The sequence below is a fragment of the Rosa rugosa genome, chromosome 2, assembly GCF_958449725.1.
Source record: "Rosa rugosa chromosome 2, drRosRugo1.1, whole genome shotgun sequence".
Classification (NCBI taxonomy): Eukaryota; Viridiplantae; Streptophyta; class Magnoliopsida; order Rosales; family Rosaceae; genus Rosa; species Rosa rugosa.
In genome coordinates this window covers 43,348,894-43,420,264 of record NC_084821.1, presented here as the reverse complement: position 1 = coordinate 43,420,264, position 71,371 = coordinate 43,348,894, and the positions used below count along the sequence as shown (strand labels likewise).

Here is a 71,371-nt window from a genome sequence, read left to right as displayed (position 1 = left end):
GTCTGAGTATAGTTGGATCCATAGCCCACCATAGCTACAGTATACTGCATGCAGCAGATCATGAATATGGAGTAAAATTGGACACCAAGTTATTCATTACTATTAGCTTTACAGGTTTGGCAAGTTCCATGAAAAACAATTATTTACCTGCTCTTGAGTATTGTTGTACTTTGGCACTAGTAAGTTCATTCCCAAAGCCTGCATGATTATAGACTACTTAATTAGAAGCTAGAGATAATTTATTGTTGTTATGAGAAAGGCTACGTTATTTAAGATGAACCAATAACTAATATCAGAGAATTATTGTACTACGTACCTTTTGGTAGAAGTCAATAGAACGATCAATGTCAACCACATTAAGACATATATGATTAATTGGTTCTGGAGTTGGCGGCCTGAGGAAGAGCTCGAAACTGTAGCCATCGGGATCGTTCACAAAGGCGTAGATGGTAGTGCCGCCGGGTGCAACTGGCCCTGGTTCACGAGTGATCACCCCACCAGCCGCTCGAATTTTTTCAACCATTGTATAAATCTGAGTATAAACCAAAAAGAAAAACGTTATCTAATGCCTAAATCTCAAGACCTTTCTACACAAAAGCTTAAACAGAACGATACACGTACATCTTGAGTTGTAATTCCGAAATGATGGAAGGCTGTTCCGAGCTCCAATTTGTCAACTGCACTGTCTGTGAAGTAAGGTGTTTAAGACGAGTCAATTACAACTCGTGAAATTAGAGACATAAAGAAGGTCAAGAAATTATTTAGAAGCAGAATTTAGGGTTTGTTTGGTTTGTAATTTAGGAGACATTAAGTGCATAACATACGGTGTTGGGTGAGTCCCAGAACAAATTGAGTCTCTTCAGATCCAAACCCAATGACTGCATTTGAGATATTTACTTTTGGAAAATCTTTTCTGCTCAACACTTCCATCCCAAAAAACTCGGTGTAAAACCTGACCATGCAATCAAATTACAAGAAACAAATTAGCTAGGATCTCATTTAACTATATATAGATTTGCATCAAAGAAAAGTTTGCCAAAATTACTTAATGGTTCGATTAAGATCACCAACTCTGATATTGGCACGCAGGAAACGGCGATCATCTTTTTGAACCCATTCCAAAACATCGTCAGGGGGATTACTGCGAGCTGCATTGCTTAAATCAATCTGATTCACACGAATTTAATTGTTTTTTGTGATTAGGGATGAAATAATCATATTCATTGCACTAGAACTAAACCTTGCATAATCAACATGCATGTATGTGTATATATGCAGAGAGCCTTACCAAACAGATGAACAAAAGAATACAGCTGTAGACCAACTGCTGGTTCTTCACCATCTTCATAAGCTTAGATTGAATTGTTTTTTGAGCAACGCGTAGAATGAATATCAATTTGTATGATAGTAATAACAATTCTGTACGTAAACAATGTGTCTCGGTCACCGATTTATAATATTCTGCTAGCTTCTCAATTCTGACTTTTGTCAGATAATGGGCACTATATTATATTTCCCTTTGACCAATATAATAGTCCTTTGGTCCAATATTATACGTTAGACTATAATTTCTTCTTTTTTATTTATTTATTTATTTATGTTTTGTAATTTGGTGAGAAGGTTAGACTTTAGCCTGCTAATTACCGAGTTTACGTGATGATTGCTATTATGAACTTTTTCTGGTATGTGAATTCATCAAATGTAGCCTAATTTCTGGAACTTATTGTATAGTAACTTGCAGGATAATTCAAGGTTTACCGAGCTCGTCTCTTTTGATCGATATTTGCTTGGACTAATCTAAATTGCACAGTTCTGTTCCCAAAAGTTGAATAATTTTGATTAGGCAAATCGCCATAATTACTGGAGTTCAAATTCACTACTTGTGGGCTGTGGCTGGTCTTTGGGGTTAGGCTGCTCCGTCCTCTTCAACAACCATGTGAATTTTATTTTTGTGCTGTATTATGGTCCAGATAGTGATCGACAGCTTAAAATAACCCATTTTAATTAATAGTGGCCGGCAGCACATGCAAGAATAATTTAGAGCGTTCAAGCTTTAACATTGAGAATCAACTTTTTTTCTTAGCAGATATACTGAAAGCTTAAGAAAGTGCTTAGGCTTGTAAATTCGAGATTAATTTGAATATTCTCCACAAAATTTTGAAATACGTATATGACGGCATGTAATACCAGTAGGATTGAAATTAATAACATTGAACATTAGCAATATTTTGTTTGGACCGTTACTTATGATCAACTGGATTCAATTACATATTGACTAAGTGGTCAATTTAACAGCCACTTGTCTTAATCAATAGTGATAATGAAGAAAATGTTCGAACAATAGAAGCTTGATTGATGCAATTTCTTGTATTACGTGACTTATGTCATTCATGAGTCGTGTGACTTTTGTGTCATTCATGAGTCGTGACATGAATATTTGATATTCATGCATGTGAAGAGTCAAAGTCTTTGTGATGATGAGAATGCCAATTGAAATTTATGAAGTTCTATATGAGGCTGCTTGGAAACTCTAGAATCATAGATGACCTTGCGGTTCTGAAACAATCAAAGGTAGCTTCCAGATTTCCTGAACCGGAGACTGTTTAGGAAATAGCTGAAACCACATGAAAGGACTTATTCATAGAGAAAAATCAAACATCTTTTAGCATGTATCATATGTAATTCAGAGTAATTAAACTTGAGTGATAGGATGAGTTTTAGTATTCTCAAGGAATTATTAGGTGGTTGTGGATTACCACGTGACACAGCTAACATAGAGGTCTAGACTAATGGAAAAATGACACGTGTATTTTGCAATAAAGAGGAATTTAATGGTTTGTGACATCGTTGACTCCGTCTCTCCTCTAACTCATGGCAATGCATTGTACTTGGACCTTGATCGAACTTCTTCTTCTTCACTCCAACTGCCTTAAATTTCAAAACACCTAATTCTCATTTAGTTTCTTTTACTACGTCTTCTCTATAATCCTCTAATCCCATAATAGCATAAATTGTTGATCTTCTAATTGAAAGAGTTCTGGGTATGTCATGCATATGCAAAATAGATTTGAGAGATCTAAATTAAATCCAAAGATCTGAAAGGGAAGAGATCGATTCAAGAGATCTAAAATCCAGATTGAAGAGGCGATAAAGGTGGCCCAATCAAGCTGATTCTAAGCAAAATCAACGATTGTTGCATCGGGAGGGGCGAATTCGGAAGAAGTGATATATGGTGGTTTAGGAATTTGTTCATTTGGGTGTACAAGGAAATTATTGATTAATTTGGACAAAATTATTGATTAATTTGGACAAAATTAAGATGATTTAATCATGAAGTTTATGTTCATTCATACATCTAAACTCTAAACAACCTGCAAGGTTGTAAGGACTATCCTGAGCAATGAATTTCAAATTTCACACCAAAGACCAAAAATTGACGAAAAAGAGAGAACATTGAAGAAGAAAAAAAATATATTCTCTTTTTCAAGTTTTTTGGTTAAAACGTAGAAGAAGACGGGTTGTTTGCTGGGCTAACTATCCCAAACGACGTTGTTCCTTCTGTTAGCTAATATAGTTAATCTTTCAACAATAATCCACACGTTTTAAAGTTATTGGTACGGACCACCATATCAACAGTGCCACATGGTAGTTCAGGACCGCTTAATAACTTCTCAGTATTCTCAGACGTAAAGATAGAAAATAATTCTGCTAGTTGAATAGACGCATTAAAGCTGGATCAAGATTTGTAAAGATCTGTAAGCGAATGGTAAGTGAGAGTGTATATTGTTTGAATGTGCTGACTTATTTTGTTGTCGTTTTCTTTTTGGAGGATTAAATTCATTGAATAAAGTTATTTATTGAATTATGTGATAGTTATCGTGTCTTCAAAAGCAGACTATTGCTTTAAGATCAAATAATTTCAACCACGTGGTGTGGTGTGTTGGTCGAACGGCCTAGTCTGGAACCCCCAGGTCTAGCGTTTGAATCCCAGCTCCATCCCGTGGCCAGCAGATTTGAGGGACCCTTTGGGTTCGTGCGTCTACGGTGCAGTGGATTAGTCTGGTTTTGCCTGGCTTTCGCCGCAATGTCGGTGCAGGTGTCCTGGCGCTGGGATACCACTGCATGGGTGTGTGAGTTACTAACAGCTAACTACCTGATCAAAAAAAAAAAAAAGATCAAATAATTTCTTAATTTAGCTGACTTATTTAGGGGGGTGTATTCAATTTAGATTTTAAAAGATTTTGTTTGAGTTTTTATAATCCATGGATTGTTTAAATTCTATATAGACTCTGATTGATTCTAATGGATTGATTTACTAGTATTTGTTTAGATTTTACAAGTTCTTATGATGTTTTTGGTAGGTTATTTTTTTTTTCTTCTTTAAAAGCAATGGATGTATGGATCCAACTATAATGCTAGATCAGTGACAAAAAAGTGTGTGTGTGTCTATATATATATATATATATGGCAATCTACCATTTTTTTTTTTTTTTTTTGAAAGGAAAAAATCAAACAATCTACCATTCTTTATGTTGTGTATAATGATATATGAATAATAAGAGAAAACTATTGTGTATAATGATATATGAATAATAAGAGAAAACTAATCAACCAAAATGTTACACAAAAAATAAAGTAGTAAACTAATGACATAATTTTTTTCATATCTAATTTACAAAAGAAACATGTGTGTATGTAACGGCCTATTCTGGTTTTAGATGAATATATGTATATATATCGGCACCCGGCTTCGGGTTTGATTCAAAAAAAAGAAACAATGTGTGTATGTATCAACTTAACAATACCATTGAAAGTGAGCTTAATTAGCTAGAAGGATTAAGGCTTCCAGAGCTATAGTGATAAAAATAAAAATAAATTATTAGATGAGAGCAGAGGCACAGGCAGAGGAGGATAGTGGGAAGATAGGTTTAAGACAAAATAGATGAGTGTCACCTATTGAGAGCTGCTTCTTGTTCTTGTTCTTGTTCTTCTTTTTCTTCTTTTTTTTTTTTTTTTGTTTGGTGAAGAGCTTCTTCATTTTTTGAGTGAGAAAGAATCCATCAAAATCTCTTGAAAAATGGGTGGATTTTTTTTGAGTTTTGATAAGTATAAAAAGCACTATAAAATCCTTCAAAATCCAGCATTTAATGAAATCCTTAAAAATCCGTATACTTTTGAATATCTGCAGATTTGAATGGATAATTTTAAATCTTAATTGAATACATCAAGATTTTAAAGGATTGTTTAAAATCTCAATTGAATACCCATAGATTTTCAAAATACAAAAAAATCTTGTAGACTCTTAAATGAATACACCCCCCTTAGTTGTCTTTTTCTTTTTAAAAGTGGTTATTTTGGCTAACTACTTTTAAAATATGTTTGCATTAGTTCTCTCTATTTTAATTATTTTTAAATTATATTATTTAATAAATGAAGAAAAATAGTTTAAACATATTTATAAATTACATTAAACAACTTAAAAGTAATGTTTTAAATTAACAAAAATAATAAAGAGCCTCATCTCGCTTTCCATATTTAGAAGAGAGATAGCTAAAAGTTAAAATAGAGAGTCACTTAAGAGTCTGCTAAAATTGATAAAAAAACTAAACGTGCTCTGCAAAATAGCCAAGGAGCTAAGATAGTGTTTGTACCTATTTTTGGTAAACCAGCCCGTAAATCAATTGGCCGATAGATGAGGAAAATATGGTGCTTTTGTTGATAGTATCTCAATAAATTTTGTATTTATGAGATTTTATTAGATATTAAATTTTAGAGAAGAAATGAGAAGGGAAGGAAATAACGGCGATAATTATTTTTTAGAATAATTAATTCCGAGATTTTATTGAGTTCGAAGGCATTGGAGACAATATTGCATAATTAAAAGCAAATCAAGCATAATGACACCGCAAGAAGGAAGTGATAATTAATAGTGCGATTAAGGAATGAAGCAATATGGAGCATCTATATTCGGTCATTAAGACCAAAATATTCATTTTTTAATTTAATTATTCTTTCCCTTCTTACTTTTCTAGATCTTATGTTTGTAGTAATATAAATAGGAGACATCTAGCTCATTGTAAGTGGTCCCCGACCAAGACAACACGTACAACTCAATTTCAAATACATCTACAACTTTTCTGCTATCTTTTCTCTCAAGCCTAGTTAATTTTTATCGCTTTCTTTACAATATCTTTCATTCTTGCTGTAGCATAGTTAAATTTTTATAAATATGTATGTCTGTAAAAAAGAGATGGGAGAGAGCGAGAGTTTTTCTCCCTTGCAAAACCCTAGCGCCGCCGCTGATAGGTGGCTTCTTTGGAGGCCTCTTGCGCCTCCTCTCCAGCGTACGAGCTCTCCACGCCATGGCTGCACGTCGCTCTTCATTCAACAGAATTTTTGTCCGACGATGGTGAGTGATCAGATAGGCTGGGTTTTCATTGCGCTATTGCTTCAGGTCTGGGGACTTCTAAGACTGTGGGATCCCGGTGGTACTCTGTTCGGTGTACTGTTGATCCTAGCCGGCGAGTTGTGGAAGAGAGATTGGGTGCAGGCACGATGTGGATTGCTTCTGCTAGGATTCACTTGGATCTGGTTCGGGCGGCGTCATTGACATCGGGCAAGGTTGAATCCTGTTTCCTGGCACGGTGGCGGTTGGACCTTAATGCAGTGGCTGATCTTGTCGTGGCCATTGCTGGGATCAGGGGAGAGGCCGGGGATGGAAGAGACTATGAGGTGCGGCGCTTGGTGGGTAGGTCTGCTGGCGCGGGATCTAATGGAGGGCTTCCTAGGCAGCGGGGGAGGGTTCCTGTTTTGGTGGCGGGGATGGTTACAGACGGGTGTTGGCGGCGGCCAGATAGGGCGAGTTGGTGCCCTGCATTGGGTGCCCAGAGTAATCTGGGTTACCAAAATGGGCTGGTGTTGGGCTCACATCCCACATATGCTGGGCCAGGCCTTCCCATGGGTCTGGATTTGGGACCCGGGTGACTCTTTGCCTGCCTTTCTGTTACTATGGACTATCCCTCTGAGTATGCCATGTTTATTTTCAGGTGGATTAAGCCTTTCTAGATTCTATAAAAAGTCTCGGTATAGTTACGCTGTGAGTACCACAATTGCGTGCATTGGCGAGCAGTGTCCCTTATGCTGGATCGAGTCTAGTTTTGTTTGGTCTGCTGATCTTCTGCATACCCGGATCGCAAGTTCTGATTGCTGGGTCTACAACTCTCAAGGTCATGACAAGGGTTCCGTTGTTGGTAATTATCTTATGGCTGATGAAGATTCACCTTCAAAATTTGCTAGTGTTTCTAGAAAAGTTTCATAACTGAGCTTTATTGTACAAGACCAACTGGTTGATGTAGTACATCTTCTAGTTTGCTCTACTTTAGTTTTAAGACCTAGGCGTTTATGGCCTTTGTATGCTCCCCATTGGGATGCCTTCTTTAGTGATTTCAATCACTAATTCAATGAACTTTTCTTTTCAAAAAAAAAAAAAGTTAAATTTTTATCGCTTTCTTCACCTTCCGCACTTTATCTTTCCTGCAATTTACTCTTCAGTCTCTTTAAATTTCATGCAATTTAATTAATACGCAATTAGATTCTTACTCTTTTACTTTCAGCACTTTACTTTCTGCAACTTATATAAAAAAATCAAAAAGAGAAGCAATTCGATGAAGACACCAAAAGTCCTTGCAACAAAGGTAAGAAAACCCAGCAGCTGAGACGGTTCCTTTCTCGGCCCACAGTCACTTGAAAGAAGTCAGATCACGCACAAATCATATCAAAACCTCGCTCAGCCAATAGGCCGCGAGTTTGTGCGGGGCCCGCACAATCCAAAAGGACAGTTGGACTTCAAGTCTCTCAGTCTTTCATTTGGGCCGAGACAATTTTGAGTCAAACAGATAAAGAGTCTGCTAAAGATGCTCTTAATTCATTGAATAAAGTTATTTATTGAATTATGTGATCATTATTGTGTCTTCAAACTCTTCAAAGACTAAGAGGTTGATTTTTTCGTCCTCGTCTGCATGTTAAACTGCTAAACATACAAAAGCTACTTGTTTCACGAACTCCTAAAATCATCACCACCTTTTCTTTTTTTTGACTTTGTCAAGAGGAACCCAAAGGCTTCCTCGGCCCAAGATAAAAATCATCACCACCTTTGCGGTGGCCGGGTTTTGGTCAAAAACTAGCTGCAGCTACTGCTCTTACCTTGTAAACAAGTTTGGGAATCAATAGACTCAAGTTTCCTATCTTCTTTTCATAGTTCTCCCTACTTCTCTTTATATTTCAAGCACAACAAGCAAACAAATTACAGCAAGCTTATCGATATTTATATTTTTTGTTCAAAGCTTCAATTAAGATTGTATAGTTTGTACTAGCACATATAAGTAGGTTTCTCATATGTTGTTACCAGTCCTTTTATTACCAATTTGCAACGATTATAAAGTTCTTGTCTATTTTTTTTTCTCGTTTGGGCCAAAGTTCTTGTCTATTAGTGTACTATGTTTCTGATTGTAACATCAGAAACTTTGAAACTTAGAACGCTTGCTTTGGGAACTGGTGAAATTCAGAAAGGGACGTACATAATTAATCACTCGCTGAAACAAAAAAGAATTGATGATATACTTGGTTGCATAGAACATGGTATCAAATTAAGAGATTTGAATAGCAACTACATAAACGGGAGGGTAAATCTAGAAGCCGAGGACAGGACTTCTTTATTCAAATTCAAAAACATAAACAATACCCAAATGAATGCAAAGCATTTCCCTTCATCACTCTTTCTTGAATTGTTTAAGATAATTAAGATAGTCTTCATTGTCCACCAACACCTGAAGAGATTACCATTTACAGTATTAAAGAATGTATTTTCACCCTCCAAAAAATAATAATTATAAGTACATAACTACATATAGGTTTGTTTGTGCACCCTAGCAAAATTTATAAGTTAGATTAGTGATAAGACCCATGATTAGGTAGTAAATTGATAGGTTCATACCATATATACCAGATTGTGGGAAAATATAACATTTCTTTTATGCTAGCAAAGCAACATGTAATTAAAACAAACCAAATAATTCAGTTGAGTGATATGTTATGTGTATGGTTTCCAACCTCTCTACCGCAATGCTCTGTATATATGTTTGTTCCTTTTACTTATAAATTATAATGAAAGAAACCCGAAACAAAAAGAAAAAAAATAAGGGATTTACTGTTTCAAAGCCATCTGAATCAAGGAATGCAGTGATTTTGGTCCCGATAATTGGAAGTGGACCTGGTGGTCGAATTATTTTCCCACCAAGTTCCTGGATAGCCTGTTCAACAGCTGCTGCGCTCTTGTATACATCATCAGTGCCCATAGCCAGTGGCGGAACTATTAAGGGGCCGGTGGTGGCCCTGGCCCCCCCAAACTTTTCACTTGCACACATGGGCACAGGTAATTGGTGTATAGATTTAATATGATTTAGACAAGAACTATGAGATTGGCCCCCCCATAACATATTTCATAATTGTTCGGCCCCCCCAAATGGAACTCTCTAGTTCCGCCACTGCCCATAGCAACCTAAATTTTCAATTAGAAAAATTAGAAAACTAGATATCAGTGAAAAAAAGAAAAAAAAGAAAAAGAAGAAGAAGCATTAACTCGAGTTAGTCAATCAACGAAATCCCAGAAAAGAAAAGAACAGCGAAGAGAAAGAATGAGTCAAGTCAACATTGACTTAGCAACTCCCTTCCTTTTTAGTTGATATTGGATGAATATATGGAAGTTGGGATCGAACTACGTATAACTGACCTGTGCATATCCATTTCCTTTGGTATACTCTGTCACATTAAAGTTATATTTCAGCTCGATGACGGTCGTCTGAGTATAGTTGGATCCATAGCCCACCATAGCTACAGTATACTGCATGCAGAAGGTCATGAAGATGGAGTAAAGTTAACACCAAGTTTTAGGGTACGTAATGCATATTCATTACTATTAGGTACACAACTTTACAGCTAGGTATAGCAAGTTCCATGCAAGACAATTATTTATTACCTGCTCTTGAGTATTGTCGTACTTTGGCACTAGTAAGTTCATTCCCAAAGCCTGCATGATTATATCGGAAGCATGATTACTGAGATGCTAGAGATTAACATCGTAATTTACTGTTGTTATGAGGAAGGCTACGTTTAAGATGAACCAATTAATGACTAACTAGAGAATATTTGTACTACGTACCTTTTCGTAGAATTCAATAGAACGATCAATATCAACCACATTAAGACACATATGGTTAAGTGGTTCTGGTGATGGCGGCCTGAGGATGAGCTCGAAACTGTAGCCATCGGGATCATTCACAAAGGCGTAGATGGTAGTCCCACCAGGTGCGACTGGCCCCGGTTCACGAGTGATCACCCCACCAGCAGCTCGAATTTTTTCAACCATTGTATAAATCTGAGTATAAACCAAAAAGAAAAACGTTATTTAACGCATAAATTAACCTCAAGACCTTTCAACACAAAAGTTTAAATAGAACGATACACGTACATCTTGGGTTGTAATTCCAAAATGACTGAAGGCTGTTCCGAGCTCCAATTTGTCAACTGCACTGTCTGTGAAGTAATGTGTTTAAGACGAGTCAATTACAGCTCATGAAATTATGGACATATATAAAGAAGGTCGAGAAATGATTTAGAAGCAGAATTTAGGGTTTCTTTGGTTTGTAGTTTAGGAGACACTGAGTGCATAACATACGGTGTTGGCTGAGGCCCAGAACAAATTGAGTCTCTTCAGATCCAAACCCAATGACTGCATTTGAGATATTTACTTCTGGGAAATCTTTTCTGCTCAACACTTTCATCCCAAAAAACTCGGTGTAAAACCTGACCATGCAATCAAATCATAAGAAACAAATTAGCTAGGATCTCATATTCTCGGCGACATCTAATTTTAGATTTGCATCAAAGAAAAGTTTTGCCAAAATTCCATACTTAATGGTTCGATTAATATCACCAACTCTGATATTGGCACGCAGGAAACGGCGATCATCTTTTTGAACCCATTCCAAAACATCGTCAGGGGGATTACTGCGAGCTGCCGTTCTTAAATCAATCTGATTAACACGAATTTAATTGGCTTTGTGATTAGGGATGAATAATCATATATATTCATTGCACTAGAACTAAATCATGCATGATAAAACATGCATGCATGCGTGCGTGTGTATAGCAGTGTAGAGAGCTTACCAAAGAGATGAACAAAAGAACACAGTAGACCAAGTGCTGGTACTTCACCATCTTCATAAGCTTAGATTGAAAATTTCGTTGAGCAACGCTTAGAATGAATATTAATTGTATGATAGTAATACCAAGTCTGTACATAAACAATGTGCCTCTGTCACATATTTATAATTTTTTGCTAGCTTCTTCAATTCTGACTTTTATCAGATAATCGGCACTATATTATATTTCCATTTGACCAATATAATAGTCCTTGGTCCAATATTATACGTTAGACTATAATTTCTTCTTTTTAATTTCTTTTATTTGGTGATAAGGTTAGACTTTAGCCTGCTAATTACCGTGTTTACGTGATGATATTGCTATAATGAACTTTCTGGGCTGTGAATTCGTCAAATGTAGCCTAATTTCTGGAACTTAATTAATATATAGTAATATTTTCAGTGTTAAAAATATTAACAATGAAACAAGTTATTGTTATGCTTGTTTGAGTGGAACTTAATATATAGTAATATTTTCATTGTTAAAAATATTAACAATGAAACAAGTTATTGTTATGCTTGTTTGAGTGGAACTTAATATATAGTAATATTTTCATTGTTAAAAATATTAACAATGAAACAAGTTATTGTTATGCTTGTTTGACTAGAACTCAATATATAGTAATATTTTCATTGTTAAAAATATTAACAATGAAACAAGTTATTGTTATGCTTGTTTGAGTGGAACTTAATATATAGTAATATTTTCATTGTTAAAAATATTAACAATGAAACAAGTTATTGTTATGCTTGTTTGACTAGAACTTAATATATAGTAATATTTTCATTGTTAAAAATATTAACAATGAAACAATTAACAATGAAACAAGTTATTGTTATGCTTGTTTGAGTGGAACTCAATATATAGTAATATTTTCATTGTTAAAAATATTATCAATGAAACAAGTTATTGTTATGCTTGTTTGACTCATATTGCTGCTTGTTTGACTTTATTGCTGGTGGAGGTTGATATTGATCTATTGTGAATTTTGGTGTTGTAGTTGATGTAGGACAAGATTTTAGCCAATTTCAACAAAAAATTTCGAAAAGAAGGAAGCGTCTTCACATTAAGAATAATAATTTGAATATTGGAAATTAGTATTCAAATAGGCTTCTTAATGATAGAATTAATCATAAATTACTCTTTTGGATATATCGGGATTCTCGAGCAAAATCTTGATTGGGATTCCAAGCGTAATATTCTTTAGTATCTAGGATTCTATTTCCGATTTTTATTTAATCAGGTTTTCTAGTTTTAGTCTACAATAAATTGTTCTTTTATGTTTTCTAGTTGTATTAGGTTTATGCTATGTGCCATATATAAGGTACCTCTTAGATTGTAATTTTCATTCAAGTTATCAATAAAAAAACCAAATATTAGAGAAGTTTCTCTATGTTTCTTACGGCTGTGCCCGTAATTGTTAGTGGATTCTAGCTCATCTCATATGGCTTTCGACGCTTGACGGAGCCTCTTGCTATCGTGTTCACGCTTCCCGCATCATTTGGTATCAGAGCGGGTTTCGCCCGCTTCTTAGCAGACGACGATCCAAGGGAGAAGTTCACTACCACCAACCTCAATGACGCTGGTCGTAGAGTATCTATCAAAGAAAGTTTCGTTGAAGAGGAACATGCCAAGGGATTTGCCCTAGGACAACCTCATCAATCCAAAAAAAAAAAAAAAAAAAACATGGAACGTTGGATATTCACAACGCCGGATTACGACGACTTCCGAACAACATGTATCATCAAAGACAAGGTATGCTCGGTAATACTTGACTGTGGTCTACGAGAGAACTTTGTAGCAAACAAAGTTGTGGATTATTTTCAATTACCGACAGTGAAGCTGAGTGATCCATACTGGATTCCATTTGGAGAGGATGAATATGCACAAGTAACAGAGATTTCTAAAGTTCCTGTCTCTATGGGAAAATTTTATAAAGAAGAGATTACTTGTCATGTGATTGACATGGACGACACTAATGTGCTTTTTGAAAGACCATGGCATGATAGCGTCAAAGGTGGTTATTGCAAAGACAACATATATTTATTTAGGTGGGAGTCGCACAAAATTAAAATCAAGCCTGGAAGGAAGAACATCAAGAATGACCATCCTGAGGTGTGTGAAAAGGAACATGAAGAAGCCACTTTGAAGATTGAAGAGAAACTCATTAAGGACAAGGAAGTTGATTCATTCATCACATCGATATCCATATATGTCATGCATGCCTAATTGTGTTCAAGATCAACCTAAGGAGAAGTCAATGCCCATTCCTTTTCAAGTGGAGAAGTTCAAGTTTCAAGATGCTTATTCTAAACTTGTCTACGGTATTGGATTCATGGTGATACCTTTTAATTTCGAGAATATTGAAGTTGATGGCTTATCATGTTTTATTCCTACTAATGATCGAGCTGCATACAAGAGGAACTCGAGGTCGAGTTCTTTTCAAGTGGAGGAGACTGATGTAGGACGAGATTTTAGCCAATTTCAACAAAAAAATCTCGAAAAGAAAGAAGCGTCTTCACATTAAGAAGAATAATTTGAATATTGGAAATTGGTATTCAAATAGGCTTCTTAATGATAGAATTAATCATAAATTACTCTTTTGGATATATCGGGATTCTCGAGCAAAATCTTGATTGAGATTCCAAGCGTAATATTCTTTAGTATCTAGGATTCTATTTCCGATTTTTATTTAATCAGGTTTAATTAGGTTTTCTAGTTTTAGTCTACAATAAATTGTTCTTTTATGTTTTCTAGTTGTATTAGGTTTATGCTATGTGCCATATATAAGGTACCTCTTAGATTGTAATTTTCATTCAAGTTATCAATAAAAAAACTAAATATTAGAGAAGTTTCTCTATGTTTCTTACGGCTGTGCCCATAATTGCTAGTGGATTCTAACTCATCTCATATGGCTTTCGACGCTTGACGGAGCCTCTTGCTATCGTGTTCACGCTTCCCGCATCAGTAGTGTTTTCATGTTACCAATGGGCCATCCCCTACTACAATTGAAGACGCCATAAAGCTCAGGGTTTTGTTTCTTCGTTTTCATCTTACTAATGTGGTAGTATTGGTCTACGACAGTTTTAAAGAGGACCTCTGATGATATCTGGTACTTGGGTTAGATAATTGTGGACCTTCTCAATTATGACTTTGCCAGCCTCTGGAGTGACTACATCGAAGTATTCCCTTGTTGCTGTGGCTACTTTATCGTTGTGGTTGCTATCTTATTAACTGTGTTGTTATCTCTGTGATGTGCATCTATTGTGTTGGTGAAGGTGTAGTGAGATAAGAAACGAGGACATTTTTTCTAGCTTCTTTTCTACAGTTATATGTACATACTACCCCTTAGGAAATGTTTTCAGGCAGCGCATTTTTAGTTAGGTTTGTGCTTTTGTTTCCTGCTTTCCAATTTTAGGGTAGAGGATTAACCACAATGGTGAATCCGGTGTACTTATTTATGTTGTACATGTCTAAATTGCTTATAAATGCAATTCCTTCTTTCTTCTCAAAAAAAAAAAAATAATAATAATTCCAGGCTAGGTTTACCGAGCTGGTCTCTTTTGATCGGTATTTGCATGGACTAATCTATATATGTTGCACTGTTCTGTTCCCAAAAGTTGAATAATTTTGATTAGGCAAATCGCCATGAGCAGGGGCGGAGCCAATGAAGGACGAGTGGCCCCCACTAAAATCATATGTTTTGTTCTATGATCATCTTTTTGCCCCCACTGATTTTGACTCAGTGCCCCCATGCCGTGTCTGTGTGTGGCCTCCATATTTGACTGATCATATATTAATAATATGGGTACTCCTCCCAGTGGCAATATTTTATTATTCCTCCAACACGATTCCTCTCATTCTCTCTTCTTCTTTCTCCTCTTCTTCTTCTCTCTTCTTTAGTTCTTCACTTCTTCTTCTTCCTCATCCAGTCAACCCCAACTTTGCTCCTCCTCCAGAACTAGAGATCGACCTTCTTACTAGCTCTCTCAGTTTTTTTTTTTTTTTTTTTTTATCAATCTTTATCAACTCTCGGTCTCCTCTTTATCTCATTCTTCTTCAGTTTTTTCTTTTTTCTCTTTCTGCTTCTTCCTCTTCCCTCAGTTCGGCACTCCCTCAATTCCTCTCCCTCGGTTCCTTAGTGCACACTGCACAGCGCCTTCTTCCCCTAACGCGTCTTGAACTCCTCCACATCAGCCACGCTTCTAACGGCCCCGACCAAGTGGAGAAAATTGATTTGTTTCATTATTTGTTGCAGATGAAGCCTTACTGCTACTGCAGATTGCAGAATGGTACTATTTACAGCCTTGGTGCTACTGCCAGGAAACGAAAGCCCTGAGCAACCGGATTGTATTGTCTCGGTTTGGGTTTAGGCCGGTGTTGGTACTCTGCATGTTCAAAACCGGCCCGAAGTTGCTCCGCCGGGTAGAGGAGAGGCATAAAGGAAAGAAATTTTTTTTGCCCCCGTTTATATACATTGCTGCCTCCGCCACTGGCCATGAGTACGTACTGGAGTTCGAATTCACTGCTTGTGGCTGCTCTTTGCCTCTTTGGGGTTAGGCTGCTGCCCCCTGTCCATCACCCATGTGGATTATATTTTTCTGCTGTATTATGGTCTAGATAGTGATCGACAGCTTAATTAATCCCATTTTAAATAGTGGGGGTATAAGTTTGGCGGTTTAAAAAGTTTAAAGCTTTTGCCATTGAGAATCAACTTTTATTCTTAACTGATATATTGAAAGATAAGAAAGTACTTGAGCTTGTAAATTCGAGATTGAATAATAATCTCTACAAAATTCCGGCATGTAATACCAGGCAGGATTGACATTAATAACATTGAATATTAGCAATATTTTGTTTGAACCGTTACTAATGATCAACTGTTTTTTAAGAAATAAGGAGTGGCCATATAGCAGGGCAAAAGGTCTTCCTCGAGAGTAAGATGGGGTTGCTTGGAAACTATAGTCATAGATGAACTTGCGGTTTGAACCAGTCAAAGCTAGTTTCCAGATTTCCTTAACAGTAGACCATTCAACATGGATTCAGAGTGATTAAACTTGAGCGATGAGTTGAGTCCAATCATTCTCAGACGCAAAGATGGAAAGTAATTAAGCATGGGGTAACCCCAAGCGAATAGTTTATAGACCGTTAAAGCTCGAACAAGATTTGTAAGACCATCTCCAATGGAGAGGTCAAAAATTTTGAGGTAAATTTGAATTTGATAGCTAACAAGGAATTGTCAATTTTGGCAATTTTTCACTCCAACCCATAGGTTAAAATAAATAAATATTTTTTGTTGTTATTATAAGGGCTAAATACTAGTTACTACCCTGTGGTTTAGGTCCAAAATCAATTCAGTCTCTGAACTTCAAATTTCGTCAAAAACACCCCTGCACTTTCAATTTTGATCTAATAGGTCCAATTCGTTAATATTCTTTTATGGGTTCAAGTTATAGTTAGATTATTTGTTAAAAAATTATTTATTTTTAATAGTAGGACTCACTCTTAAATTGACTATGCAGGTCACCTCGACACCACATTATAAAACATATGCCATATATGAGCCACGTTAACAAGTTAAATAACTCAATTGTCGGAAAACTAACAAATTAGACCTATTAGATCAAAATTGAAAGTGCAAGGGTGTTTTTGATGAAATTAGAAGTTGAGGGACTGAATTGATTTTGGACCCAAACTACAAGGTAGTAATCAGTATTTAGCCCTTATTATAATGTATTTTATTAAAACACAATTGCACTATTGCTTTCTTTCTCTCCATCTTCTTCTCTTCTGTTTCTCTTCGCCTTCTTCAAGCTTTTCTGGGCGATTAGAAAAGCAACCATATTAACAAATTTGAACAGATCCAAGCAACCACAAGTAGCCCAGATTCCAACATCGCAAACACAATCGCGACCTCAACACTGTGATCGACCATGGCGACACTCAGATCTGATCGGAGCTGCTTGAATCCAATTCTTCAGTTCTCCAAACTCTAACTCTCTTCCTCTCTTTTTCCCCAAATCTGAATCTCTCTTCCTCTCTTTTTCCCCAAATCTGAATGAAAATTTAATTTTTGGTTTGATATCAATGATTTTTGAAGGTTTGGTATGAAGATTTGGGTATTGTAGGAAGAAATAGAAAGATGAGAAAGATCATGAATGACTCTGATCTGGGTAGTGTTTGGCTCCAAAACCAGCTTGGTGTGCAAACCGTCTCTTTTGCTACTGTGATTGTGCGGGCGTGCCAGCACCGTGGGGTGCAGTCGTCGGGGGAGTCCCTTGACCTGACTTCTTGATCAAACTATGTGGACGAGGAGAGCACCAACCTCGTCACAAGGTTCTTTTCTCTGCCTTTCGGAAAAGGACTTCTTGCCTTATAGGATAAGGGCTTTGGTTGTGATCTCTTGCGTTCACCGAATCGATACTTAGTGTTGTAGACTAAGCAGAGCAATCACTGGGAAGTTGGGAGAAAGCACAGGGTTTGCTAAAGCGTGACTTCAGCTTCGCTGGGTTGCGAGGGCGTTACCCTTGCTTCGCTGGGTTGCAACTAGGTTGCAGGTAGGTTTGCTCCGGAGAGGCTTTGATAATCTGTATGATTAGTTGATTGAAGAGTTGTCCTCTGTTGTATCGCTTTAGCCTCTATATATAGGCTGCTGCAGATTCACCTTCCTAATAGGAATGAAATAATATATTTTAGGCCACAGTTATTGGCCTTTGAATCAAATCAAACCACTTAATAGTCTTGATAACTATCTTAGGCAATAAGTAATTATTATCCGCCTGTTGACGTAACTAGAATATAGGCAAAGTTAATTGCCTCTTGGAGTCAACTTCTGAACGTGCACATCTATCCTTGTGGAAACAATTAAGGATAATTATGTCCCTTATGATGTAGGACGAAAACGGGCCCAATTTAGCTAGAAAACCATAAAAACAAAGAAGCGACATAGAATCAAGAAGAGTGATTGGAAAATACGTAACTCACGCGTAATGAGGTTACTAGCCGCTAGAATATTCAAGAAGATTTGGTTTTGGACTTTTCAGGTTACTCGTGCAAAAAGTCCAAAACCAAATCTTCTTGAATATTCCAGTGGCTAGTAACCTCATTACGCGTGAGTTATGTATTTTCCAATCACTCTTCTTGATTCTATGTCGCTTCTTTGTTTTTATGGTTTTCTGGCTAAATTGGGTCCGTTTTCGTCCTACATCACCTTACCTATGCAATCATTGATTACTTACTTGCATGCATATGTACATATGTAGTCCACGTAATGAGCCATGCAGCTTGCATATATAATTAACTTGTATATACATCTTGGGCAAGTCTTCTTTGACGTTCGCGAGCAGGACTTGATTGCAATATATATATATATGAAACCTTGATTCTTGCGCCATGCTTCACGTATGTCCATTATATCCCTTCCTTAATTTTCCCATTGTAATCAATAATAGGAATACATGTGTAATCTTGACGCTAGCTTCGCTATCCTTTCGCGAATGTTTTAATTGCGAACGTATTCGCTACTCACAGTAAGGCTAACCCACGTCCACTAAGGACCTTCCATGTAGACCAACTATTTTCGATTACTAGTGGCAGCTTGCACGTCAATCTCCTCCTTTCTTGGACAATACTTGGTAATCAAGCCAACAAATCTCCTTAGTTATCAAATATTTGATAATTAATAATAAATCAATGAATATCCAGATTTGCCTCAAGATTGCTTGATCTCCAAGTAGGCTTTATTTAGCCTCTAAAATAATATATTTCTGTTTAAGGAAAACTGAATTGGGAGAGAATTGAATCGTACTTTCATTGATAATAGGGACCTTTTTATATAGAGGATTACAAACATAGAGATAGAGTTGTACATGGAAACATAATCGTACATTGATTGGATATCTCCTAAGATTCTCCGAGAATATCTCTAATATAAACCATATTTCAACTAGAGCAAGTAACCTCTAGTTTGGGCCAGACACATATTCTGGATTTACTTGAACACTCCCCCTTGTGTCGTCCAAACGTGGTGCTTCTCTCGTTGCCTCGCTAAAAACCTTGCCGAGTAACAAAAACCCAGTGGGACAAAAATAACCTCGGTCGAAAGGGGAAAAGAGCACAACACACCCTTCACGTTTCGAGACCATACATGTAGACATCTCCCCCTGATGTCTGCATCTCCCCCTGATGACTACGGTCATGGGAGTTCAGATAACTTCCGCAAACGATGCTACCAACATGTTTCCCGAAAGTGGAATTTAGGCAATGACTTAGTGAGCAAGCCTGCCGCACTGTCCTTAGATTGAACCTAGTTCACTTTGATCTTGAGGAGAGTTTGTTGTTGCTGATTATCCTTGGTGATGTCGCTTTTGATGTAGCCTTGCTTCATTTGTTCAAAACAAGCAGCATTATCCTATATGCTCGTAGGCTCATCTGTGGTAGACTTCAAACCACAATTGTTCGAACATGCGTAACTATGGATCCAATCCATATCATTCATGAATCACTTCGTGAAGAGCAAAAATCTCTGCATTGTTCGAAGATATAGCGACTAGGGTCTGTTCTGTAAACCTCCAAGATATCACGATCTTTACCCATGGTGAACACTTAACCAGTTTGAGAACGACCTTTGTGTGGGTCAGAGAGATACCCAACATCAACAAAACCTTCCAAAACACATGTTGTTTTGGGATGGGGATAGAGGACGCAGGCCAGTGTTGGCGGCGTTCCTGGTGTGTGATGTGTCCGAATCCATCATCTTTCTGTAGGGATAAAGCATGCCCATATCAGTCGTACATCTCTAGTATCGAAAGATATCTTTTACACCAATCCTAATGGCGTCGCGTTGGCGTAGAGCTATATCTTAGCTAACAAGCTTACTGCAAATGAGATGTCTGGTCTTATGCATTGGGCTAAGTACAATAATGCGCCTATTGTACTAAGTAAGACACTTCTGCCTCTAGCACATCTTCGTCATCATCCTTTGGACGAAGAGGATCCTTTTCAAGATCAAGACTACGGACGATCATAGGGGTGCTTGAAGGCTTGACCTTGTCAAAATACCTAAGCATCTATCGACACGATGCTCAAGTTCCAAACCGAGACATAATCGTGTTCTCCCATAATCCTTCATCTCAAAATCGGATTTCAAGTGTTCACCGGTTTTCCTTAACTCTTTAAGGGCTTCCAATGAAGATCATGTCCAACATGAACCGCGATAGAATCTGAAACTTGTTATGGAATCGCGCGGGCATATCCCTTCCCAATCAAGTAGTCACTTTAGTGAGCGTTTCAACCTTATTGCAAACGCGCTCCGAGGTCTAGAGCCACTTGACTTGGGTAAATGAAGTTCACCATGAACCTTCACGTGTATTCCGTATCTAGATCCCCATAGAGATACGTAGTGACCACATTCGTAAGCTGCATGATCAGTTATTTGGAAACTACCAAACTGACAGGGTAGTGGAGTGTAATGACATCCATTACGAGAGAATATGTCTCATCGTAGTCGATTCCAGGGCGTTTTGTGAGAAGCCTTGCGCCATAAGGCGAGATTGCCATCTCTTTTTCTCATCACGCTTTCTAACGAAGACCCATTAGTCAATAGGTTTTATGTTAGGAGGTGTTGGCATCACTGGCTCAAAAACCTTCCTCTTCGTTAGAGAATCCAACTTAACCTGGATCGCATCTTTCCATTTAGGCCAAATCTCTCTACGTTGGCATTCATTCATCAACGGAGCGTGGTTCGATATCATCTAACTCAACAAACTCATGCGCAGCGAAATGCGCAACTACATCATTAATTATGATGGAATTTCTATCCCACGTCTCATGTACACTAGTGTAAGTTTCATAGAGCTCTATATTCTCAGGAATAGGTTCTGATGTTGAGGCGTCCCCCAATGATAACCATAACCCGGAAGATACTCATGAGACGGATTTTGAGTGTCGATGATCAAAGGATTGAAATGTGCCAAAGTATCATTCGAACCCACGGGCCTCCCACACATCCTAGATGGAGCCATGGCCTATAACGCCAGAGTGTCACTCTCTTTGGCATTGACGCCATGCCTATCTCAGTGTAGGGTGGCGCTACGTCCTCTCGTAGGGACGTCCTTCCTTGCAGGCATGTTTGCAGCATATTTGTGTGATCTCGTCACTTTAGTAGGGATCGAGATGAGACATAGTGGGGACAGACCACGACAATTCCTGTCGTTCCTGCTGAACATCTGTGTTCTTATCTCCCCCTAACGATGGGAAGACTGTCTCATCAAAGTGACATCCGCAAATCTAGCGGTAAGGAGATCGCCTAGCAAGGGCATGAAGTGGCGGACGATTGTTGGAGTCTCAAATCCAACGTAGTTGCCCATTCGTCTGTGAGGACCCATCATAGAGCGCTGTGGCGGCACAATTGGCACATAAATGGCACACTCAAATATGCGTAAGTACGATACTTGTACCCAGTCACTAGCTATAACGCAGAGGTAGATTGAGTGGCGGCAGGGGGGTGGTAGACCAATTAGCATAGCTGCATGCGATATTGCATCACCCCAAGCGGATATAAGGAGATTGGTGTGCATTACCAATGTCCTGACTACCATCGTAGTCATTTTTGCGAGACCATTTGGGTGTGTTCATGAGAATATGATGTCCAACATCAGTCCCATTGCAATATCCATCGAAAGTCTTCGATGTAAACTTTCTAGCATCGTCAAGTCCAATTGATGGAATAGGATGATCCGGAGAGTGAGCCCGTTGTCATATGATATTTGCTAGGAGTGTAGCATAAGCAACATTACAAGTGGACAATGGCACAACACGTGACCAGCGTGTTTGCGTGTCAACCAATCATCATGAGATATTTAAACATCCGCAAGTTGGTTGAATCAGTCCACAGAATCCCCATGGATTCTATGTAAGAACAGAATAAGTATTTTCATATCCTTTGCATAGGACGGTCTCAGTCCTAATTTCCCTAAGGAACGGGCTTTGTAAAAACGAGCGAGAGGATTTAGAAGCAACCAATGAGGATTTTGGTTGGGCCTGAGCGTCTGAAACGCTATTTGAAATAAGTTGGTGATTGCAGCCTCACCTGGGGCGCCATCACCATGATGGACGCCATCCATGGTGTCATGGATAGGGACTGTGCCAGCCCTAGGCTAGTGGTGGACTGCGGCGGTGCCAGAGGCAGCGGCGGTGGTCACACTTAGTCCAAGAATCAACATTTGATTCATGCTTCATTTTGCTCGAGAGAATGGATGTCCGTGTGAAGTCTTTTGTAGACGGATCATCATATCATGACTAGGATGATCTATCCTGTCGTGACAAAGCCAGTCTAAATCTAAGAGATCTTCTCTCATAACTTTTATTGGATTAATAGCTCGAACAGTGACATAGAGTCTACTAGAGAGACACATAAACTTCTCTAAGATGCGCCTTTGTTCGCAAATATTAGAGGTATTGCAAAGGAACTCATTTCCGTTCTCTACATGCGTTTTCGCATGGAATCCGTTGGCTATTCATAGGGTACGATTTGCCCTAAGAGCGTAGAGAGTTTCTGTGACAGTAATCAAGGTGCCATTTGGCAAGTGGAACTTGAGCTATTCCATGTCCTTGAATTAATACCGATGGCCCAGCCATCGTAGTCACAAAGTAATATGCTCAGAATCAAAATGGAGTCATAATGAAAAGAACTCAAAATTTTATTCATAAGCCAACGGAGTTACATCATTGTCTCTTTGACCAAAGAAAATCTAATCCAAAATGCTAGCTAATGCAAAACAATGGTAGTCGTCTAACTTCTTTCGGTAATTCCAAAATAAATGTGACCAGGTGAGTAGAGAGATGTCTGTGGAGCAAGGCTCGCTTAAGTACCACTAATCTCAGAACCTTCATAGACATCACACTTACTTTGGGTGAGCCTACTTTGAAGAAAGACTAAACCATTGGCATTTACCACAAAAATATATGGCAATTGCCTATTACATCTCTTGGAAAAATAAAGACTTAAACAGAATTGGCGATCTATTGATGCCAACCAAATTTGTAGTCTTCCACCCTTCACTCTAGATCATCTGGTTCCACATCGTGAGCTTCTCTTGCTTCACAATATGCTTTGTAGGCGGTGACAATTTCTTCACGAGCTCTACAAATGTGTGCCCAATAACCAGATACTCCACATCGAGAACATACATCTCTTTGCTCAGACTCCATTGATTGAGGCATTTTGAAAGCGTCATTTAGATGGCTCTTAGTGTTGGTGGCGCCACCAACATGGCCAGAGGCGTTGTCTCCCTCTCTCTTTCCAAGTTGACCTCTTCGGTTCCGTGTTCGCCTATTTTGGCGGTTACCTTCCCAAGTAGAGCGATTATATGGACTAGGACGTCCAGAAGTATCCCTAAGATTAAGGTTTCGCTCTTGGCGCCCTCTCTTAGGGGCGCGACTTATAATTGGATTCTGGAATATGCTCTGTTTCCACGGATCTCGAATTATAGTTCTTCACAAGGATGTTGTCATGCTTTTCAGTGACATTAATAGCTCCAATGAGCTCATGAAACCTTGTGATCCGTCCTGCAGTAACATCGATGAGATAGTTCTTAGCAACCATCAATGCAGAGACGGGGAAGGTAGAGAAAGTCTTCTCAATCAACATCGCATCTGTGATCTCTTTACCACAGAATTCCATTAAGGATTTAATGCGAAGTGCTTCCGAGTTATAGTCAAGAACTGACTTGAAATCACAGAAGCGGAGGCTATGCCATCTCACTTCTAGGTCAGGAAGCAGGGAGTCACGGACGTTGCCAAATCTTTCTTCGAGTGAGACCCACAGCCTTCTGGGGTCTTCTTCATTCATACACTCGTACTGGAGCGAATCATCCATATGACGAGTCATTAGGATGATGGCTTTCGCCTTATTTGCCTCTAAGGCTGCTCTATTTGCTTCCAAAGCTTGAGCTTACTCAACAGTTAGCACGTCCTGGCTAGGCTCGAGAATCGTATCTAGGATTCCATTGACCTTGAGATGCTGGCGGACATCACGAACCCCCCTGTGATATCCAAAGCCAGTTGTTCCCAATGGAGCAAAGTCCAATTTGTTCAGGTTACTCATCCTGAAAGAGAACAAGAAATTAGGGTTAGTTTCAGAGCGAAAAGGCTACCACGAAAACAATAAAAATTTCTGAGCGTAGATGCTTCCAAGAAATTAGGAATTTCCGAGCATAGTGGCTTCCAAGAAATTCAATTCCAAGAGGGGTTGGATTAGATCGAAACAATGAGGTTTGTGGTCGATCGTTTTATCTCAACAAACTCTAAGTTTGGAGGACCCTACAAGCTCCAAGCTTGGAGTGAGCGCGAACCCCCACAGTTCGGCTTAATTTGGTCTCCCCTATGATGAAGAAATGGGGGTAGAAGAAGGGAGTTTGCAAGTCCCCGAGGAAAGGAAGAGAAAAGAAATAAAAACTTCAAAAACAGGAACTTTTAGTAAAAAATACCTCGAAATAGGTCGCCGGAAAATTTGACTGGAAAAAGTGGTCGGAAAAAGTCTCCGGAAATGGTCGGAAAAGTGCCCGGAAAAGCTGTCGGAAAGTCACCGGAAAATCGTTGACCGGGATTAACTACTGTTGTCCGGTGCTGACGTGGCAGGATGACGTGGCTGCTGATGTGGCACTGCTTGGGCCGCGGCTTGGACTGCGGCTTGGGCTGGCTCCTTTTTTTTTTTTTTTCTTTTCCTTCTGCCGGTTTTCTGCCGGAAGATTCAGTGGGCCGGTTCAGTGAGTTTTAGGCCGGTTTTCCAGGTTTTTCTTTCGGTTTTGGATTTCTGGGTTTGAGATGCTACTGCTGGAAAAATTTGGTAGCAATTGGAAGTCCGGAAGGTGGTGAACCGGTGGAATATTTGCTGCGGGTGGTTTGGAGCTTCCGGTGGCCGGTTCGGTAGGTTTTCGGCCGGTTCTTGGGGTGGTGGCGCCACCGGTTCTGGACTTCTGGGAAGGACGGCTTCAAGATGTGTGGCGAGGGCCGAAATGGTTTCAAGGTTTTGTATTCGGATTTAGGGTTTGGCTATTTGTTTCAGGGTTAGGACGTCGTGCTGATAACGTGTTTAAGGAAAACTGAATTGGGAGAGAATTGAATCGTACTTTCATTGATAATAGGGGTCTCTTTATATAGAGGATTACAAATATAGAGATAGAGTTGTACATGGAAACATAATCGTACATTGATTGGATATCTCCTAAGATTCTCCGAGAATATCTCTAATATAAACCCTATTTCAACTAGAGCAAGTAACCTCTAGTTTGGGCCAGACACATATTCTGGATTTACTTGAACAATTTCGAACTTGTCGAAAATATATAGCTTGGGCCACGGATCTTGGCCCGGTTTTCTTCGAGTCCCCCTTGTCGGGAAAAAATGTTAATTTTGGGTTCAAACATTGCCCCCCAGACCTTGAAGTCAAAGTTCTCCGTCTTGACTGAAGAGGTCTTGAGTCAGCACTAATCTTGCAATGACGTCGCCTAAAAGCCACTTGTATTGGCTCAACTGATAAGTAATAAACTTGAAATCACTTGACTGATCATGTATATAGACCCCTAAATAGGCCAAGAAGCTTGAATGCCATAAAGTCACCTGGACAGATCTCCCATAGGAAAGCAAATATAGGTCTGCATATAATTGGCGCGTCTAACTTTAAGCCTTATGTTAATCATGAAAGAGATTAGGTGCCTCCAAAAGCTTATAAAAGGCCACGTGTATTGGCCTTCTATGACCAAAATCATGTATCTTGGATAATTGCTTGATCATAATGAGTTCAAAACCACACTTGGTTCTGACAGTTCTTAGCTAGCCCCATTTGTCATGAAGTGACGCCTTCCTTGACAACTTTGTTGCCCCCCAGTATATACATAAACATGTATAATGCTCAGAGACTCTATAATTTTCATCTAGGCCTTCCATTGATAAGGCCTTCTCATACTGTCTTCTGAACGAGGTGCCCCGCAAGACTCACAGTGACTTGTTTCAAGTGCTTTTAACAATCAGGCCAACTAACCATAAATATGGTTTTAATAAGCCTCTTTTGTTCTTAGTGGATAAGAACATGGCAACATGTTGTAGCTATGCATGGTCTAATCCAGAAAAGATGCTGGAGGCAGGTGCACTTTTTCATGTAGAACATCCATTCATGCACATGATAGCTGCATCACATGCAAGACAATTTCTTCTCGTGCAATTAATACAATTAAGCCACCATGTTGGCTGTACGTCTAGCATGTATTGTCAGAAGTCAGAACATACCACCGCTTCACCGCCTTGGATGTTATTCACAAAATGGGATGAAGATCACAAAAACATCGGGAAATTAATTAATATCGGGAACCACTTGCTGACTCTGCTTATAAATTAATCTCCAAAAACATCTCGGCCGCAAATCGAAATATAGTGGAGCAAAACTAAGAACTTCTTGGTACTTTTCGCGAGCTCAATTCGCTGTGGGCTTTCTTCTTGTCCTGTAACCAATTCGCACTTGCTGCGAAGACCTTGTCAAAAGCTTCTTCCACCATTTTAAAGTGCCTCTTCTCTTAGTCTGATGAACCTTCAATGCCACTGTAATTGGCATTTGCATCATCTCAACTATAAAGCAACTCAAAAAAGTTTAAGGCCACAATTATTGGCCCAGTGATATTAAGACATTTTAACAAGTCTTAATTGTAAACTTTGGCATTAAAATCATGCCACAGAATTTTGAAATCCCTCCCCCCATATATATACACCAAGTGTATAATATTCGAATATATATATTTCCAGGAATTTAAAATCACAGCAACCATGATTGAAGAACATGACCTGTCTTCGTCCAAGCAGGACTTTGTGTTGCCCCCCAGTCTGCAATCTTGAGTGTTTCATTGCATACCCGGCTTGCAGGACTACCAATAAAAGAGACCAGAGCACCACATATTTCTCTCGTCAAGCCCTCTGTCCATATGGTGTATGGTGCCCCCCCAGTGAAGCTGAATTTCTCTCAGGCATTCCATCAAACACCTTGTGTGCATACCTCATATGCACAGACTTTTGATGCAATTCAACAGAAAGTTCCACAGAAGATTAATTTGTCAACAAATACAAACAATAAGTACTTCCTGTGGATTGTGCTCGATTCTTCGCCGCACCAGTGGGAGATTACTCTGGATTGGGTATGCCGTCTCCTGCAGTCCAGCTTTGCCTTGATAGGATATTTGCAATTCAATTTTTTCTTTTCTCGCCGGCAGAGGAATCTCACCATGAACCCGCTTTAGCATCGACAGCCGTCGTCTTGGATCTGCCTTGACATCTACCACTGTGGTTGGCAGAAGATTATCCATTAAGGTCCACTCGCATGCCCTTAGAGAGACTTCGCCTCAGCGCGTGCATATCTTGTTGGCAGAAGTTCTGGCGCAGTGCTTCGCCGGATCGTATCGCGTTGACGCCAATTTCACTTAGCGAGAATTGAATTTTACTTTCATTGATAATAGGGGCCTCTTTATATAGAGGATTACAAATATAAAGACAGAGTTGTACATGGAAACATAATCGTACATTGATTGGATATCTCCTAAGATTCTCCGAGAATATCTCTAATATAAACCCTATTTCAACTAGAGCAAGTAACCTCTAGTTTGGGCCAGACACATATTCTGGATTTACTTGAACACTCCCCCTTGTGTCGCCCAAACGTGGTGCTTCTCTCGTTGTCTCGCTAAAAACCTTGCCGAGTAACAAAAACCCAGTGATATCATTGAATTCTATCGCGTCAATAGGCCTAGGCCTCATCATGGGCCGGGCTAGGGCTAACCCTACCCTAAATTTTAGGGCTTAGGGTAGGGCCGGGCCGAGGCTTCAATACGTAAGCCCTTACCCGCCCTTAAGGCTCATTTTGTAAAGGCCGCAAGGGTCGGGCAGGGCCAGCCCTTTTCAAATAGGGCCGGGCCGGGCCTTTGTTTGACTTACATCAAACACAGTTTTTCTAACTACATAAAGTCCAACTGAAGGGAAAAAAAATATAATATAAATGAAACTATGTACTTGAGATATGAGAACTTGAGTTAATTTTATGGATATCCCACATCCCACATAAACTGAAACTGATCAAGTAGTAGACTTGAAATTGAATTGAAATTGCACAGAGGCACTAAGCCACTGAGGCTACAAAAAATGAAGCAATGTTTGACACTTTCACTTTGATACAAAAACTGATCATGTCTTCATGACTTCATGTCTTCATCAATTCACAAGAAGTGGTAATCTTTGATACAAAAACTGAACTACTGAAGCATGGTCTGCATAGAGGCACTAAGCCACTAAGGCTACAAAAACTGAAGCAGTGTTTGACACTTTGATACAAAAATTGATCAAGTCCTCATCAATTCACAAGAAGTGGAGATCTTTCATGGTAACCAAACAAAGAACCTGCAAAGGAAACCATATAAATAATTTAGCTAAATCACATATTAAACAATTACAAGCACTCCAATTCAACTACACATAAATGAAAAGCAACAGCTATATTTCTGGGAAAAGCATTTCACTTTCACTAGGTTGTATCAACGACATATATTTCAGTTCATCAACAAGTTGGACAATATATAAATGCAATTCTCTCTCTTTATATAAACTCTAAAGTGTCAAACTGTTAATTACTCAAATACTCAAATTACTCAAATCACCGACTGACCGACATCACCAAGTGTATGACTATGTGGGAATGAGTACCTCATCAAGTGGATAGTTGACCACCGCCGACGTACAATGCACATTAATGGCTTTTGCCCAGAGTCGGCCTGCTAGTTCTCACCGATGTAGCGAGCTCGAGACGTGGTAGCCGTGGTTGGTCATGCCGAGGGAGTCGAAGAAGTTGCCACGGGTGAAACCGCAGCTACTGCAGTACTTGGAAAACGGGTCGAAATCGAAGGCGTCGTAGTAGGCCTGGGCCATCTCGCCGTAGCGGATGAGCTCGGAGCGGAGGAGCTAGTCCATCAGGTCGAGCAACCCAACCCAGTAGTCCTCGTCGTGGAGCTCTCGCCAGACGTCGGACAAACGACGCTCCGTGTTGTGATGGTTGATATGAGTAACAACTTCTTTGTCCTCAATATAGTTTTCGAGGTAGATTTCGTCTCTGTCTTTGGCTCGTTCTCTTTCGAGCTCGGTGATTGTGGAGGTTAGGGTTTCGCTGGATTTCGAGGCCACCTTGCATAGAGTGATGATGGTATACGCTGGCGGCGGGGAGAGTGAGGTTTGATCCAAAGGTGATGGTGATAGTAGACGCTAGCGGCAGGAAGAGTGAGATAGGGTTTTGAGAGAGAGGCGGCTTAGTTTGTCTGAAGAGTGAAGACCTTAATGCTCGATAACGTCTAGGTCTAGCCGTCTAGGTTTTGCTTCATGACTTGAGTTGGGCTTCGTAGCTTTGGCTTTGGGCTCAAACAGACAGATTCAATTTGAAAGACCCATTTTCTAACATAATAGACTGACAGATTCATATAATTCATCAAAATTCCTATACTTCTATAGTTTTATACACATGTAATAGAAAATAATAAAAATAAAATATAAATTTTAGGGCTGGGTTAGGGCCAGGCTTTTAGGGTCGGGTCGGGCCTAGCCCTTACGGGCTCAATAGGGCCGGGCCGTAGGGTAGGGCCGGGTTTCATTTGTATGACCCATACCCTACCCTATTTTAGAAAGGATCGGGCCGGGCCTGGCGGGCTTTGGGCCTAAGGGCCATATGATGAGGCCTACGCGTCAATATTGCTTTAAGATAAAATAATTCCATAATTTAATTAGTGAAACTGATAGTAATATTGTAATGTCAAGTTATTGACTAAAATGGTGAGTGTGAGCATTCATCCATTGTTTGCACATGGTATCTTATTTAGTTGTTTTTTCTTCTGTCTGGAGAACTTAATTCATTGAGTAAAACTGTTTATTGAATTACGTTATTGTTGAATTATATCGTCTCTTTAAATGTAGATTATCGCTTTAAGATCAAATAATTTCTTAATTTAATTAGTGAAACTGATAGTTTCACTAATTAAATTAAGGTAGAACATTCAAACAACGGACACTCTCACTTACCTTTTTAGTCAAATACTTGATAACTACCTTCAGTTTCACTAATTAAATTAAAGTAGCACATTTAAACAACGGACGCTCTCACTTACCATTTTAGTCAATAACTTGATAACACTACTAAAAACAATTGCTTTTGCGACGCCTATTTTGCGACGGCAAATTGAGCTTTTGCGACGGCAAAAACTTTTCGCGACGGCAAATTGACCCTTTTGCGACGGCAATGTTAGCGTTGCAATAGGTGGCGTCACAAAATCCATTTGCGACGGTAAAATGCCGTCGCAAATGGTAATTGCTACGGTATTGTCCTGCCGTCGCTTCAGTTATTGTTTTGCGACGGCAATTTGCTACGCAGGCTTCCGTCGCAAAATCCGCATCAGGGTAGTCCATGTGGAGGTATTTGCGACGGCTATGATGCCGTCGCAATGTGTATATTTTCAAAAAAAACCGCCAAACCTTGCCGCCAAATTTGTTGCTACGGTTAGGTTGCCGTCGCAAATATATTTATAATTTTTATATTAAATTTTTTTAACAAATAGATAAAACTATATAATTTTATACAAATTGCGACGGTGGTATCGCCATCGCAAACGCTAATTTTATTATTATTATTATTTAGCCCATTTCCACAAAATTAAACAAATAAATAATAATAATAATAATAATAACTAAGCCATTAAAAATCTGCATATATTAAATCAAATAGGAAATTAACATTAATTCATGAAAAGTATACTTAAACATATCAATTGATTCATCCTACCATATCCAAATACAAATACAAAAATGAAAATAAATATGTTGTACGTTATTTTCAAGTATTGAACAATATTATAAGCACTCTTAAACTAAAACACCAATCATTTTACTTTTTCATTTTGTGAGCTTTGCACTTGCTTTCATTTGCTTTGCTCTTTTTGCCATGAGAACCTGTAAACAATACAGAAAAACCAATGTTAGCTTAATGTCTAGTAGGCAAGATAGACAACAAATTGCACATATTCTTTCATGATGGTGTCTATACAAACAAAACCTAAAACATAAGGCATTGATGAACCTCAATCAATAGTAACAGACATTGTAGCACAAGTGTGTGGTTTTGTGTGCCTTTCATATATCATATTCATGCCCACAAAATTCTTCTTCTTGCAGTGGGTAGCTAATACTTTACAAATAATCTAATAATATTCATCATGTAAATTCAGCGAGCTAAGCTTTGGCATTGATAAGTGGATTAACCATAAGGGATTTTTCTACACTAGCTAGAAGTATGGACAACCTCTAACCTGAGGGACATACCACATAGAAGTCGAATCAGCGATAGGACTACGAATATCTAAAGCAGAAAATTTAACCGCTTTCCCATTTACAAACTCAACAGTTCTTTACCAGCCAAAAGGCCCAGAAAATTGAACAGGGTTCGACTAGATTCATACAATAAACTTTTGCTTAGACAGTAAACACTATACACAATATGCATCAATACATGAACAAAGCATAGAAACATGAAGTTCCTACTTCCCTAGGTACAAATAAGACATGAAAAAAGTCCAAATTTGAAGACGACATCAAAAGGGCAGTTGAATTCTTATATTTTCTGACAATTTCGCAGCAAACTATTCAGCAGGGAAGTAATAATAGTACAGTAAATACAAATTTCATTCAAGACAACTAACCCTCATATATATTGAAAGATCATCTCAACTGAATGTCATCTTTAGCAAGCAGTATAACACAAACCAGGGGCTATTACCAATAATCTATCATAACCAAAACAATGAAAAGTCTTTCATGAATGAAAAAGAAAAGCAACACCTATCAATATGCATTACAAAGGTTAGTTACATGGTGGATGGAATCACAGAAAATATAGCTGCTTCATCATTACCCAAATAAACAACAAAACCACTTGAGCATCTATATACCAACAAAGCCACACCAATTTCCATGTTAAAGGACATAAAAAATCATAAGTATAGACCTCGATAACTAGCCTGAAGCAACAACCATTTGCAAGCAAGCCAATTATAACTCATGGTCATTTCTGTCAAGCATCAACTAGAAATACAATATGTAAGAGCAATATAAACAATTAATATAAGAAGATTGTTGCTGCCTAAATTTATACGAGAATTACCCTTTCAAATCCATTTTGTGAAGGGGATATTACTGGAGAATCATGTTCCAATGATGGCTGGTCACTATTTGCATTTGGACTTACTCCATCTCCTATAGACTCCCTCAAAATTTCATGTCCACTAGTTGCTGATGCAACCTAGGTAATATAGGAGTCAAGCCAGACTTTAAGCTCATGAAGTGTGGTCAACCAGTTTATTTAATCAGACTGTTTTCTGTTGTAATAGTGCAGTATTTAAAATTAGAGAAAAATAACCTCATTTTCTGTTGAACGAATTATCCCTGATGATTTGTATTTATCCCTACAGACAACTATCTAAATATACTTCATGTTGTCATTAAACCTCTCCAGTTTTCCAAATATGTACATGTAACCCCACTTTTGACCAAGATCTATGACATCAGTGTGCTTTTAAGTGATCACAACTCAAAGTAATAATGCTTGCTGGTCATAAATTATTAAGGCACTTATCTTTCTAACTTAGGGAAGTTAGCACACGAGCATGCAACAACAAATATTTTTGTTTATTTCTTTCAACTTTCTTGCCTTCTCTCCCTAGCTTCTATATACTTTCTGTCCAGTTAAAGACCAAATGAGGAGAATTTGATTGTTGATAGTAGTCCTTGAGAGTTGAAGCTATCGCTTAAATGATCTCAGCTACAAGTCTACAATTTTTTTTTTTTAGAGACAAAGAGCTATTGTTGTATCCTTACTTGATTATCTCAAATTCCTACAATTATTAAGGGTTGCAGTTCATAACAAGAACTAAAAGTAGAACTACATGGTCCTCAGTAGGACCTCAAATCCGATGATAGTAAGAAACACAACTAATTTGTCTGGGAAGTATTCATAAATCATCATTCTGACCTGAAGTGTATTCACTTTTTTTCCCACAGTATTGGCAACATTTAACAGTAGTATCTTGATTTATCATCCAAAGAATTAGGGGAACTATAATGATTTACTTTTGTTCTTACGTGGCAAAGCATTGCCACGTCATGGCATTAATCAGCTACAAGGATTTAGACTATCATCCTTAATCAGGGTTTGTAGAGGGTCAACTTTGATCTCTTCTGGACTGCCTAATCAAACAGGCTTTCATCATGCCAAATATCAACTAAAAAGTCTACCATCTCAGTTAAAGGGATTGGCTCAGGGAAACACTCATTGGTTGAAAGTAGATCCTCATACGCTGTTGACCAGCTTATAATTGGAACAATTAAGATAAATGCATTGTAGCAAGACTCGAAGAATGTCAGTCAACCCCTTTTAACTGCTACCTGGTTTGTAAACAAGTTACTGACTTTTACTACTTGTTGCCTTTTGAAAACATGACTTTCAAAGTGACTATATCAAAATTATAGTGAATGGAAACTCTAGAAAATTGTTTCTTTAATACCCACAACTATATGAGAAAACTGCAGCCCAATAGTTGATAGAAAATACACATCTTAGATAACACAATCAAATGCAAGTCTTAATTAACAACTTAAGCATCCTACCTTCATTTAAAAGGTTTATAGCAGAAAGCAGTCCGATTAAAATGAAAAGGGTCTTCATCAAATCTCTGGTCAGTACAGAGTGTAGAGTCCACAACCATAACATGCAATGTTCTTCTGCCATAACAACTTGACAATATCATATCGATCACCCATAAAAAAAGCTGAACTCTTTATTCAAAACTCAAACTCAACCCAAAAAAATTCAAATCAAGTTCTACCTCAAACTAGTCATTGTATCGATGTCTAGGAGAAAGATATCCATCTATTTACTAAACATGAAGATTATCCAGGAGGATTGGCCACTAGTGCTCAAATTTGAAAGAAATCCCAATCAGTTTCATATCAAAATTAAACTCCCATATACAACCAACTGTTCCCCTAGAATTAACGAGAGACAAATGGAAAGAACAATGGAATTTACCTTAAGAAATTGATCTGTTGTGTCTGGGTAAAGGAGGAGCTATTGTTACAGTTTATTTGGTGAAGGAAAGGAGGAGCTCGTCTGCCTCGGTGGTAGATTCCGGTGCGTGGAACTCATCAACGTCAGTGGAGGAGCTCGTCGGTGTCGGCGGTAGGTACCAGTTCGAGGAGCTGCAAAGCTTGGGCGAGAGAGAGAGAGAGAGAGAGAGAGAGAGAGAGGTGATGTTTGGGGAAAAGAGTGAAAAAGAATTAGGGCTGTTTTGTTAGTAGGCAATTTGGTCAAAAAAAACAAAAGGAAAAACAGAGGGAAAAATATTTGGGTTAGCGCCAAGACGTTTATGTATTGCCACGGCTTCTTTCCGTCGTTTTTTTTTTTTTTTTTGGTAAAGTACATATACAAATACATTTTGCGACGGCAAGAGCAAAAGGCGTCGCAATTGAGTACAAAACTACTACGGCAAAGATTTTCCGTCGCAAATGATAAGACTTAATCGCGACGGAACATTTTCCGTAGCAATAGGGTATCAATTGCGACGGCAACTGTTGCCGAAGTAAAAAGGCGAAGCAATTGCAATTTTTTTTAGTAGTGTAACCACCTTATTTAGTTGTCTTTTTCTTCTTGGAAAATTTTCACAAAATTTTTTCGTTAATTGAAACACACTCATAGCATAGGTGGATAATGCTTGAGCGACAACTCTAATTAGAATGTCTTTCTCTGCACTACTTAAAAGCTTTCCCTGCCAGTTGGTTAATTTTTTGGCCAAATTTTCCTTGATACAATGGAAAGTGGCAGTTTTCTTTCTCCCCGCATATGTAGGCAACCCTAAATACTTTTCGTGGGATTCAATAGTCTCAACTCCCAACAAGCTAGAAACCAGCCTGCTCCTGCATGGATTTTGAAACATTCTTACTAAAAATCACTGAACTTTTATCAAAATTAACCAGCTATCCCGAAGCTTTCCCATAGGTTTCTATAACATTGTGAATCTGATAACAATCCTCCAAGGAAGCATGAGCATAAAGCATACTGTCACCCACAAACAAAAGATGATTCACAGAAGGAGCTTCATTGCATACCTCAATTTCCGGCAATAGCCCAAGTTCCTGTTTTTGACAAAGTAGAGTAGAAAAACCCTCAGCTCCAATCAGGAACAAATACAGAGACAAAAGGTCTCCTTTCCTCAACCCTATACTCGGCCCAACAAAACCATGAGGCTTCCCATGCATCTCACATAACTAATTAATACATTGCATCACCATCTCAATCCATGCATTGGAAAAACCAAATCTATCCAGCACCTTCTTGAGAAAGACCCACTCTATTCTATCATATGTTTTACTTAGATCAAGCGTCAGCGTCATAAACCCCTCTCTGCCTTCTCTTCTATTGTGAACAAAATGGGCTATCTCATTGGCCAAAAGAATATTATTAGTGATTGATCTTCCAGGTACGAAAACACTTTGAAAGGGAGAAATTAGAGAAAGTAAAATGATCTTCAATTTGTTAGCAATGCCTTTAGAACATATTTTGTAAATTACGTTGCATAAAGCAATAGGTGTGAATCAGACATATGTTCTGGATTACTCACTTTTGAAATCAGACAAATATGAGTGAAGTTAATTTGACAAACCAGATGACCAGTATGCAAGAAGTTCTAAACTACATCGGTAACATCTGTACTAATGGTCTCCCAATAGGAAAAATAAGGGGGCCATCCCATCCGGACCAAGCAATTGAGTGGGGTACATTTGAAACAGGGCAGCCCTAATTCCTCATATGAGTGTTGAGCACAGAGCTGCTCATTCATCTCCTGCATTACACAAGGTGATATTGTTGCCAAAGTTAACTCCATTGCGCCGAAATCAATATTAGATGCAGTGAACATATTAGTGAAATAAGAGGTAACCACTCTCTCCAGATCATTATCCTCCTCACACCAATTCCCATTTTCATCAAACCTTGTATCATATTTTTCCGTTTCCGGTTAGCTGCCTTTCTATGGAAGTACCCTAAATCCTAAACTCTAGGTCAGATTAAAAACAAAAGATGAGACATTCAACCATAGATATTATACCATAGCAGAGCACGCTAGGTCAAACTAATAACTTATTTTCACTTATATTTTGATTATAAGATGAGACTATTAAAAAGAAAAATCCCTTCTTAAAAAAAAATTTCTAACTATGCTCTCTTCTCTGATTCCCGCAAGGGAGGTTTCTCGACGGCGACTAGGCGAGGGTTTCTTCTCGAGTGGTGGTGGCCTTATGCTTTTGACTGAGACAAGAGTCTTTGATCCTTTCTCTAGTCTAATTCTTGGTGGCGCCGGCGGGTTTCGACGATGCTTCTTGCTCCTAGGCTTCTGCATATTCTTGTTCATCACCGCCGCTGGTCGTGCTAATGGTGGTGCTACTCTACAATTGAATCAGTCATTTGGGTGTGACTTCTCTGAGGAGGATGGAAGAGATGGCGGAGATCGGTGGTGTCCGTTTCTCTTCCTCAGATATTTTAGATCTGATGGTGAGGAAGGTGATTCGAAGTTGTTCAACATGGGGTCTGATGAAGGGTTGTGCCCCTGATGGTGGTTATGCTATTGGTGGTCGGTGCACCAAGGGATCCTGGCTGTGAGATGAACAGTGCGGCGACAGTCTCTACGGAGGCAGAAGCGGTGACTATGGAGACATCGATTTCCAGGGCGGCGGCGACAACTTCCAAGTGGATGGCGGCATCTGCAATGTTGGATGGAAGGCTAGGGTTTCCACTACTTGGGCTCCCTGGGCTGGTGATCAAACTGGAGATGCTGATGCTCAACGTGGTGGCTATTCAGGCTATGCTAGTGATGGCTTGAAGGAGGTCAGCAGGTGCAGTGACGTCTTTTCCGGCGATGGCAACATGCAATTCGGGAGCAGCTGTGATGTGGAGCAGTTGTTTGCTAGGGTTTTAGAGAGTCTGGGCTATTAGAGTATTGGGCTTAGTCTGGATTGGGTCATATGGGCTCTAGCTTATTATTTTTTATTTTAATTTTGGGTATGAAAAGATGATGGGCCTATTTTTTTCGTGCTTTGAGCGAGAGAGATCGCAAAGAAAAAAGAGACCTCGTTGTCCCCATTGGAGTATTTTAATCTTCTTCACGGCTCTGCTTTTCCTTGTTTTGGGCTAGGAGATTACTAGTTTGTTTGCTCTTTTAGTTAGGGGTGGCTTTGTAGTAGTTTATACGGAACGGTTCTTTTTGTCGACCCCATAGGGGTGTATCGTTTTTGTACTGCTTGCTGAATTACATAATGGGATGACCTCTTCTACTAAAAAAAAAAGAAAAATTTTCAACTTCAATTAAAAATAGAATCACAGGAAAAAAGAAAGAGTGAAGAGAGTTTCGAACTTTCGATAAGCTTTTGTTTTTAAATGTTATATAGTTTTATTTTAAATGTTTTATTTATATCAATAAAACAAATTAAGCTTTGATGAGCTCTTATTTTAAATTTTATTTTCATAAGAGATACATTTTTATTTTTATTTTTAATTGAATTTTTATTTTTATTAATATAATAATTGATCATATGAAAAAAAATATATATTAATTGATCAAAATATTATTTAGGACTTTTTAGTATACAAAATATTTAAATGGGTATTTTTGTCAAATTACCCTTGAATATAGGTGTGGCATCCCGAAGACCGGACTACCACAACGCCGCCTCCCCAAGTAACTCTACACCCGCGACACTTAGGGAGAAAGTGCTTTGGGCCTAGAATTCCTTAAAGAGACAAGGCCTTTAGGTTGAAACACAAGAAATCTAAAAGCCCAATGTTTGTAGGCTTGCATTAGTGGGCTTGGATCGTAACCACAAGGTTACGAACTAAGTCTAGCCCACTACGACCTAAATTCAAGTGGAGGTTCTAACCCTAATGTCCCACTTTGGTGGTAAGAAATCACACACATCATCAACCATACATGTCTTTACAAAAATTTAACGAGATCAAATATGTCAAATAAAGAGAAAAATAAACTTTAGATAAAACAAGGGCTAAATACTGTTTAGTACCCTGTGGTATCGGTCCAACATCGATTTAGTCCCTCAACTTTCAATTTCATCAAAAACACCCCTGTAATATCATATTCTCATCCAATAGGTCCTTCCGTCGGGATTTCGTCAATTTCAACCGTTAACTGCTGACGTGGCAATCCAACTCAGCAAAAGTGGGACCCACATGGAAGTCAAATACTGAAAATAACCCTGGCCAACCAGATATGGAAAAATAAAAAATAAAATCTCAATTTTGCGATTGGGGAGACTCGAACCCACCCCCAAAGATATGCAAATCAAAGCCCCAATCGCCATACCACTTCGACGATAATGACACACTTCCAACACAATAATATATATCTGATAGCCAACCGGATATGGAAAAATCCAAAATAAGCACCATATTTTGCGGTTGGGGAGACTCGAACCCACCCCACCAGATTGGCAAATGAAATCCCCAACCACCGTACCACTTGCTCGGTAGTGACAAATCCCAAAAAAAATAATATATATCTTTATACCCAATCAGATATACCAAAAATCTTAAATAAGCACAATATTTTGCAGTTGGGGAGACTCGAACCCACCTCACCACGTGTGCAAATGAAGAGCCCAACCACCAGACCACTTGCATTTTTTCGGTATGCCTTAAACAAAATAATATATATATATATATATATTTTTCGAATTTTTAATATCCGGTACTCTGATCTGTTATATGCAGGGGTTAGGCTCCTACATCCAGTCATTGCCCATGCCCGCTCCCATGTCTAGGTTTGAAAACATAAGTTATTTTTTTGACAAAAAGGTAGTAGATAAAACCGGTTTGCAATCCCACGTGATCGTCATCACGTAAATAGAAATCCACGGCAATTGATCTCCTTTCACAACTTCCATCATAACCGTCAATCTACCCAATCACTTTCCTGAATCCAATCATTATCACAAGGCTAGAGACAAAGGGGAAAATCAATAACAAGGATAGCATAGACGCATGACTCACTGTAGGTGCCCATTATACATTACCAGGATGTACCGGTGCCCTACACAACATACGTCAACTGTGGGCCACGCACGTTGCCCACTACCGGTGGTTTGGGATATCCAATTCCCAAGGAGGGTCAAACCATCTCCTTACATCCCCATCAATTGGCAACACAACATTCCAACCACACAAACCATTTCAAGTGTAAAAACAGATCATTTCCAAATCATGCAAGATGCCTCATATAAAACGTAGTATATGCAAGAAAAGCATAGATAGAGTTAAAGGCATCTCCTACTTGGAATCCTAGCTTCTCAGTGCTTGGCCTCAATGCAACCTTGTAGCTACCACCAACCTCACAAGATCCTACCAAGATGCCTAGCTCAGATCAAATAAGTGACACAAACAACGGTAAACAAGGCTACCAATTCATTCTGAATATTCTCCGAAGAAAACCCCTCCTCTAATCTAATCCACTAGCTAATGACCAGACCATTTGGGTTCCAAGAAGGAGTTTGTTGTTAGGAAAAAGTGGTAAGAACACTTTTAAAAGACAAGTTGCTAAAAGCTGAAAACATAGCCTAAAAGGAATTGTCAGAGGTCAAGGAAAATTGTTCAAAATACTAGAGGTAAATTCTCGAGTAAATTTTAAAAGAAGGATGATTAAACAACCACCTCAATAAGATTGAAATGGTTATTGAATTTTAAGTTAACCCATTCAAAGAGTAAAGGACTTAAAGGCTAAAGTAAAACAATGTGTAGATCTTTACCAGAAATATAAGTTTCTGTACACATATTTCAAAATTCCATAACTAATTCTGAAAAAATTCTTTTGGAGTGATTCAAATTCTGAAACGTTTATTTTTTTTGTGTCTACTATCTTCCTCTAGAAGAAACTGATCCCAAATTCCCAGCGGCTTAGCACCAGTTTAGAAATAAATGCAATTGGGTCAGATTGTATTGAAAACTGAAAAACTGCAGAAAGTTGTTCTTTTGTTCAAAGTTATTTTGGTACCCAATATGGCCAGTCAAAGAGAACCCAAGACACTTAAGAGATATGTCTAATGCTTCTAAAGACCAAAAGCTTGAGTCATTTTCTGATACTAAATGGGCAGGTGTTGTAGCTCAATGATATGATGTATTGAAACATGATGTTTGGACAGCTATAAATAACAAAAAAACCCTTGAACCAAGTACGATTTTAATATTCATGATATGGTCATGACCTAGCAAAAGTCCTAGACATTAGGGTGAATGAGAAATCAAAGTTAAAGCAGCAAGATACCAACAATAGCAGTGACAAGTTTAATCTTCAAGAACTCGTAACAACAACCAAATGAAACATAGTGTTAAGGAAATCATGATACTCACCAAAGACCAACCAAAAAGGTGAGTTTTCCTGAGGGCTTCAACTGGAAAGAGAGCTGAAGGAATTTGATTTGATTAAGGCCCAGTTTGTCCCCGAGGTCTAAGCTGCTTATTCAATAATTTAAGCTGGATGAGGTGCTTGGTAAAACAAGAGATTATGGATTATAATTCAATCTCCCACTTCCCAATGTTATAATCCACAAGTTGCAAAAGTGATGCTTCTGATTAACTGATTTTAGAAGTTGAGATCATTTACCTATATTGCCCTCATCTATATTCCAGCTCCGAACTCAGTTTCCCAACACTGCCGAAACTGGTTTGAAGATGGACTGAGGATTCGATGCCTACAACCCAGCAAGTTCGTGACTTCCAACTCCAATCGTGGTCAACTTTCTTCTACAGATGCAACGAAGCCAGGACTAAGCCGAGAAGAGCCGAAAAAGTCGCCAGCATCGAGGAACCGCGACGGAGCCGAGAATTCCCAAAAACGAAAATCATCAGAACTAATCGAATTCAGAAACTAATGACACAGGCATGTAGACCATGACGAGAAGATGAGATTTCATACCACATGCAAGCCAATTGGTGGCCGAAGTCGCCGGAATTCGCTGAAACTCGCCGGAACAGTCGGAACTTCTCACCTTTGATTCTTCTTCGTAGTCCGGTGCATGGACGATCAAAGGTCACAAGCGTGACGGGTGCCCGTGCGCCGTTGTAGGGTGGCCGGAGGTGAAAGTTTCGGTTAGGCTTCTCTTCCGGGTCAGTGGCCTTTTGACTCCAAGCTCCCTCTCTCTCGAGCTTCTAGGCCAATCTGGTCTGTTTCCTTTCCTTTTAAAGCCAAATCAACGGACCAGATTGGATGGTGGAGGAAGTTGACGGCTCAGATCGCGCCACTTGATTTCTATTTCCTTAAATAAATTTTCAAAACCCCAGAACATCGGAAAGTCATGATAAATGGTCCGAGTATCCGAAAAATTCTCCGAAAATTTCCCAGAACTTCAGAAAGTCACGATAAATGAATGAGTAGAGTATAACTTATAAAGATAATAAATGTTATTATTTCTAAAAATATATATAAGTAACATCATTTTAACATCATGTCCTTTTTGGTCATTTTCTAAACTCACAGCACTTTTATACTAAAGTTTACCAAACACTTAAACATTGCTTTTGTACTCACAGCACTTTTAAAAGCACAGTTTACCAAACACCCCGCTACTTAATTTCAAAGCTGATTATTCTCACAGCACAGCTAAAGCCGATTTTAAATTAATCACCTCGGGGCCAAACTCGCCCTAAGCCCAGTTGCATGCCAAGAAGTTTACTTGATCTCGGACATGCAAAGTGAAACAGAAATTACTCAATATGTAGGAAAGTTGTTTAAACGTATTTAGCCTGAAAATTGAGGAAAGAGATAGGAACTTGATGGTACAATGATCTTACCAATTATTAGAATCAATCTCAAACAAGATTTGGGGGATTTGGGTAAAGCAAGAGGAGAATACAAGCAGAAATTCGGAGCAGATTTGTTCCTGAGCAGCTCCCACTTCGATTGGTGTACAGGTCTGAAAAAGACTCCAATAGGGCTGAAATTTTGAGCTCAGATAGAAGAGACAAAGACGAACAACTTTTATGAAGAAGATATTTTGATCAGAGGTCCCGAACTAGGAATTTTGGGACATGCAAGCAGACTGATATGAGCAGGAACGAGAGGAAGGGTGAGAAAAGAAGGGTGAATGACAACCTCTGGCTTGGATACTTCCTTTTGAAGGCCTAGGATGATTTTCTAGAGGATGTTGCCATATGCATGGTGGCAACGTGGAACAGTGTAGCTGATCGAGGTTTTCCTTTCCCTCTGCCCAATTTGATGGGAACAAGAAAAAGAAAGACTTGGGCTTTGCGTGTAAGGTAGAAGGCTCAACTTGTGGGCAGTAAAAGAGTTTGAATCAGATAAGTCACGGGGTAAGAAAATAGGTTGTAAAACTAGAATGATGGGGAGATAAAAGTAGAATAGATAAATACAAGAAAAACTTAAAATTAAAATGTTGACAAGATTAAATAAGAATTTGGTTTTACCATACTTGTATTTAAACAGACTAATGGCAAGGTAAGTTTTGTAGAAAATTTGCTAGAGTTTGAAAAAAATATATTGGGTAAATAAATAGTATTTTTGAAAGACGGAGGGATGATTGATGAGTAAGCGTCAGGTAAGGCGAATAGAAATTCCACCAATTGTTATATAAAGTAAAATAAGAAAATCATAAATGCATGCACAAGTAGATTTCAAGATTATGCAAGGGTGTTGTCATGAGCTACAAGAATCTTATTGGGTCAAGAGAGATGTTTGGGTCAAAGGTCAACTAGCTTATCGGGCTAGGTTCTCTAGCATACCCGTTTGTTGGGTGTCCAAAGTAAATTATGAACTCTAACCTTAAGCTATTTTTGGGCCTAAGGCCCAAGCCCAAGCTATTTCCAAAAGTCTTTAGCCAAACAGAGGTCACGAAAAATTATCCCGTCCAAAAGTGACGTTCGGAGTTTCACGGGGTCTACAATAGGTCACGTACTATGCACATGTTAGTTTATAACAGAAGTAGTGATTAGTACCATTTAAAATGAAATCGAAGAGTTTATGTACTAGTTGTGATCAAAATTGATGTTTCATGTATCATCAATAAAATAGAGGATAATTTCACGTACCATTATTATTTTTTTGAAAGGACATACCATTATTATTATTATTGAGCAGATGAGAAAGTGAGCTTAACCAACTTCACCACTGTGGATAAGCTCAAGTAACATTTATGATAATAACTCTTATTATTATTATTGGGCAGCTGAGAGAGTGGGCTTACCAACTTCACGACCGTATCTGTCACTTGTATCCAACTCCTATACGGAGTTAGCTTCTCCTCCTAAGGGGCTGGAATTTTCAATGGCACAGATGATGAATGTGTAAGTGATGCAACCAAAGATACTTTCTCATCCAATGTGGTGTGAAGAATTGATAAAATAACTGATGTTTTAAGTAGTATATTATCTGTCTATATATTGTCACAGCGTCAGTCGATTCCTTTGGCAAAATAAGCGAGCTACTATTCCGTAGTGCATGCAGACCTGAAGTAACAATTAGGAGTCTCAGGTGCCCGAGACCATCTGTCAAATTCTCTGTATGTCGTTCTGTTTGGAAGCAACGACATCTTCCGCTACTTAGCTTCATACAAAAACCGAGAACAATATACAGTGGAGCAGTTTACAGATTTGATGGCGTCTACTCAAAGAACACTTGAAGGTAACAAAATAGACATCACATGTTCATGATATGATATAGTTATGAAACTTCAGTGATCAATATTTTCCTTCTTTTGTTGCCAGAAATTACATAGTTTTTTTTTTTTTTGAGTAAAGGGGTTTGGAACCCAGTCAGGCTGGGGGGCTCATCCCCACGCCCATATTATTATTATTTAAATTTTGCCGCATCGGGGGGGACGTAATACCTATACCCCGAGCATGCATAGTTGCGTTACAATTGTCTTCATAAAGGACATCCTGTAAAAAATCAGGAGCCTCCGCTAAAGAGAGATCCACAACACGATCAAAGCTAGCAAAATGTGCCAACCTATGGGCCACATTGTTTGCTTCACGAAAGATATGACGTATTCTAATAAAATCAAAAGCTTGCATATACTCTCTACAATCATCTAGAATACGACTTACCTCAGAATTGTCCTCCCCTTGATTGTTAAGAGCCTCAACAAGGGTGGAACAATCACTTTCAAACTCAACCTGTCTCCAACCCTGGCGAATAGCCATCAGCAAGCCCACTCTGCAGGCCTCTGCTTCACTATGGTAAGCTGAGCATAGATTAGAGATGGATCGGGACCATGCTCCCTTGAACCTGCCCTGCTCATCACGGACCACCACCCCAACACCACCAGCCTCATTATTACCCCGAAATGCCCCATCCACATTGATCTTTAGCCGGCCTCGAGGAGGGTAGACCCATTTTGTCATCATCCTCCTATTGTCCCTTCCCACTGCTCGACGAGGATGGAACCGCTGATACTCATATAACAAATGCATAGACTAGGTCACTGTATGCATGGGGTTGAATTGACCACCATCCCATACTAATTTATTTCTTTCAGACCATAAAGACCAAAGTAGCATAAAGAAGACGTCCACCTGTGGCTTAGAGAGCAAGCCTATCATATCAACAACCCATTCCTTCAAGGACGTCGTTGCATGGTTTCTGGCACGCAACCCCAGTGGGCTATAAAGCCAAAAACATGCAATAACATTGCATTCCTTAAAAACATGTAAACTGTGCTCATTCTCATGCCGACAAAACACACAAAGATGATCACCCAAGTGGACTCTTTTATGTAAAGCAACTTTAGTAGGTACCACACCTTTGACTAGTCTCCATATGAAGTTACGTACCTTAGGTTGGACTTTTGCAGCCCATATTGTTTTCCACAAACTGCTATCTCCACTTGCATGAGAAGAAGACCCTTGAGATGACATAGTGCTCATGCAACGAGCAACATGATAGCCACTCTTCACATTATATAGTCCATGCTTGTCATAGTGCCATATGAGTCTGTCAGCTGGATTCCTCAAGCTAAGAGGGATTTTAGTAATCAGCTCAACTTCTTCAGGGAAGAAAAGCTCCTCTAACCAGTCCACCATCCAATCCCTCGTCTCCGGATCAATCAGATCAGCAACCCTCATATCTTCCAACCCCTCCATCACCGCAGAAAAGGGCTTGAAAGTATAAGGTCTTGGTATCCAAGGATCAGACCATACGTTAATTGCCTCCCCCGAACCCACTTGATATCGAACCCCCTTCACAAGAAGATCCTTCCCCTTCATCAGACTACGCCAAGTATATGAATCACCCGGGTGGACACAAGCATGCAAGAAATCAGAATTGGGAAAATACTTAGCTCTCAAGGTCCTTGCAAGAAGAGAGTCAGGACACCTCAAAATTCTCCATCCCTGTTTTGCGAGTAGAGCTTGGTTAAATAACTCCATATTTCTAAAACCCAACCCCCCTTCCTCCTTGGGTACACACATCTTATCCCATGCAATCCAATGAATCTTCCTTCCGTTGTCCGAGTCACCCCACCAAAATTCTGCCATACAACGGTGCATCTCTTGGCAAAGGTGTTTTGGCAACTCAAAACAACTCATCACATAGGTAGGAACAGATTGAACCACCGATTTGATCATAACCTCCTTACCTGCCATACTCAACGTCTTGTCCTTCCAGCTTTTCATCTTATTTCTAGTCTTCTCCATAATATATTGAAAAGCTTCCGTCTTTGAGTAGCTAACTTCAGTTGGGAGACCAAGGTATTTATCATGCTTGTCAACCCTTTCTACCCCGAACATAGCTGCAAGCTCTTCTTGAACAATCATACTGACATTCTTCGAAAAAGAAATCTTACTCTTCTGGAAGTTAACTTGTTGCCCAGATGCATCTTCATAACACTTCAAAATATCCTTCAGCCTCCCACACTCCTCATCCTCTGCCTTCATGAAGATGAAAGAATCATCCGCAAAAAACAGGTGGTTTATAGAAGGAGCATCTGACGCAATTTTGACTCCATGCAATTGATCACTCTCTTCTGCCTTTGTCAACATCCTTGATAACCCTTCCGAACATAACAGGAATAGATAAGGAGAGATAGAGTCTCCTTGTCTCAATCCTCTAGATGGAACAAGTTGACCCCGTGGCTCACCATTGAGAATAAAAGAGTAAGTCACCGTTGTCACACAACCCATTATCCATTGTATCCAAACCTGATCGAAACCCATACTAGTCATTACAGCTTCAATGAATCTCCATTCAACCCGATCATAGGCTTTACTCATGTCCAATTCGTAGTCATTGGGACTGGACCAATTGGATGTGTCCATTACGAAGAAATGATCTAACAGGAGAGTGCAATGAAGAAATGAACTCGGTGTCTGAATTGTGTAGTAAAGCCCTTAAATCATGATGGAGGCATTAAAACCAGTACCGGGCATAAACTACTACTTCGACACTTGAAGCATGTTCAGTAACATCGTTCAAAACCCAGCTTCTTATGGTATCTTCATATTTTCTTAATTTGCTTTATTCTAGGCGGAAGTCTACTTTTAGTCGGAGTCCAGCATGTCATGTTATGAGACTGTCAATCTAAATCATTAGTCAATTTGGCAATATAACATGTCAAATATCTCACGAGAAAACAAAATCCTACTCAATCTGCTATTTCATTTCAGGATTTAAAGAGATTCAAGCTGAATGTTGTGGTCCAGGTTATCTCAACGCTCAGGCTGCTTGTCTGCCCTTTTCGTCTTACTGCTCCAACAGAGGGGGTCATGTCTTCTGGGATCGAGTCCATCCTACAGAGGCAACTCACAAAATCATAATGGATGAACTATTTGAGGGCTCGAAATACAGAGTCCCAATGAAAGGTGAAGGAGTTAGCTTTTCTCTAAAAGCTCGGGCTCGGGAACCCCTTGATTAATGGGAGAGTATTTTTGGTTGCATTGTGAAATTCATATGCAATTAGTGTGTGCAGTAAAGAGAGGAAGAACGACATGATTTGTGTACCATTACAAAATCAAAGGGCACGCAGTTAGAAACCGTATTATCGTTCTCTTTTAATATGTCAAAAATAAGAGCCAGAATTGAAAATCAACAATCATGTACCGTGCATGATTTAGAATCTAAATTGAACTATTTACATAAAAGGAAATATACGATACGAATTGTGTGACCTATACATTCATCAACATCTCTAATGAATGGATCAGTGAAGGTCTGGTTATCATCAACTGATGATGGAGATAATGCCTTGCGCATTGCCATCCAGATCCAACTGGCAACCTTTCTGAGTTCACAACGTCATATTCGCAAAGTTACCTGAAAAAGAAAATGATATAAAGTAAAGGGGCTTAAACATTGAAATCATCATATCGTAGAACAGATTCTTATTAGAAGTAAAAACAAGACAGGAGCCCTCCGAACAAAAAATGAAAGAAAAGGAGCGAAAAGAGGTTACCTCTGGTGCTTTTCTAGGACGCAGGAGAAAATAAGTCCTGAAAGAACAGGCCTAAATCGCCATTGTGAACATCAAATGCCAACATTTTTTCCACTACTGTCTGCATTTGAATTAAAAAGCAGGAAAGAGAGAAAGCGGCAATTAACAACATCGAAATGACAGAGAGGTGTAATTACTATAGAATTGTTTCATAGCTTTTTCACAAGCCATTTGGAGTGTGAATCATGGGAATGTAAATTTGCTGGTGCAGGGTTACTCCATCTAACATCAAGCTTGATGTTCAAACATAAGAGAGTTGTTGGATTAAAACCTGGTATTGCTGATCCTGAACTGATAAATTCTCATTGCACAATCGCTCGACATGCTGATTATTTCCAATCGCTTCCAATACAAATGCTGCTCTCTTGATAACTTCCTCTGGGACACCTATGTATAAACAATATTTCAAAACATTCTGCTATTAGACTGAAGCTGCCACCACCAACAGTTCCTTAAGACTGTAGTGGAGAGAAGGATTTAATACTCGTTTCACATGTGTCACACATATGAGTGTGTGCGCATGTGTAGAATGAGGAAAAATCTAAAACACTCTTTTCTGCCTTTTCTGGAAATCACAGCATAAGTTTCAAGCTCCAAAAACGTACCAGCAAGTAGAGCACAATGAAGACCTGCAGGATGTAAAATTGTAAACAGACTGTGATTCCAAATAACAATACCCAATAGGCACTCTCAACTTACATAGATATGTGTCAGTGACATGTCTGTGTGTGTGCATGTATAAAAGAGCACTAAGACACTTATCAGGTTACTATTTCATATTTAGACAGCACTTGATCATTTTTTAGGATGCTAGATATTTGTCCAACTGTTTACACATAGTAAGTGCCTAATGAAATGACTACGTTCAGTGCCTTAACAGCTTAACTATGCAGTGAGGACATCCACACTTTGAATATTTTGGTGTGTGTAAGTATATATACTTACCATAACCACGTAGTGCATGCCCAGGAACTAACCTGCGAGAAATGAAAAGTAAAGTTACAAACATCAGACAGCAAAATTATGTTCAACACCAGGGAACAAAAGCATACAATATGCTTAAAGGTGGAATCAGAGATGTTGCTAGTCCTGACTGTACAGTTCATAAAGCCATATTTGATAGTCTAAGGCTATGGTACAGTTAAAACTGTTAGCAGGAATTATAACTACATAAGGGCCCTGTAACTCAAGCAACATAGGGTCATCCTCTGACACACTATTTAGCAGAAGCAAACTGCAAGTTGGCAGGACTAGATGCATGTGCTTAGTGGTCAGAGAACAAAGATGCTCTCAGTCATGTAGACTAAATGTTGTAACAGATATTTAAAAAATATATTTTCAGCACGACCCCTGTGATCCAGGGAAATGGCTTCATACACATCCAAATGAGTGACACATTTCAACTGCAGAAGATGATGCATAGAGGTAATGAAAGTTTACCTATATAGGAAAACAATATCCTCAATATCTGTTGAGTTATCAGGCCTCAGCACACTCATAGTGTAAAATGTGATCTTCTTGGACTGAAATAGGAAGAAAATATTAATAGTCACCATTCTCACAGTTTATACCTGAAAGTATGAATCAGTTGTATAAACCGTAAACCCTTACTTTAGGTAAGCAACTCTCGCTGAATAACTCAGTCAAATGTGTGCACACTAGAACCTGCAAAAGAATTACAAATCCCAAATAGAGTGACTTTCAATTCTCATAATGACCTCGTGCACATTTGGTGAAGATATGTATAAAAAAAGAAAATAAAATGAAATGAAATTGGAAGATTTCTATTTGGTCTGAGATTCAATTCTTATGGCGTGAAAAAACAGCCTCAACCTTTGGGGGGTCATCATAGGACACCAAGTAGTTTATGGTTCCACCAAGCAGACCAACGCCATCTGGAATAAGATTGAGAACAATTCTGATATGCTGCGACAGCTGAACACAGAGGAAGGAATATCAAAGAAATTCTTCTTGTTTGAGAGAGAGGAGAGACTAACCTTCTGTAAGAGTACCTTTACCAAATTCATCCAAGAGACACAAAGACCGTGAAGTTGCCTGCCTGTTCGGTTTGTCAAATCAATGTATATCAGTGAAAAGGAATATTATTTTTATACTGTGCTTGGTGTTACAATGGTCCTGAGATATGACAGGTATTTTGAATCCTTATAACCACCAACCAGGTTTAAAGCCGGAATATTACTACAGAGGAGGTAACCGATGATTGCATTCTCACTTTGCAACATAATTGTTCAAGTGATATGTTATTGAACACCCATGTTTTCTGTTTTATTTTAATAAAGTGATAATGCTTAAATTGTATTTCAGAGAGAGAATGCTTTTTCCATCGGTCTCCTGTAGTAACAAGCTTAATAATGCATTTTTAATGCCTACTACACATGCCATTGCGATAATATCACTTAAACACTCTAAAATTCTGATTATGCATACATTATTAAAAACGAGACAAATTCAGGTTTATGACATCAAAAGAGTGAAAGAATGACATGCATCAGAAGATGCAAATGCTGAAAGCTAAATGAATTTCATTAAATCAGCACTGTGCACATTTTGGAAGGTTTCTATTTTGAGTTTACCTTAGCATCATCCCTACTTGATGCAGATCAATCATGAACGTTGATTGTTCTGCAGCCATGAGCTTGCTTCCCATTGCGCAGAATATTCTGTTAGAAGGAAATAGAAACTGTAGTTGTTATTATCATCAATGGTGTACAAGTATAACATGGAATGTGAGAAAGATGTTGGTAATAGACAGGCCGAACCTATCAGTCAAACCCACAGTTGCAGCATCTGCCGGAACAAAACTTCCTATATGGGCTAGGAAAACAATCAAAGCTACCTGGGAAGAATTAAATTTCTGAATACATGTACATGAATTTTTACAGTATACATAATTAATAGCCAATAATGTAACAGGCATCAACCAAATCAGAAAAATAAGGTGACCTTAGAACAACTTTATATCTCTACATGCAACACAAAATAAACATTCAGCATGTATTTACACACAATTAAACATGCAAATGTTTCCAATAAAGCACCAAGAGGTTAATAAGAGAATGTCCTTGGTACATAAATGACCACCAGGTCAATTAGCCCCTGCCTTTCTGAAGAATCATAACATCATCAAACATGTTTAACTACCGAACTTCAGAATCATACTTTAAATAGGTATATCTCAACCGTTTTAAGTTGTAAACCATGTTTATTGCATGTAGTATCGAATGGCACGGATAACATAAACACAAGATAGAGTACTATTCATTTACTTGTGACAAGTCACAACCACCAAAAGAATATATGAGAGATGCTTAACATTAGATAACAATACATTTCAATGAGAGAGAGAGAGAGAGAGAGAGAGAGAGAGAGAGAGAGCATTCTAGAACTAAGAAAAAATATGACCTGCTTTATGTAGATGCTTTTCCCTGAATAGTTGGGACCAGTGATGATATTAATTCTCCCTGAACCAACAGAACCATTGAAATTAACACTCAGCGTGGAAAAGATGGGATTTATTTTCTGGAAATGAGTCGAGCATAGTTCAATAGGCCACAATTAAATGTATGGTTCGGTACCATCATTTTGAATCTTTGTATCATTGGGAACAAAAGTGTCTACCGTCATTTCCTGCAAAACATGTCTGGAAATGAAAGAACTCTCGTCACTAGCCTTGTAATTCATCATCACTAGAGGCACTCTTAAAAAAAACAAAAAAAACAAAAAATTATTCTCACCTTCCATTTTGTATATCAAGCAAGCAGTCCGTGGTCAAAGTAGGCCTTACATAATTGTTTTGACGGGCAACCAGCGCCAATGACAAAAAGCTAAATGGCCACATGATGAAACATATATATATATATATATAGAACTTGGTAAGCAAGATAAACTTACAAAAAGAAATGCACAGACTTATCAAAAGAATGAGGTGGGGGAAGGAGGAAGCTAGGGTAAGAGCACTAGTATTAAAATGATTCTCACCAATCAAGTTCAGCTGCAAAATTTACAGCTTTAAGCAGATGCGTTGAAAATAGAAGTATATGTGACACCAGATCTCGAGTGATCGCCCTCTCCATATCTATATATGAAATTTATGAGTTAAAATCATTATAGAGAAAAGAAATATCAAATTAAACCAGAGTTGAAGGCATTCTGAATGTTGCATCTATCAAAAACTATTTTTGCACGCCAGATTATTCCATGCAGCTCTCACTAGACTACCACACCACTTTATTAATTTCTGAATTTTCTGGCATACCTAGTATTTTATGATAGATATCTCCCAGAAGATTATCCAACTCTTGTGTCTTTGGAGTACGATAAAAGAATCTTTTTGTTTCTCCTTCTGCATCAGAGAACTAAGTTTGAAAGCTATATTTTCTTATGAAAATTAGTTACAAAATATGTTCAATTATGTTATGCAAGCATTAACTTACAGCAAACTCAAAATCTTGAAGTGTCTCCAGGGTAGCTTCATCAAGTTTTTCTTCAAAAATGCACATCAAGTATCCTACAAAGTAAAAAACATAAAAAAAGAAGAAGAGCATTTATGAATCTAGGTTAAAACATAACACTATTAAAAGATTATTGATGCACTGATTTACTGACAAGTGAGAGCCTGGGAAAATCTATAAAAGATAATGTCACTCCACAAAATTCATTTTTAAATGCAATGAGATTGAACCTACCTATCTGGTGTATATACACGATACAAGGAACAAGCTTGTCTTTGCACAGCTGAGGAAGTCTTCCAAGTTCCATCTTTGAAACCTGCCAGGAATTCCTTAATCAAAAGCAACTTATTTGGTAATTCAACTACAATCTTCTTTCTGATCAGATTATGTAACAGTCACCTCTTCCAGAAATTCGGGCAATTCCTCATATATTTGCCTCAGCTCATCTAACTGTATAAAAAACGAAATTATTTGTTAACATTGCAATTAAAATTTTAGAAAAATTCTAGCAGAACAGACGTATCAAGAGGATATAAGGTAACACAAGGAAAATGAAGATTAAGAACAAAAACAATGACGATGAAAATGATGAGCAAGGCAAATATGCATTCTCATTGGACAATTAACAATGGGAGTTTTTGGGACTTTATGCCTAACCTCAGTACAGAAGTCATCTTTTACAATTGTCTCATATCCCTTCTCTTTACTTCTGTTTACGTCAAGAACACCAATTACCTGACAAACAAAGTGTTTATATTATGCTTGTAACATATTAGAGCGAAACAAATTCTGATGATTGACGGAGAGTAATGAACACTGGTTAATTCATCTCCAGATTGTATATTGAGTCATTATTATAGGGATCTAATTTTTGGTTTCATTCACTTGGGTTCTTTATGGTAGGAGGATGGTTGCATTATTCTTTATGCCTTCCCTACCTCCTTTCTCTTTGTAACTTTCTTTATTGTTAATAAGTTTTTCTTGCCTGGTCGAGATTTCATTATAAAAAAAATTAAAAAATGAACAGTGGTTAATCAGTCTGAAACATATCTAAGAAATGATCACATCTTCTAGGTAGTCCAAAAATAAAAAGTCAATTTACCCAGGCATAAGAAGGAAATCAAAATAAATCCAACAGGAACAGGAGGACCAAACATGATACAGCTTCAGAATTCAGAATAATTTTGAGTAACTGATAAGGGAAGACCTCATACTAAATTAAACAACTTTTTTTCTGAAGTTACTTTAACCGAGGGCTCTAGAGTCTGTAAACATGGTTTCTTTCTATTAAAAGATTAATTCATCCTCTTATGGAAGTTTAACACTTAATAAATTTCTTCTTTGATATTGCATGAAAGGATATAAAGGTTGAAGGCTACTTCACAAACTAACCAATTCATATACATAAGCAAGCTCAGTTGTAATGCATGAAGCAGCCTGCATTAAATTTAGACAACAGAGCGAGAAAGAAGATTAGTATATAAAAACAACAAAAGGTACAACTTAAAAGAAAATAAAACAGAAGAAATATTTTGTACCCCAACCGTAAAAGAAAAAAATAAAGCAAAGAATCAAACCTTCTCAAAAATGTCCAAATTCAGGTACTTGGCATGCTCTTGAAGACTCTCAGAAACACCCACTTCAAATATCTTGTTCACGTGCAAGAGTGAGCAAACACTCTAAAGAGACAAAAGGAAAAAAAGAAAGAAAAACTCAAGTCAAAAGACGAAATGTTTCACTGAGAGTTAACAAAGTCAAGGAAGAATGATACAGTGTTACCATCCATCTTAATGAAGATTATGCTCTGCCAGGGCTTAATTAGTCTTTTCTTTAATAAGAAACACAAACCAAATTCTTAAAAATGGAAGGAAATTACAAGTAGGGCAGACGAATATATCTAGGTGACAACCTTAGGAGAAATACATTTTACATTCTGTTCAAAACTCCCCCTTTGTACAAAGATACTCAGCTAAGAAGTAAATTACACAGGTGACACATTAGGATATATTTTGTCTTACACCATCTTATTATCACTTTGTAGAAAGGTTAACATTTGTTGCATGTACTGCACAGCTTAAGGGTTTAATTGTAATTGTCAAGTTGGTCAATTCTGGAATGTAGATGTAACTTAACTAGCTATTTGCTTCTTCTGTAACTTATCTGTTATGCACAAAATGTCAATAAACATTACAAATATATGAGGAAGAATGACGAACATCATAAAACACATGAATGGTAGTAGGTAGATCGCCCACAAAATAAGCCTGTTACAACTGAAACAGGAGCCTATGATGCTATACATAACCTAAGCTCCCAAGTAGTGAAATAGTTACAAAATGACATGAAATTACAACATGTGCCATGACAAAAAAAGAAAAGAAAAGAAAGAAGAAGTCATAACTCATTATGTTGTTCATAAAGCTACTTGTTTAGCTAGGAGTCAGGTAAGACTGGAGGCAGGCGTGCACAGAAAATAGAGTTAAGCCATAGCAGATAAGAGAATGCCTACCTTTAAAAAAGCTGTCCAATCGGTACTGGTACATACGGAGCTTGGGGAGTTGAATTTCTTCAACAAACAAAAGAAAAGCTTCAGAATTAAGAAATAAAGACAACATGGGAAAAACAGAGACGGCCTTGTTATACAGTCATGTCTAATAGAATGATACAAAGGAGCAAATAAAATCATCATTATTGCTGTTATAACAGCCACTTTACTAAGAGATAATATATAACATCATTACCAGCTCCTTGAACTTGTACAGAAACAAGTACTATATCAAGCGTACCAAGTCTATTAGTTTAAAGGTAGACAGTAACAATAACTGAGAAAATAATGAAAAATTATAACAGTAGTATGACAGAACGAAATACAGCAATAATGATTAAAGAATATAATTTAGTTCCATGAAAAAGATTTGGCTTAAATGATGACTCCAGATGCAGCTAAAGTATCTCTAAACCAAAATTTTACCTTTGAAAAAAGAAAAGAAAAACGAAAAGTAAACAAACAGAATGCAGCAGAAGTATAGTAAAGAAAAAGATGGTACCTTGAGTATGTGAGGAATATCCTTAACAGATTTCAGAGTTGACCGTAAAGACATAATTAGTTCTTCTGAAGATATAAAGAATGATATCTGATTGTCAAAGAAAAGTAGCTATGGCCTTGACTAATAGAGATCTTAAAGTTAAGAAAGTCAATATCTTATTATTAATGCACTGATCTTGGGCTTTGGAACCAGTTAGTAAGGTAATTCAAGATAGCATCAATCTTTTTTGACTAACTGAAAACGTCATATTTAAGCAGTCCTTCTGTACTTTAACATGAAAGGATACGGTATCAAGACGACTGTTCAAAATTTCAAGGTCAATTATTGGCCTTAGGAACCAGTTCCTAGTATGACGAAAAATAACATTTGTCAATAAGCCATTGGATTGGAGGTAACTTCCAAAGTAGTGGCATAAAAAAGTATTGATCAGAGAATTTACCTCAAGAGGCGCCTCCCAATAGGAGTTACACACTGAAATAAGGATGACTAGATTAGCCCAAAAATTAGCTTGGAACAAGCATATTAAATATATTTATATATATACGTATATATTTATATTACAAATAATAAAAATAAAAATAAACAGAAAAGGCTACTAACCTTATTCAACATGCCAAATACAGAAAACCTGAAACTGAATCATGTCAGGTTAATTTTCCTAAGAAAATTCAGCAAATAGTTCAGAATTTACCCTTCTTTTGCTCTACCAATGCCCATATGGCTAGGATGCTTATCTGTTTGGAATATCTGCAACGCCTCATGAGCTGCAGCATCAAGTTTTAGAAAATTGTTTCTATTTTGGTTGTAAAGGAGTGCATTTATCCAATTATCATACTAGAACCAGTTCAAAACCAGACCCCCATCAATCACCCCTAATGAAAAGAACAGAGCTCACTCACAAAGACACATAAAAAGATACAATGAAACTTCTATAACAGAATCAATTGCAATAGATGCATTGCCGCATTCCATTTGTTCAAGTGTGTCTACAATCCTTTCATTCTCTAATATGGCAAGAAGGCCTCCACTGGTACGAACTTGAACATCACTTCCCATGTCCATCATAGAACTCAACTGCAGTGGACAATATAAAAAATGGAGTTTATGGTGCATTTCCAGAAAGTCGTCTCCAAACAAAAGAGAGGTATCTAGTTATTCACAAAACAAGAAATCAAAACGATTACCTAAGAGGCTGAATAAACCATTTATATTCAAGGTATAGTATATCAATAGCACCATAAGAACAAATATATACACAAGATAGATAGCTTTCCTACTTACATAACAAATTCTCTCCTTGATGTCTAACCCATCATCCATTCCTGTTACTCGAAGGTATATCAATCTGTAAATTTCATATGAAAACAAATAAATAAAATATAATAATATGATGATGAGCAAAACTAATAATGGTGTGTAGTTTTTCAACATCTCCCCAGCATGGACATGAAAGAATAAAGATTAAATCTATGTTTTATCAATCATGTGAAGTAAATTGCAACTACCTATCTGCATAGCATTTTTTTTTTTTTCATTTAATGGCCAGATCTATCCGCTAAGCCTAAAAATAATAGTAATGATATTATCGTGGAACGTTATACTAAAGGCATTTATGAGATATAATTTATCTTCAACCGGCTAAATTAAACCAAGTTTACAATACTCCCAATGTTTAAAAATTTAATGCATGTATTGCTGATGCTTCTATACCTGTGCCATGCTTGCTCATAGCTAAATACTGAACTTTTCACAAGCTTCACAGTAAAAGCCTCTGTTGTTCCATCTGAAATACTTTAAAAAGTAAACAACGGCTGACATGCCGAAATCCATAGCCAACCATATAATAGCAACATACCACTTCGTTGTAAAGCAGACAAGAAAGCTTCCTCGCTTTTTGTGCTTGTGTAGATGATCAGTGGCTTAGCTTGATATTTCACTAAAGAAATATTATAGCCATACAGAAACAGTTAAGATGCATTACGTTTTGCTTGCTGAACAGTAACTGAACTGACACAAGGTATAAACTAGAGTAGATTACTTTTTGGTTACAAACACTACATAATTTGTCTAAGAAGAAAACCAATCAATTTTCATTATCAGGAAGAAGAATCAAACCAATAGGAGTAGAGAAAATAGGCTTCATACAGAAACATGAATCGCGTACCCATATCAATTAGGGGGAAGTCCATGCTGCCATCTTCCCAAACTTCCATCACGTGAAGTTGGCGAATACTGGAATCATAATAAGAAACTCCCACTCTGAAAAGTAAGATTTTCAAAGCCATGAATTTCGGACTCTACTGTTTGATTAATAGTAAAAGGGCAAAGCATATATAGCAGATAACATAAGCAACATTGGCTATAAGTCATAACAAAGGCAAGTATATGCGGTTGATAACAAAGATACGGTAAAGCCAACAACTGAGGACTCACCGATGACCTTGTCGAATGCATGCCATGTACACCTGCATTTAAATTCAGAAAAACAAATCACTTAAATTAGAGAACCACACTAACCAAAGAGAGCAGAATTAATTACAAATCGGATATAGTTTTTCTCATATACTCAAAATACTGCCATTCTAGCTTGCGTAGCTACTGGAATGAAAGCATATAGTCTATGCGATTATATAGTATTTGGTACCTATGAAGAATTAAAACCGAAATTTAAAGAAAAATGAGATGAATGATCCAATTTCCTCTTCTATATTTTCTCAGCAAATCCCAAAGTGGTGAGAAATTCAAATTCCTGAGCCTTATGATCTTAGCTTAAAATCTAACATAACAGGAAAGAAGGATCAGTTTTGGTTTCAATTGAGTAGCGGTTTCCCTAATTTGGATATCAAGTAAAACCTGGACTACAAACTCGACTAGACTCTTATGCTCTGCTAGGATTTCCAGGCAAACCAAAACGGAAGGGACAGAAACGGAAAAACTGACCTGAGGTAGAGCTTCGGTTTCGTCCATTTCCTCCTCCATTTCGGCGACCGAGTTGCGACTCAGACGAGCACAGAGAGAGCGAGTCGGCTCAGTCAGAGAGAGTCACCAAGTTCTGGGCGGGAGAAGTCCGGACTCGCTTTATATAGGTACCCACAGTAGTGGTTTTGTTGGACTGGGCTTCAAAGAGTGAGGCCCAAATAAACAAAAAGCCCAAAAAGAGACGCAGAACCTAATTTTTAAAATGGTGAAGGCTGGAGTTTAATTTACAGAGCACGGAGAAGTAGTGAGAAGAAGGAGAAGAAAACCCTAAACCCAGATTGAATGGCTTTGTGGAGAGCTCGTGCGGTTTCGTCCGTGCTGTTCAATAGGCTCCTCAGCCGCTCCAGCGCCACTGACGCCGCCGCCGCACCATTGATATTTAGTTTTAAACTCATTTAGTAAAATTAGGGAGAAATTTAGAGAAATGAGGTATTCGTTGAATTTTTAGGTGGAATTTTGATGTGGTACTGAGCTTAGTGAAAGATTGGGTTTAATTGTTGGAGAAGGAGTGTTAGAATTGGATTTGATTGGGCCAAACACATATTCTTGATTTACTTGAACACTCACCATTGTGTCGCCTAAACATGGTATTCCTCTCGTTGTCTCATTAAAAACCTTGCCGAGTAACAAAAACCCAGTGGGACAAAAATAACCTCAGTCGAAGGGGAAAAAGAGCACAACACATTCTTCACGTTTCGAGATCAAACATGTAGACATCTCCTCCTGATGTCTGCGTCTTCCCCTGATGACTACGATCATGCAAGTTCGGATAACTTCCGTAATCCAATGCTTGCAACATGTTTCTCGAACGTGGATTTAGGCAGTGACTTGTAAACAAGTCTGCCACATTGTCCTCAGATCGAACCTGGTTCACTTTGATCTTGAGGAGCTTCTGTCGTTGCTGATTGTAGTAGAATTTGGGCGATATGTGCTTGGTATTGTCGCCTTTGAAGTAGCCTTGCTTCATTTGTTCAATGCAAGCAACATTATCCTCATAAATGCTGGTAAGCTCATTTAGACTTCAAACTACAATTGCTTCGAACATGCGTGATAATGGATCTAAGCCATATACATTCACGAACCGCTTCGTGAAAAGCAATAATCTCTGCATGGTTCGAAGAAGTAGTGAAAATGGTCTGTTTTGTAGAACTCTAAGATATCACGGTCTTACCCATAGTGAACACATAACCAGTTTGGGAACGACTTTTGTGTGGGTCAGAGAGGTACCTAGCATCAGCAAAATCTTCCAAAACACTTATGTCGTTTTGGGATGGGGAGAGGGAACGCAGACCCACTATTGGTGGCGTCCCTGACATGTGATGGGTCCGAATCAATCATCTCTCTGTAGGGATAGAATAAGCCCATATCAATCGTACCACTTAGGTATCGAAAGATATCTTTAACACCAGTCCAATGGCGTCATGTTGGCGCAGAGCTATGTCTAGCTAACAAGTTCACAGCGAAAGAGATGTCTGGTCTTGTGCATTGAGCTAAGTACAATAATGCACCTATTGCACTTAAGTAGGGCATTTCTGCCTCTAGCACGTCCTCATTGTCATCCCTTGGATGGAATTGATCCTTCTTTCGATCAAGACTATGGACGACGATTGGAGTGCTTGAAGGCTTAACTTTGTCAGTATGGAAACGCCTAAGCATCTTTTGGGTATAAGCTGATTGATGAATCAGGATACCATCTTCACGGTGCTCAAGTTCCAAATCGAGACAAAACGTGTTCTCCCAAGGTCCTTCATCTCAAACTCGGATTTCAAGTATTCAACGGTTTCCCTTAACTCTTTAAGGGTGCCAATTATGTTCATGTCATCAGCATAAACCGCTACTATTGCAAATCCGGAACTTGTCTTCTTTATGAAAACATATGGGCATAGTTCATTGTTCACATATCCCTTCCTAGTCAAGTATTCACTTAGATGGTTATACCACATCCGTCCGAATTGCTTCAATCCATATAGTGAGCGTTTCAACCTTATTGCAGACGCGCTCCATGGTTTAGAGCTACTTGACTTTGGTAACTGAAGTCCATCGGGGACCTTCATGTATATCTCTGTATCTAGATCCCCATATAGATACACAGTAACCACATTCATAAGCTACATGTTCAGTTTTTTCGGAAACTAGCAAATTGACAAGGTAGCGGAACGTAATAACGTCCATTACAGGAGAATAGGTCTCCTCTTAGTCGATTCCATAACGTTGTGAGAAGCTTTGTGCCACAAGGCAAGCTTTGCACCTTACAATCTCGTTTATCTCATTACGCTTTCTAATGAATACTTATTTATGACCAACCGGTTTGGTGTTGGGCGGTATTGGCACAACTGGCCCAAATACCTTTCTTTTCGCTAGAGAATCTAGTTCTGCCTGAATCGCTTCTTTTCATTTTGGCCAATCAGCTCTACGTTGACATTCATCAACGGAGCGTGGTTCGATGCCATCGGTCTCAATTATTTCATGCGCTATAGAATACGCGAATACATCATCAATGATGATGGAGCTTCTTTCCTACGTCCCATGTACACTAGTGTAATTCATAGAGATTTTTACGTTCTCAATGATAGGTTCTGACATTGAAGCGTCCCCCAATGATGTCTCTTGGACATAACCATAATCCAGAACATTCTCATGGGACAGATTTTGAGTATCGATGATCAAAGGATTTGTTTGTGCCTCATTCGCTCTCTTTCTAGGGCGATTATCCTTCGAACCAGCTGGTCTACCGTGCTTCCTCGTGGAACTTGCGGCCATAGATGCCACATCACTGCCAATATGGGAAGTAGCGCCATCTTGGTACCTCAAGAGTGGCGTTACGTCCAGTATTTGGGACGTCAATCCTTGCAGGCACGTTTGCAACAAATATGTGTGATCTAGTCACTTTAGCAAAATCAGAAAACACATTAGGCAAAATATTTGCTAGGCTCTGGAGCTCGATATTTCTTTGCACTTCAAGTTCGGACTGTGCGGTAGGGGGATCGAGATGAGACATAGTGGAGACAGACCACGACAGTTCCTATCGGTCCTATCGTTCCTGTTGAACATGTGTATTCTTATCTCCCTCTAATGATGGGAAAACTGTCTCATCAAAGTGACAATATGCAAATCTAGCAGTAAAGAGATCGCTTGTCAAGGGTTCCAAGTAGTGCACGATAGTTAGAGCCTCATATCCAACATATATGCCCATTCTTCTATGTGGACCCATCTTAGTACACTGTGGAGGCGTAATAGGCACATAAATGGCACATCCAAATATGCGTAAGTGCGAGATATCAAGCTCGTATCCAGTCATTAGCTATAACACAGAACAAGGTTGGGTGGTAGTGGGTCGTAGACGAAGTAGCGTGGCTGCATGCAGTATTGCATATCCCCAAGTGGAAACAGGGAGATTGGTGTGCATAACCAATGTCCGTGCTATCATTTGTAAGCGCTTAATGGCGGCTTCCGTGAGACCATTTTGGGTATGAACATGAGGAACTGGATGCTCTACATCAATCCCTAGTGACATGCAATAGTCATCAAACATTTTCGATGAAAACTCTCCAGTATTATCAAGTCGAATTGACTTAGTTGGGTGATCCGGGTAGTGAGCCCGTAGACTGATAATCTGGGCTAGGAGTTTAGCATAAGCAGCATTTCGAGTGGACAACAGCGCGACATGTGACCAGCATGTCGACGCATCAACCAACACTATGAAATATTTAAATGGTCCGCAAGGTGGTTGAATCGGTCCATAGATATCCCCTTGGATTCTCTACAAGAACGGAATGAGCATTTTTGGATCCTTTGCGTAGGATGGTCTCGGCTCTAATTTCCTTAAGGAACAGGCTTTGCAAAATGAGCGAAGTGCCTTAGAATCAACCAATAAGGATTTTGGTTGGATCTGAGCGTCTGAAACGCTATTTGAAGCAAAATTGGTGACTACATCATCAGTCATGGCATCATGGCCATGGGAATGTGCATCTATGACGTCATGGCCATGGGAGACGCCCACCATGGCGTTAGGAGGAAGGATGGTGGTGGCCCTAGGCAGGCAGTGGACGGCGGCGGCGGTCATACTTAGTCCCGGAATCAATCTTTAGTTCTTGCTTCGTTTCGCTCGAAAGAATGGATGTCCATGTGAAGTCTTTAGTATACGAATCGTCATATCATGACTAGGATGTCTTAATTGGTCATGCCAAAGCCAATATGTGTCAGAATCCAAGAGATCTTCTCTTATCACATTATTGGATTCAATAGGTTGAATTGTAGTGACATAAAGTCCACTAGATTGACACATAAGCTTCTCTAAGATGCGCTTTCGTCTGCAATCATTAGAGGTAATGCAAAGGAACTCTTTTCCGTTCTCAGTATGTGTTTCCTCATGGAATCCGTTGGCTCTGATATCTTTAAAGCTCAATAAGGTTCGATTTTGCCTTAGGAGCATAGAGAGCTTCTGCGACATTAGTCAAGGTGCCATGTCCTTGAACCAATCTTGATAGCTCAGCCATCGTAGTCACAGAGGAATATGTAGGCAACATCTCCAAGAATAATTGCCTATGGCAGAGAATGGTGTGCGTAGTCGCACTATCCGCAAGACATTGCAGTTCTCCAGTATCCATTCCTAAAGGTAAAAGCTCATAATTAGAAAAGAGTCATAATGAAAAGAACTCAACTTTTATTAATAAGCCAACAGAATTACATCATTGTCTCTTTAGCCAAAGAAAATCTAATCCAAAATGCTAGCTAATGCAAAACAATGGCAGTCGTCTAACTTCTTTCGGTAACTCCAAAATAAATGTGACCAGGCGCGCTTAAGTATCATTAATCTCAAAACCTTCCTAGACATCACACTTACTTTGGATGAGCCTAGTTTGAAGAAAGACTAAACCATTGACATTTTCTACAAAAATAATATGGCAATTGCCTACATCTCTTGGAAAATATAAAAGACTTAAACAAAATCGCCAGTTTCTTGATCCTGGGCTTTGAAGTCTTCCACCCTCAGATCAAGATTGCCATCTTGATCTTCTTACTCCATGTAATGTGCTTCCCTTGCTTCACGATACATCTTGTACGCGTTTGCAACATTCTGGGATGCTTTACAAGCTTTAGCCCAATGTCCTGCTCCACACTGAAGACAAGCATCATTATGGTCAGGCTCCCTTGATCGAGGTACCCTAGGTGCGCGATTAGGACGGGGCTATTAACCTTGGTGATGTCACCACCATAGCCAGAGGCTCGGCCTTCCTCTCTCTTCACATATGTTGACCTCTATGGTTCCTTCCTTTTTGGGGCGAGAATATGGACCAAAGCGTCCAGAATTATCCATAGTTTTAGGGTTTCGCTCCTGGCACCCTCCATTAGGGGTGCAACTATAGTTAGACTCCAGAATAGACTTAGTTCCCACGGGTCTAGAGTTATAGTTCTTCACAAAGATATTGTGGTGCTTTTCAGCTACATTCATGGCTCCAATTAGCTCATGAAACCTTGTGATGCGTCTTGCATTTACATCGATGCTATAATTCTTGGCAATCATCAATGCAAAGACGGTAATTATTAGTCAGCAAGTTGAAATCAACCACATGCAACAACTCATAGAAATGATACACCGTACAGATACAGAGCCAGGGAAGCAATACCTGTATACATCTCCAGTACGTTGCTAACTGCATGCAAGCAATGTTGAGAAATTGGATCCTATTATCGATCGCGTTGTTACTGGTACAATACTGGTCAATGACCAGGGCAGCACAAACATACATCACCACAGACTATTCTGCTCTTCTTGCTCTCAAATCTCATATCACCAATCACCCTAAAAACATGATCTTGACCAACTGGTCAACCCCCAGCTCCATTTGCAACTGGGTTGGCGTTACTTGTGGTGCACGGCATCATCGAGTTACTGGCTTGAATCTCTCTTACATGGGTGTCACAGGCACCATTCCCCAAGATTAATTGTCTCGTCTGCGTCATCTGAAGATTCTTAATTTCGGATTCAACAACTTCAAAGGAACTATTCCTTCATGGTTAGGTGCCTTATCCGAACTTCAAACCTTCAGTTTGTATGGTAATCAGCTTTCAGGTTCAATCCCCACCAACATCTTCAACTTCTCTGCAGTACAACTAATTGATCTTACATACAACCAACTATCAGGTACATGCCAGCAATCTATCTAAATCTAAACCACTTAGTGATAATCATAATGTTTTTAATGCACCAACGGGACTTCTCTACTGCACATTAGTTAATAATACTGTTCTTACTTCTTACTGAGTGCAAATTTGATCCAAAATTATGTAGACATCTATTTGCAACAAATTCTCTGGAAATATTATGTTGGTGTCTAAAATCTTGACAATTCTTTTGCCTCATTTAGGGGGTATTCCAATTTAACTTTATGCTAGGTTTTGTTCTTCTTATACTTCATTAAAGAAGGGGAACAAAAGGAGAAGGTGCAATCTCTTTAAGTTTCTTGTTTTTTTCTCCGTGTGTCTTCTCATGTCTCTTGTTAAACTAAAAGTAACTATACATAGTATTAGAAGAATCATGAATCTCTTCCACTTTCCCTATTTGTTTTCTGTGTATTTTATCATGTTTTGGAGACCTAAGAAAAGTGTTAGACTACTTAAGACTACAATAAACAAAGTTTTACCAAAGTTATACTTGGCTATACGCACGTATATACCTAGCTCTGCCCTAGCCTGGTGCTAATCTATAAGAGAAACTTTCTCTGTTAGTCATATTATCCTTCTTTTTCTGTGGAACATATTTTAACAGGTAGCGTACCAAGAGAAATCGGGAACTTAACAATGCTGAAGATGATCAGCCTTGACTCTAGTAATCCCAGAGGTATGGCTCAAACTTTGTTGCAGGGCATTAAATGAAAAATGGCATGTATAGAGTAGGGAATGGATGATGAGTTTAGTATATGTGTGTTGAGTTTTTGCAGAAATTCCAAAGGAGATTGGCACTTTAGATCAGCTGGAAGAGATGAGTGTACAATCCAATGTCCTAGAAGGGCATCTTCCTGGGACTATCTTCAACATGTCTTCTTTGATTACATTGGCTCTAACAGGAAACAGCTTGAATGGTAGACTTCCAGACAATATATGTCAGCATCTTCCGAGTATTCAAATGTTGTATTTGTCGAGAAACCAGTTTGTCGGTCCTCTTCCATCCAAATAATGGCAATGCAAAGAGCTTGCTGTAATAGAATTGGGGTATAATAATTTCAGTGGAAGCATACCCAAAAATATAGGGAACTTGACCCAGATAAAGTATATTTATCTCGGCCTCAACAACTTGATAGGTACCTGAAGTTTCCTATCAACTCCATTTTCTCTTCTTCTTTTTCCTGTTGTTTCTATCTTTTTATGTCATCATTAATTATTTCTTAAATATTAAAGAAGATAGTTAATCATGAGTTCAAAGTACCAAACATACCATAGTCAATAGATTTTGCTTTTAAGGATTCAATGAAATAGATAAAAATGATAAGGCACGATCTAGAGTTAAACTTCGATTCTGACATTAATTGTGGTAGGTACTATACCAGATGAGATTGGTGATCTTCCAAAATTGGAGTTTTTGGCACTCCATTTAAACAATCTCAATGGCCTCATCCCATCCAGAGTCTTCAATATGCCCACAATACAAACACTTGCACTTTCTCTTAATCACCTCTCGGGTAGTCTCCCTGCAAACATCGGGCTCGGGGTTCCAAACTTGCAAGAATTTTTTGTAGAAGAGAATGAACTCAGCGGACTAATCCCCAACTTCATATCTAATGCTTCCAAGATCACAATGCTAAACTTGGGCCTTAACTCATTTTCAGGGCTTACACCTAGCACAGTTTGTGCCTTAGAAAACCTTCAACGGCTTAACTTACAGAGAAACTATTTGACTATTGATACTTCTAGTCCATAAGTAAACTTTCTCTCTTGTTTGGCCACTCTTAGAGATTTGAGGATATTAGCCTTGTCCTTAAATCCATTAAACACCAGCCTTCCTACTTCCAATAAGAATCTCTCTAGAGTAGAATATATAGATTTAAGCTATAGCAACATGAGGGGTGGCATTCCCAGTGATATTGGCAATATGAGCAGCTTGATGGCCTTACACCTGGAATACAATCAATTAAGTGGACCAATTCAAACTACAATGGGAAGCCTAACGAATCTCCAAGAGTTGTACTTGAATGATAACCAACTGCAAGGGCACATGCCACATGAACTCTATCAACTAGAAAACCTATTTGACTTACTATTAGGTGGTAATCAACTCTGTGGTTCTATACCTTCCTGTTTAGGAGATCTAGCCACAGCACTAAGAACTCTATCATTGAACTCCAATTTGTTAAATTCCACTATACCATCTGCCTTGTGGAGACTCCAATATATCCTTCATGTAAATTTATCATCCAATACTAATTGGCCATCTCTTCAAAGATATTGGTAATTTGAAAGTTGTGACAGATATGGATTTATCAAGCAACCATTTATCTGGGATTGCACCAGGAAGCATTGGGGGTCTTCAAGATTTGGTCAAACTCTCCTTGGCAAATAACAGTTTTGAAGGCCCTATTCCTACTTCATTTGGCAACATGCTAAGCCTGGAACTCTTTGTTGAAGAATGTTGACATTTGTGTGCCTTATCAAACTAAGATTAGTTATATAATTGTAATAGAAGAGAATGTTCTAGAATTCCTACTCCTATTTGGAATAGTTTTCCTTGTATCAATAGAATATGTACTTTGTAATCTCTACATATAAAGCTCCTATTATCAATAGTGGAACACACAATTCTCTCATCAATCTCTTTCAATTCTCATATCCTAAAACACGTTATCAGTACGAGCCCTAACCCTGAAATCAAAAGACTAAAATTCCAAGGAAATTCACTCACGGTTAGCCTTACTTGGTTAACCTCACCTGCACTCTTGCTAGCCTCGCTCTGCTAGTTCGCTGTCCCTGCAGCCTCCGCGCTCCCCCTGCGCTCGTCTACTAGACACGCTAGCCTCAGCATCCACGTGTCCCTGCGTTTACCCTACTAGCCTCACTAGCACAACCCTCAGCCAACCTGCCCGGACAATCCTCTCGGCTTGCAGCGACCACATACCGACCAGTAGCCGGCTAGCCCGACCAAACCCGGCCATTCTTGGCCACCTGTCCGGCCAACCACCACCAGCTCCCTCTCATCCTTCCCGGCCACTCCTAGCAGCTATATTTCAACACCTACACGCCTGCATAAACACGCGCGTGTATTGAGAATTTCAAGCTCCGAAATTCATAAGTATGTTTTCCCCATTTTTGAAATTTAAATTTCTTTTATTTTTCTTCGGAGACTTACAAAATCTCTTCTCCTACATCCTACCTTTCTTATAATGTGGGTTCGATTCACAAAAGCGGAACAATGGGGAGTTCATGCTAAATTACGAACTAAGAGCGTTCGTAAACCAGGAACTAAGAACATTCGTGATCATCGAAATATTACGGACTAAGAGCGTTCGTAGGCTACGGACTAAGAGCGTTCATGAGCATCAAAATTTGACCATACAAACGTCATTGTTTTCAATCCAAATCCAAAATTTGGAAATTATCAACATAGACAGTGGTTATAACTCTTTCCCACTAGGCTCATCCAAAATTAATTATGATGTCTAGGAAAGGTTTGAACTGAGAGAACGGTTTTAAAAGTGAGCACAGTTCCACCAAAATCTCGCCTTACCTTACCTGGTCACAATCAAATTAGAGTTACCGAAAGCATGAGTAACTACTACTTGTCTAAGCTTGATTGTCATTTTTTTGGATTAAATTTTGATTTAGAAATTTTGATGTAATCATCGGCTTTCATTAAAATAAAGTGTCAATTTTGATTCGAACTTTATTTATTCAAGTATGTTTCCTGCAGAGCTAGAATGCCTCATGGATAGTGCTACTATGCACACCATACTTCGAAATAGGCAGTTATTTCTTGAGATGACGCCTACTCGATCTTCAGTGACTACGATGGCAATGCAAGGTCATCTAAATTGATTCATGGTTGAGGACCAGCTCAATTCTTGTTGCCACATGGCACAATCATTAATGTCACTGAAGCTCTCTAAGCTCCTAAGGCCGAAAGAACTCTTTTGAGCTTTAAAGATATAAGAGCCAATAGTTTTCATGTGGAAACACATTGTGAGAATGGACAAGAGTTCCTTTGCATCACCTCTAATGACTATGAACATAAACAAGTCTTAGAGAAACTTATGTGTCGCTTTAGTGGGCTGTAAGCAACCGCTATTCGAATTTTTGAATCCAACCATGTCATGAGAGATGATTTATAGGATTTTGACACATATAGGCTTTGGTATGACCGTTTGGGACATCCAGGTCGTGATATGATGATACGTATACTAAAGACTTCACACCGACATCCACTTTTCAGAATGAAAAGAAGTAAAACTCGAAATTTGGATCAAGGAAGATCATCTGCGCCTCATGACGTTGTCCCCCTTCATGTCCGGCCATCAAAGACAGGCGCCGCCATCCCCCTGCGGCCCATATGTGGCATTGATGCCACATATGCTCATTCGACTCCAATTTCTATTTCTAAAGTCAATTGTACGTGACTTCATGGCTCAACTAAAATCCTCATTGATTCTTTCTAAAGCCCATCATTCGTTCTGCAAAGCCTGCTCTTTAGCAAAATTAGGATCGAGACCATCCTATGCAAATGACACTAAAGAAAACATTCCAATCTTACAAAGAACCAAGGTGATATTTGTGGACCTATTCAACCACCTTACGAGCCATTTAGTTATTCTATGGTATTGGTTGATGCATCGACACGCTGGTCACATATCATGCTATTGTCTACAAGGAACACTGCATTTGCTAAACTCCTAGCACAAATTATTAAGTTAAAGGCTCACCACCCTGATCATCATATTACGTCAATAAGACTTGACAATGTTGGGGAGTTTATATCAAAAACTTTGGTTGATTATTGCATGTCCATTGAGATTGAAGTTGAACATCCAGTTCCTCATGTTCACACCCAAAATGGTCTCGCAAAAGCCTCTATTAAACGACTACAAATGGTTGCTAAAGCATTGGCAATGTGCACCAATCTCCCTATTTCTACTTGGGGCTATGCAATATTGCATGCAGCTGTGCTCATTCGTCTGAGGCCCACTGCCACTCAACCCTTTTCTGCATCCCAGATGGTGACTGGATATGAGCCTGATATCTCACACTTACGCATATTTGGGTATGCAGTTTATGTGCCAATTGCACCGCCACAGCGCACCAAAATGGGTCCTCAAAGACGATTAGGCATTTATGTTGGATATGACTCTCCAATTATTATCCGTTACTTAGAATCCTTGACAGGCGATCTCTTTATCGCTAGATTTGCGGATTGTCACTTTGATGAGACAGTCTTCCCGTCGTTAATGGGAGATAAGAACATAAATGTTCAATAGGAACGATAGGAATTGTCGTGGTTTGTCCCCATTTTGTCTCATCTTGATCCTCGAACCGTACAGTCCGGAATTAAAGTCCGGAGAATTCTCTATCTTCATAATGTAGCAGAATCGATGCCTGATGCATTTTCTGATATCGCTAAAGTAACGAGATCACACATACCTTCTGCAAATGTGCCTGCAAGGATTGATGTCCCTAAAATTAGAGGACATGACGCCAACTCAAGGGAAACTAAGCATGGCGCCAACATCCCCTCCTATGGTGACGTTGTGGCTAGGCCCAAAGGTTTGACGGATTCTCACCCAAGAAAGAAAGCGAATTTGGCACAAAATAATCCATTAATCATCGATGTGAATAATCCATCTCATGAAGATATTCCGGATTATGGTTATGTCCAAGAGACATCATTGGGGGACACTCCAATGTCAGAACCAATTCCAGAGAATAGGGAGATCTCCATGAATTACACTAGTGTACATGAGACGATGAATAGAAATTCTATTTCTATTGATGATGCCTTTGCATATTGTGTTGCAAAATGAATTATAGAGTATGATGATATCGAACCTCGCTCTATTGAAGAATGTCAACGAAGAGCTGATTGGCTTAAATGGAAAGATGCTATCTAGGCTAAATTAGATTCACTAGCAAAGAGACAGGTATTTGGGCCTATAATCCAGACACCCCTAAATGTAAAGCCTGTTGGCCATAAATGGGTCTTTGTTAGAAAGTGTAATGAGAAAAATGAGATTGTTAGATATAAAGCTCGCCTTGTAGCGCAAGGTTTCTCACAACGCCCTGAAATCGACTACGAGGAGACATATTCTCCCGTAATGGACGTTATAACATTCCGCTACCTTGTCAATTTGGTAGTTTCCGAAAAACTTGACATGCAGCTTATGGATGTGGTTACAGCATATCTCTATGGGGATCTAGATGTATATATATATATATATATATATATATATATATATATATATATATATATATATATGAAAGTTCCAGATGCACTTTAATTACCCAAATCAAGTAGCTTTAAACCACGGAGCGCGTTTTCAATAAGATTAAAACGCTCACTATATGGATTGAAACAATCCGGACAGATGTGGTATAACCGTCTAAGTGACTACTTGATTGGGAAGGGACATATTAACAATGAAATATGCCCATGCGTGTTCATTAAAAGAACAAGTTCCGGATTTGCAATTTTAGTAGTTTATGTCGATGACATGAACCTAATTGGAACTCTAGATGAGTTAAAGGAAACTGCTAAGTATTTAAAATCTGAATTTGAGATGAAAGGTCTTGGGAAAACACGGTTTTGTCTTGGATTAGAACTCGAGCACCGTAGTGATGGGATTTTAATCCATCAGTCTACATATACTCAGAAAATTCTAAGGCGCTTTAATGATGATAAAGCAAAGTCTGTGAGTACTCCCATGATTGGCCGTACTCTTGAGCCCAGAAAAGATCTATTTCTTCCAAAGGATGAGGACGAAGAATTATTAGAGGCCGAAGTGCCCTATCTAAGTGAAA

General features: G+C 38.6%; 5 protein-coding genes across 8 annotated transcripts in view; 1 reads left to right on the top strand and 4 right to left on the bottom strand.

Moving 5' to 3' along the window:
* The window catches only part of LOC133734324 (lactoylglutathione lyase GLX1-like), a 3,014-nt gene extending 1,605 nt beyond the window's left edge, over positions 1-1,409 (bottom strand). Inside the window, exons 1-7 of the mRNA XM_062161954.1 lie at positions 1,289-1,409; positions 1,046-1,167; positions 825-952; positions 622-686; positions 317-532; positions 148-198; positions 1-44 (exon numbers count right to left, since the gene is read on the bottom strand). The exon at positions 1-44 is cut by the window's left edge and continues 67 nt beyond it. Coding sequence (XP_062017938.1) covers positions 1-44; positions 148-198; positions 317-532; positions 622-686; positions 825-952; positions 1,046-1,167; positions 1,289-1,348 — 686 coding nt within the window. The 5' untranslated portion in view covers positions 1,349-1,409. The remainder of the gene's footprint in view (positions 45-147; positions 199-316; positions 533-621; positions 687-824; positions 953-1,045; positions 1,168-1,288) is intronic.
* Positions 1,410-8,584: 7,175 nt separating this feature from the next.
* On the bottom strand, positions 8,585-11,362 carry LOC133730801 (lactoylglutathione lyase GLX1-like). The gene is made up of 10 exons (XM_062158322.1): positions 11,224-11,362; positions 10,969-11,090; positions 10,733-10,860; positions 10,526-10,590; positions 10,217-10,432; positions 10,034-10,084; positions 9,788-9,898; positions 9,513-9,556; positions 9,207-9,468; positions 8,585-8,825 (listed from the first exon to the last, which is right to left on the bottom strand). Exons 1-10 carry the CDS (start codon positions 11,356-11,358, stop codon positions 8,769-8,771), a joined length of 1,191 nt encoding a protein of 396 aa, XP_062014306.1. The 5' UTR covers positions 11,359-11,362; the 3' UTR covers positions 8,585-8,768.
* Positions 11,363-31,221: 19,859 nt separating this feature from the next.
* On the bottom strand, positions 31,222-46,705 carry LOC133730800 (uncharacterized). Its single transcript, XM_062158321.1, has 4 exons — positions 45,224-46,705; positions 44,498-44,839; positions 32,486-32,623; positions 31,222-31,278 (listed from the first exon to the last, which is right to left on the bottom strand). The coding sequence occupies exons 1-4, from the start codon at positions 46,703-46,705 to the stop codon at positions 31,222-31,224; spliced, it is 2,019 nt and encodes a 672-aa protein (XP_062014305.1).
* Positions 46,601-58,473, bottom strand: LOC133734484 (DNA mismatch repair protein MSH5). Of its 4 annotated transcripts, XM_062162126.1 has the most exons (35): positions 58,337-58,473; positions 57,830-57,861; positions 57,561-57,655; positions 57,252-57,332; positions 57,107-57,179; positions 56,678-56,741; positions 56,316-56,470; positions 56,088-56,189; positions 55,997-56,024; positions 55,836-55,867; positions 55,683-55,740; positions 55,397-55,483; positions 54,859-54,915; positions 53,927-54,028; positions 53,742-53,786; positions 53,007-53,084; positions 52,749-52,799; positions 52,584-52,665; positions 52,332-52,405; positions 52,154-52,253; positions 51,877-51,973; positions 51,633-51,722; positions 51,474-51,538; positions 51,301-51,359; positions 50,658-50,734; positions 50,472-50,558; positions 49,875-49,936; positions 49,711-49,772; positions 49,489-49,542; positions 49,318-49,400; positions 48,823-48,854; positions 48,483-48,506; positions 48,149-48,264; positions 47,839-47,938; positions 46,612-47,699 (listed from the first exon to the last, which is right to left on the bottom strand). In XM_062162126.1, exons 1-34 carry the CDS (start codon positions 58,373-58,375, stop codon positions 47,852-47,854), a joined length of 2,430 nt encoding a protein of 809 aa, XP_062018110.1. In that variant the 5' UTR covers positions 58,376-58,473; the 3' UTR covers positions 46,612-47,699; positions 47,839-47,851. The 4 variants fall into 4 exon arrangements, 1 of the variants encoding a protein (XP_062018110.1); XR_009858335.1 differs by having other exon boundaries at positions 46,601-47,699; positions 48,483-48,854; positions 56,088-56,160; positions 56,296-56,470; XR_009858337.1 differs by lacking the exons at positions 46,612-47,699; positions 47,839-47,938; positions 48,149-48,264; positions 48,483-48,506; positions 49,711-49,772 and having other exon boundaries at positions 48,798-48,854.
* Positions 58,474-63,963: 5,490 nt separating this feature from the next.
* Positions 63,964-66,293, top strand: LOC133730799 (LRR receptor-like serine/threonine-protein kinase FLS2). The gene is made up of 5 exons (XM_062158320.1): positions 63,964-64,017; positions 64,346-64,520; positions 65,145-65,216; positions 65,317-65,457; positions 65,911-66,293. Exons 1-5 carry the CDS (start codon positions 63,964-63,966, stop codon positions 66,291-66,293), a joined length of 825 nt encoding a protein of 274 aa, XP_062014304.1.
* The last annotated feature ends 5,078 nt before the right edge of the window (positions 66,294-71,371 follow it).

Bases quoted from the DNA above. Each gene is read 5' to 3' on its own strand.
- LOC133730799 (XM_062158320.1), top strand. From the start codon at position 63,964: ATGATACACCGTACAGATACAGAGCCAGGGAAGCAATACCTGTATACA. The intron at 64,521-65,144 runs GTACATGCCAGC...ATATTTTAACAG, and splicing joins TACATACAACCAACTATCAG to GTAGCGTACCAAGAGAAATC. The intron at 65,458-65,910 runs GTAGACTTCCAG...TAATTGTGGTAG, and splicing joins AACAGGAAACAGCTTGAATG to GTACTATACCAGATGAGATT.
- LOC133730801 (XM_062158322.1), bottom strand. From the start codon at position 11,358: ATGTACAGACTTGGTATTACTATCATACAATTAATATTCATTCTAAGC. The intron at 10,861-10,968 runs GTATGGAATTTT...TTGCATGGTCAG, and splicing joins GATATTAATCGAACCATTAA to GTTTTACACCGAGTTTTTTG. The intron at 10,433-10,525 runs GTACGTGTATCG...GTTTATACTCAG, and splicing joins TTGGAATTACAACCCAAGAT to ATTTATACAATGGTTGAAAA.
- LOC133730800 (XM_062158321.1), bottom strand. From the start codon at position 46,705: ATGGACACATCCAATTGGTCCAGTCCCAATGACTACGAATTGGACATG. The intron at 32,624-44,497 runs GTAAGTCGTATT...TATATTACCTAG, and splicing joins AAGGGGAGGACAATTCTGAG to GTTGCATCAGCAACTAGTGG. The intron at 31,279-32,485 runs GTAATTCTCGTA...TATTGTTTACAG, and splicing joins CACAAAATGGATTTGAAAGG to GTTCTCATGGCAAAAAGAGC.
- LOC133734484 (XM_062162126.1), bottom strand. From the start codon at position 58,375: ATGGAGGAGGAAATGGACGAAACCGAAGCTCTACCTCAG. The intron at 56,190-56,315 runs GTATCTTTTTAT...CAACCAAAATAG, and splicing joins TCTGTTATAGAAGTTTCATT to AAACAATTTTCTAAAACTTG. The intron at 51,723-51,876 runs GTGAGAATCATT...GTGGCCATTTAG, and splicing joins TTTGCAGCTGAACTTGATTG to CTTTTTGTCATTGGCGCTGG.